Source organism: Biomphalaria glabrata, chromosome 8 (genome assembly GCF_947242115.1).
Source record: "Biomphalaria glabrata chromosome 8, xgBioGlab47.1, whole genome shotgun sequence".
Classification (NCBI taxonomy): Eukaryota; Metazoa; Mollusca; class Gastropoda; family Planorbidae; genus Biomphalaria; species Biomphalaria glabrata.
In genome coordinates, this window is record NC_074718.1 from 4,079,047 (window position 1) to 4,151,135 (window position 72,089).

At 36.5% G+C, this 72,089-nt stretch overlaps 3 protein-coding genes and 1 long non-coding RNA gene across 4 annotated transcripts in view; all 4 read right to left on the reverse strand.

Moving 5' to 3' along the window:
* Window positions 1–20,331: 20,331 nt before the first annotated feature.
* LOC129927888 (prestalk protein-like) lies at window positions 20,332–25,911 on the reverse strand. The gene is made up of 3 exons (XM_056039574.1): window positions 25,753–25,911; window positions 23,265–23,381; window positions 20,332–20,602 (listed from the first exon to the last, which is right to left on the reverse strand). The coding sequence occupies exons 1-3, from the start codon at window positions 25,793–25,795 to the stop codon at window positions 20,484–20,486; spliced, it is 279 nt and encodes a 92-aa protein (XP_055895549.1). The 5' UTR covers window positions 25,796–25,911; the 3' UTR covers window positions 20,332–20,483.
* Window positions 25,912–32,378: 6,467 nt separating this feature from the next.
* On the reverse strand, window positions 32,379–35,916 carry LOC129927811 (uncharacterized). Its single transcript, XR_008779498.1, has 3 exons — window positions 35,766–35,916; window positions 34,663–34,782; window positions 32,379–32,648 (listed from the first exon to the last, which is right to left on the reverse strand). It is a non-coding gene; the product is annotated as an uncharacterized LOC129927811 (long non-coding RNA).
* Window positions 35,917–46,768: 10,852 nt separating this feature from the next.
* Window positions 46,769–70,752, reverse strand: LOC106054711 (translation initiation factor eIF-2B subunit epsilon-like). The gene is made up of 17 exons (XM_056038862.1): window positions 70,596–70,752; window positions 69,243–69,367; window positions 60,770–60,955; window positions 60,481–60,658; window positions 59,288–59,443; window positions 56,504–56,589; window positions 56,250–56,372; window positions 55,568–55,668; window positions 53,510–53,655; window positions 52,109–52,262; window positions 50,784–50,864; window positions 50,068–50,262; window positions 49,863–49,953; window positions 49,199–49,325; window positions 48,512–48,592; window positions 47,894–48,055; window positions 46,769–46,950 (listed from the first exon to the last, which is right to left on the reverse strand). The coding sequence occupies exons 1-17, from the start codon at window positions 70,713–70,715 to the stop codon at window positions 46,873–46,875; spliced, it is 2,190 nt and encodes a 729-aa protein (XP_055894837.1). The 5' UTR covers window positions 70,716–70,752; the 3' UTR covers window positions 46,769–46,872.
* Window positions 70,753–71,839: 1,087 nt separating this feature from the next.
* Window positions 71,840–72,089, reverse strand: part of LOC129927707 (nascent polypeptide-associated complex subunit alpha, muscle-specific form-like) — a 4,381-nt gene continuing 4,131 nt past the window's right edge. Inside the window, exon 3 of the mRNA XM_056038034.1 lies at window positions 71,840–71,856. Coding sequence (XP_055894009.1) covers window positions 71,840–71,856 — 17 coding nt within the window. The remainder of the gene's footprint in view (window positions 71,857–72,089) is intronic.

Genomic DNA, 72,089 nt, shown 5'->3' on the forward strand with positions numbered 1-72,089 from the left:
AGTTCTGAAGTAGTTTTCATCAAAGCCTCTTTCTTGTTGAAAGCTTCTTACATTCTTTTACAATCTCTATTCCAGTCAGAACGAGGCTCTATATCAACACTTTGTAACCTACGTTGTTTAATTTTACCAGGATAAACGACAGAACACGTAACAGTGGAATTAACTCTTTAAACGCGGACCACAGAAACCTGTGACCCTTGACATCATCTGACCTGTAGATCGCAAGGTCTCAAAAGATAAACTTTTTTTTTTTACTTTATAGAGGAATTAACTAGTTTGCATTACAATGTTTGATAAAATGGACATACATATGTAAGAAAAAAAAAGGGGGAATAACTCATTATGTTGTCATGTTGAGGTTGTCATGAAAATCAAAGAAGCAAAGTACACTTTCAAGGCATTGTAATCTATAAAAGGTCATCTAATTGTAAGGTCCGATCCGAGACCTCTCGATTCGGAAACCAAGAGTTTTATCACACTGCCACAACGCCCCTTGTTAGCTGCAGAACTGAATATCACACAAAAAAGAAAGGAGGCTATACCAGAGGATGGCTACACCAGAGGATGGCTACACCAGAGATAGGCTACACCAGAGGATGGCTACACCGGAGGATGGCTACACCAGAGATAGGCTACACCAGAGGATGGCTACACCAAAGGAAGGCCACACCAGAGGAAGGCTACACCAGAGGAAGGCTAAACCAGAGGAAGGCTAAACCAGAGGAAGACTACACCAGATGAAGGCTACACCAGAGGAAGACTACACCAGATGAAGGCTACACCAAAGGAAGGCTACACCAAAGGAAGGCTACACCAGAGGAAGGCTACACCATAGGAAGACTACACCAGAGGAAGGCTACACCAGAGGAAGGCCAACCAGAGGAAGGCTACACCAGAGGAAGGCTACACCAGAGGATGGCTACACCAGAGGAAGGCTACACCAGAGGAAGGCTAAACCAGAGGAAGGCTACACCAGAGGAAGGCTACACCAGATGAAGGCTACACCAAAGAAAGGCTACACCAAAGGAAGGCTACACTAGAGGAAGGCTACACCAGAGGAAGGCTACACCATAGGGAGACTACACCAGAGGAAGGCTACACCAGAGGAAGGCTACACCAGAGGAAGGCTACACCAGAGGAAGACTACACCAAAGGAAGGCTACACCAAAGGAAGGCTACACCAGAGGAAGGCTACACCATAGGAAGACTACACCAGAGGAAGGCTACACCAGAGGAAGGCCAACCAGAGGAAGGCTACACCAGAGGAAGGCTACACCAGAGGATGGCTACACCAGAGGAAGGCTACACCAGAGGAAGGCTAAACCAGAGGAAGGCTACACCAGAGGAAGACTACACCAAAGGAAGGCTACACCAAAGGAAGGCTACACCAGAGGAAGGCTACACATAGGAAGACTACACCAGAGGAAGGCTACACCAGAGGAAGGCCAACCAGAGGAAGGCTACACCAGAGGAAGGCTACACCAGAGGATGGCTACACCAGAGGAAGGCTAAACCAGAGGAAGGCTACACCAGAGGAAGACTACACCAGATGAAGGCTACACCAGAGGAAGACTACACCAGATGAAGGCTACACCAAAGGAAGGCTACACTAGAGGAAGGCTACACCAGAGGAAGGCTACACCATAGGGAGACTACACCAGAGGAAGGCTACACCAGAGGAAGGCTACACCAGAGGAAGGCTACACCATAGGGAGACTACACCAGAGGAAGGCTACACCAGAGGAAGGCTACACCAGAGGAAGGCTACACCAGAGGAAGACTACACCAGATGAAGGCTACACCAAAGGAAGGCTACACCAAAGGAAGGCTACACCAAAGGAAGGCTACACCATAGGAAGGCCACACAAGAGGAAGGCCACACTAGAGGAAGGCTTCACTAGAGGAAGGCCTCACTAGAGGAAGGCCACACCAGAGGAAGGCTACATCAGAGGAATGCTACACCAGAGGAAGGCTACACCAGAGGAATGCTACACCAGAGGAAGGCCACACCAGGAGGAAGGCCACACCAGAGGAAGACCACACCAGAGGAAGGCTACACCAGAGGAAGGCTACACCAGAGGAAGGCTACACCAGAAATTACAATTACAAAAACACAATCACACTCGTGAAGACTGAGCTGGAACCAAAGAAAATTAATAAAAGAAAAGAGAATGATTTTTTTTCGGTATAGTTTTACTTCAATAGTCCCAGCAGGCATTCAGAAACCCCGATGCATCATTTGTAATAAAGTTCTACCTGCTGTATGTATTTGAGGCCGAGCAAACGTCCGAGCTTTGCCGATTACGACATTTAGTAGTTTAGTTTAGAATCAGGTGGCAAGTACCATAATTAAAACATATCAGCCTGTGAATCTTCTTCCTTAGTGGCTCTCGGAACTGCCAGAGTTCTGAGACCTCACACTTAATAAATTGAATGCAATTTGCATACCTAATGACACCATTCACAGGAAATAGGTTAACATGTCCTCTGATATTAAAGAAATGATGTCTGCTACTTTTAATTTTTGTAGCATCCAGCTTGATGAATCCACAGGCGTTGTAAATTGTTCACAATTACTAGTTCCGGTATACTTAAGATATATACATAGTGGCGATTTTAAAGATTAGTTTAATAATAATAATAATAATAATAATAATAATAATAATCTTTATTATCCGTAAGGAAATTTGTCTTACAATTTGTGCATTACACCAAACAAAAAACATTATAACTATAAGAAACCAAAGTGTACATTCACACCAGACTCACTCATAATTTACATGTGACAAAGTTTATACCAGATTGTTCTTATTTAATGATTTGATTGCCAGGGGAACAAAAGAGTGTTTGTGTCTGTTTGTCTTTGCTATATCTGTGTCTTGTATCTTTTTTGTGGTGGTAAAATCACAAAATCCTGACACAAAGGGTGATTCTTTATTTCGAGGATCTTGTTAGCTTTTTTATAGATGTTTCTATTCAAACCTCTATAAACGACCTCTAACACGCGTGATGTAATTGACAAAGTTTGTTAAATTTAAAAAAGTAAAAGATTTCTTGGAAAAATAATTGTGTTGTTTGCACAGATTGTGCTTTAAGTACGTTTGAATGTCGGTCTGGATGTCTTATATTTGGTACAGAATAATGAGTCGCCATAAGTATCCATCGTAACTTACTGTATGATTCATCCACATATATTAGCAATAGCAATGGATCTAAATATTTCTCTTCAATATCAGTTACACAATTCTGCATCAATTGTTTGCAGTCATTCTGTTCTACGTGATATTTTTTCGAGACTTTCTTTTCCATTTCCAATATTCTATCTTTGTGAAACATATTTTTTTTCCTGCATGTCAGTTATCAAGTCTAAATACAGAAATAAACTTGATGCAGAACATGTGAATACCCAATCTAGTGAAATAAAAAAAAAGTTTAAAACCTTCACACTAACTTTGGCATGTTTGAAAATACTGACTCCATGTTGTCCATGATTAGTAATACTTTTAAAACTGTAAATTTTATATGAAAAGTGAATATTATAAACATGCAATAGAAAATGAAAGTCATATATATGCTTTAAAAAAATTTAAGTACTAATTTATTTTACACTAAATAAATATGAATGGTTTCTAACAATTAAATTAACATCATGGATATTAGTTGTATACATTTTGATAACCATTTTGATAACCATTTTATAACATTAACTAAATCACAATTACCTAGACCTATGACAATTTTTTTTTCTTATGGTTGGGGGTCAAGCGAAAAGTTGTATTAGGCCTTAGGGGGTCGCGGAGCTAAAAAGGTTGAGAACCGCTGGTTTAGAGTCTAGATTTTATGAAGAATCTTATAGAACTAGAAGTAGCCAAAGTTCTGAAAATAAAAGGAAAAAAATTGATATTATAAAATTAGATTGTTTTTTTTTTTTTTAGAATTTATGAATTTTGGAATTCATAAGAAACTTAAGCGTTAAAGGAATAAATTGGGTGAGTTTTGATCCCAAATATTTTTTTTCTAGTCGGCGCTTTACCGACCTTTTGTGAATCAATTTCTCAAATCTTATATTAACTCACTTTTAAAATATATATGTTCTGTCTGAAACCGCAAAGATTTTCTTAATTTTACCTATTAATTAAACAATTAGGTAATCAGTACTTTTACATAGAAAGAGGGGGGAAATCCTGCAGTATTCAATCAAAGGTTATAAAACAGTGATGCCCAACCTAATTCGACCAGCGGGCCATTTTTATTTCCGACACTCGTGTCGCGGGCCACATGAACAAAAAGTAGGCGATATTGACCTGAAACCTGTAGATCCTGTGCGTCATTAATTAATGGGAAATTTGAAATTTATCTTTTTTCCCCCGAGTCAGAAGATGGCTTCATTTCTCTACTTAAAATATCAGCTACATTGTAGCTAGCTTTACAACGGAGTCACTTTTGTTTGGTAAATATACTCATCAATCCTCCAATTTCTAGGCTTATTTTAACAATCTTTTATTGGCGGCTCAAACCAAGAATGCCGTCATATTTGTTTCATACTGTCGTTTATATGTTGTTAGCCACACTTTCTTTATAAAACAAAGATGTTGAGGGCCCTAAGCCCGTAACGTGAGTAAAGATACATTTTTACTTTTTTTTTTTGGAAAAAGGGGGGATTTTCAACACTTTGTGCCGACATTTCGGCGGGCCGGATGGACTCACGTCGCGGGCCGGATTTGGCCCGCGGGCCGTACTTTGGGCATCACTGTTATAAAACATGTGAAATAGAAATGAGCTATTGTTTTTGACATACGGTCGTTTGCAATGCGGGATAAGTGTCCAACCCAGTGCTGCTGTCGAATGGTAATTAGTGCTTTATCCACACAGTTCTTCCTAGACATTTTGGGTGTATTAATACAAAACTTTTATCAACTCTGTCTATCTGGTAAAAAGTTTGTTCACACTATTTTTCCGACACCCATTCTCGGATCACATTGAAACTTTGCACAATTATTCATTGACGTAGACAGTATATGAATCGATAAAAAAAAATCAATTAATCAATTAATTACTTGTAAAGAATTATTTTGTTTAGTACCAACAAGGAAATTAAACCTTCTGTTTTAAGAGATAATTGCTTAAAGGCACTTTCCTGTTACATACGCTAGGACAAATTCGTACAAGTGCTCCTTCTTCCCTAGTGCAATTAGAGAACGGAATGGGTTGCCTGAATCAGCCGGGAAACCCAACGACTTAGCAGAGCTTAAATCATTGATTAACATGCATGTTTAGATTGGCTTATGAAATGCGTAGGGCGTAATAATCTTCCTTGTTGAAGGAAGGTCTGTAATTTATAAGATAAGATAAAATAAGATATATGCAGTACAAACTGTCAACATTTACTATGCTACCGCACCCCAACTTGTAGTGTGCAGGATCAATGAATTGCCTTTAATGTATTGTTTGACTATCGTTTGAAATCGTCGAGGCTCTTGAAACGTCTAAGCCGACAACAACAAAGAGTTCTAGTAAGTGTCTATGCATCACGCCACTATTTCGCGTGCCTCGGAAACTTTTAGAGGTGTGGCCGGAGGCCGAGTGCACCGGGACTGTTCTTTCACTTTACAACGCTAAAAAAAATAATTAATAAAGATACCTATTCAAACGCTCTCTGTCTGATATTTTTAATTCTGAAAATTTCGTTTCTACATTTACACCACTAACAGGACAAGATTTACATTTCATAAGGCCCTAAGCTATTTGAGATATGGGGCCCTTTATAAAGATATTATCTAAATGGTTTGCTTTTGTTTAATATCACGGCATGTGGTTACTCGTTAAGATGCATAAATTAATATTGTGAGTTGACAGTAATTTTCTACCCTTAATGGGACTAATAGCCCAGAAAGTCATTAAATATTTTTTCATAAGATTTTGTTTTATATAATTTCCTTTGTAATATTATTAATATCAAATAATGTTAACTGTTTTTTAAATAAAATTTATTTTTAAAAAATACATAAATAAATATTTCTGCAATCCACTTTTACATGAAATCCAGGGGCGGACTGACTATATGGGCATTCGGGCAAATGCCCGGTGGGCCGGTACTCAAATTGGCCGGTAGTGCCACCTAAAGGGCCTCATGAATGCCACTAGGGCATGCATTAAATTGTTAAAGGTTTTATAATATTCTCATATATAAGGGGCTATATGAGTTTCATGTTAATAACATCTTTCACAGACTACAGTGTAATACTAAATGAATCTAACACATTTTCAAAAAAAAATGTAATAGTCTACATCCGTAGACAGTGCTATTAGTTGGCTTCATCCTTTTTAGGGCCTACAAACATAGCGATTAAAAAGCAACATAAGCGCTATATTTCTTTTAAAGATATAGAGCATGCCTACCGTTATCGATGCATTATAAAAAACTTAACATAATGATTTTGAGAACAGATAGGCCTATAATTGGAGCCCCATCATACGATATACAATTTATGGGCCGTACTGTATAGAAATGTCTGGGCCGATTTGGACATCCAGTCCGCCCCTGATGAAATCTAATGACAATGACTAATTTTGACTCATCAATAAACTACTGTGCTCATTATTTGACAGCACCGTTAATGAGAAAAAAAATGGGGTCACGATTTGACCCTCACATAGACCGTACCAGTTGCCGATTGTGGTGATTTTTGTTTCTTTAATGCCAAATAGTTATCGCTGATGTATTATTAATGTTCTTACTATACAATCTGTATCATTTTCTTCTTAACAAAGGCACAAACAGAATCATCTTTGCCGGAGATATATATTGTTATAAATCTGGTGGTGGCACAGATGGGGGTAGTGGTGTGAGTGTAGTCAGCCGACGCAAATCGCCCCAGGCCAGCGTTAGACGAGCGGTCAACCGTGACGAGTTACGACGGTCAGCCGAGTCGAGGACGGTTCGGGAAGGATCGCCGTCGTGAACAGAGCTCAGGGGCGTCACGAGGAATGTAGTCATGTGACGAAGCTAGAAACGTCGAGCCATGTTCCGTCCGGTTCGAGAAGGCCAGCAGGGACCCTTTACAAAGAGCGGAGGTGTCGCAGTCAAGACGGTTCACGACAGAGGGTTCACGACAGGGGTTCAGAACACGGTCGACTACAGCACAGCTCAACGGTGTGGTTCTGTACGGAGCATTACGACGGTTCAGTGCGGAGTACTGTCAAGTACAGTTGAGACGACTGGCGTCTTGATCTTGGTCTGCGATCGATTCCGACACAACGAGCCTAGTGTGTGAAGTCAGTCACTATCGATTTTCGACACCGATCACTAAAACAAACAGGCATACGAACTTTTTTTTATTTGGATAATAGAATCCAATCCAACTTTCTGTTGTTAACTTCTCATGTAATGTTTACGTAAAAACTAATTAATACAACTACGCTTAATATAAGCTTTTTTTTTTTAAGTATTTAAAAAAAATATTTTCTTGTTTCAAGAATTCCAGTTTCAATCAAGAATTCTAAATTGCATACAGGAAGGACGTCATTCATCGCACGAAATCAACAAGCAACAGACATTTCTAGAAATTTGACAGTTGATCTGTTTCGCTGGGGAAAGAATTACTAGCTCGTTGGCCACACTGGGAAAACTCTAGTTTGACGGTAATAATTTTTCAAAGTAAAAAAAAAAATTTGGCTAGAGAACTAGGTCTAGATCTAGATCCAGCATCGTTTTTTGTGTTTGTGTTTACAGTACATTAGGAGGCTGCGCGAGATTGGAGGATGAAAGAAACAAAAAGTGGTCGTGTGAATTTGAAGACCACAATTTTGCGGCCGTTGTATTTAAGGATGAAAAAGTGTTCCTGGCAAAATAAACTTATTTGACCAGCGGTTCTCAATCTTTTAAGCTCGGCGACCCCTCTTTACAATCCCACACTCTGCCGCGACCCCCCCCCTCCCCCACACTCAGACACACAGCAATAGAAGAATAAACAAAACTATTCATTGTTTCGATGATCTCTGGCGACCCCTGGCAAATCGTCAATCGACCCCCAAGGTGGTCGCGATCCACAGGTTGAGAACCCCTGTATTAGACTAAGACTGAGACTGCTTTATTGACCCTTATGGAAATTTGTTGTGATCAATAATCAATTGTTTCAACGGCGGTGTAGCCTGGGTGTCAGCTAGTATACATAAACATATATACATACATTTTCTTTACAATTAAACAAGTAGAGAGTTATTCAACTAAAACGTAAATTGTTTAGTTAGAATGTTCGGAGTGTCCCATCGCAGAGATTATTAGGAAACCCATGAGCCTATGGATTAAACTTATCTAGTCGAAAGCCCTAATACTATATTTAGTATTAGTAATTGAATGCAAAATAACTAAGAATTTACGTTAAAAATGATGGTTATTCTCATACCTTATATAATACATTGTAATAAAAATGACATTTGTTCCATTTATTTCAATAATTTCTCTTCATTCTTTTCTTTAATAAAATGTGAAATGAATTCAAGGACCGGTAATTCATTTCCTACAATTCAACATGTTGTTTGTTGTTGATTTTTATATTTAAAAAAATGTAAATTAAGAAATAAGATTTTACTTTCTAAAAGTCAATAGTGGCGTACTTTTTGTGAGAGTTACTTCTCTTGGCATTTTAGAACGTCTCTCTACAGTGCTACGTCGATACTTATCGGAAACCACACACTTACGGTGGTGCAGGAATTCACATACTTGGGAACAACAATAGCCAGCAAACTAGATTTAGAGCCACTGAGCTGACAAAAAGAACAGGAAAGGCTTCTGCAGCAATGGCAAAACTCTCCAAGCGCGTGTGGGAAAATACCAAATTGACTACGGCAATCAAAATTCTAGTCTACAATGCCTGTGTTTTGAGCACACTACTTTATGGCAGTGAGAGCTGGGCAACTTACATGCATCAACCTTCAGCGATGTCTGCAAGCGTGACACGAGAACCACAGGCATCAATGAAAATGAGTGGGAGGAGATAACCCAAGACAGGACAGCATGGAGACAGGCTGTACGTGCTGGTACGAGCTTCGCCAAGAGCAACAGAAACGAAGCTGCATTTGTCAAGAGAAAAAAAAAAGAAAGCTGCCCTGTCAGCTAGCCCTAGGAAAGATGCGTATACATGCACGAACTGTGGCAAACTCTGCCGCTCCAGAATTGGCTTGATCAGTCATTCCAGATTCTGCCCCGTCTCAAGACGAAACCAAAATCAGTGACTCATCTGGTCACATCCTGTGTCTTCCTAGACAGAAGAAGCCACATTCTGTGTTATACACCCATTTTTTTCTAATGGGTGTATCAATAATAAGAGCAGAGGTTCGATACAGCACAGTTCAGAGATGTATACTAACGTATTTGCCAGTATTAACCAGGATGGCTGCCTGGTCGTGCGGTTTGCACGCTGGACTGTCGTTCAGATTTATCGATGGTCCCGGGTTCAAACCCTGCCCGCTCCCATCCCCCGTCGTCCTGCGGGAGGTTTGGACTAGGAAGTAATTATCTTCAATAATGAAGGAACATCCGAAACATGTAAAACATTTAATGTACTGATTGCTCGGACAATATTGTTCAGTGGGACTGTATATTACCCATACAAATTTCATCCTTGTACATAGCTCATGGCTTATAGTATAAAGTAACTAATTGAATAGCTAATCGCACCTCCACTCATCGTATTCTCATAGATGGACTCGGGCTCCGACCTCGCTACACATGGCCGCCTTTAGGCCACTGCAACCTATGCGGCCGCAATGAGACACACTTTCATAGGCCCCGCGCTGACTCTAGGTGTAAATTATTAAATGAAACTATTGTAACTTATATTACTATAATTGTTTCCCGCGGCCGCCTGATTTTCCAGGAACTAATGGAAATCTCCTAAAATTATTAAATTCTCCTTTAAAAAAAAACGCATACAAATCTCCTGAAAAATAAAGGAAAAAATCATATTGGAATGTCATTCAATTACTTGAAATCAAACAGCCTACAGAAGTATTGTTAAAAGCAGTGTCGGATAACTCCATCTCTAATTTTGCCGTGTGTAGCTTTTGTCCTATATCTGTAAAAAAAAAAAAATATTAACAACTAACCGTTAAATCTTGTTTTAAACTAGGTGTATTATTCTGTGCATAAAATATGCATTCTTACTTTCTGTACACAAAAACGAAAACCTTTTCAACAAAACAGTTCGTTTCCAAAAAAACAAAAAGTAGCCAGTTTGCAAGTTGCAAAATATTTAGAAATATGATTTTTAAAACCTTTTTCAAATTTTTGAGACGGACGGACGGACAGACCTGAGACAAACCAGACATAATTAATAGTGGTTTTTTCCCTTTACTAGAACCGCTAAAATTGGATGAATATATTCTAACTGATAAAAAATATTCAATTAAACAGTATTAAGCACAACAACCCAGTTTTTCTCCACACTTGGATCTGACATTCTGGCAATGTCAAGGCCTTTCTGTATTACCTTTGGAAGGAAAGGAATTGTTATTCACGTTATAATTGAGCTCAATTTTTTTTTTCCATCTTTTGAAGTGGAAAATTTCTCCCACAAAATTTTGTCCAAAATTGTCAAGTCATAGTTCAAGATAAGTCAACAATCTAACCTATATAAACAGAAACTTTTAGAGCAATGTTTCTCAATCTTTTCCTTGTAACGGCCCGTTTGTTTTCCCCCTACTCTTAAATAAAAGAACCTCTCGTCTCCCCCCCCCCAAATGCTCTAACAGGGGGGAGGGGTTAATGTGGTGGAGGAGGGGGAAAAGAGAGAGGGGTGGAGATGATTGTAATCAGGCTCGAATAGTGGATGAACACTGGTGTCTGGTGTTATAACAGTTTCTCTCTCTCTCTCTCTTTATTTAGTTCGTTAGTTGGTTATTTAGTGTGGGTGTTGGGGGGAGAGAGTGATTTCCAAATATGTATTATAGGAACAAAGTACTTAGTTTATTTAATGAGCATTTACATAAATCAATGTTGTTGTTTTGGTTGTTGTTTGTTTGTTTTTGTTATTGTTTTGTTTTTGTTTTTTTTGCTTATGTTGTGATAGTAAAATCACCCTCTCAAATGATTTCTTTTAAAGGAAGAAAGAAAAATAGTCATGTGTCCAGCATGTCTTCACTAGTAACGGGTGTTTTTCATTCACTTTTATGACAATTATGAAATATGAGAGAGATAATTGTATTTATTAATCTATACTTCATGGAAATATATTTCTTGTACGTATGGCATAGTCTCTTATAAGCGCTTGTATGTGTACAGTTGTACAGAACTGCTTGTAACACTTAGCTTGTGAGGTGTACACTAAACTGAATTTGGAGTCATCTTGTCTGTAATATCCTTACTAACTCACTGCCGCAATGGGAATGTGTCGCTAGTTCAAAGCATACAAAAAAAGTGATGGGAGGACAACATAAAAGAATGTACGGGCCTGCCATTGAAAGAGGTTCTATCCAAGGCGACAGACAGAGAGGAATGGAGAAAAATGGTCTACAGATCATGTGTGTGTAGCTGACGGTCGTTGACTTGTAGCACCAAACTGCTGGTAGACAACTAAACCACTGTAGGCGTATTGTATCTTAACTGATAGGCTTGAAATAACTTGAGTAACTTCCTTGAGAGCAATACTAATTATAACTTTTAATTAATTGATATGAGATAAAAATAAATGTACTAGAATTTAGTAATAATAATGTCCTCCTTTAATGTTAGCGGAAAGGCCTTATCGATGCCTTATCACGCTCACATCTGCAATATTTTAAGTTTTAATATCACTGCCTGCTATGGCAATCTGAACATTAAAAATAAAAATAAACTTCATAGAATCCTAAATGTTGATGATAAAATCATTGGCAAAAAAACAAACCCCATTTGGGCGAATGTTTGAGACAAACATCCACAAGAAAGCTAAATAGATCCTAGAAATAAAAAATCACCCTTTGAGTCAGGATTTTGTGGTTTTACCATCACAAAAGAGATACAGGACACCAATAGCAAAGACAAGCAGACACAGAAACTGTTATCTTCCCCTGGCAATCATATCATTAAAAGCAATTCAATTATGTGAATTATGAGTGAGTCTGGTGTGAATGTATATTTTGGTTCTCTATAGTTATAATGTATTGTTTGATGTAATGCACAAATTGTAAGACAAATTTCCTTACGGATACTAAAGATTATAATTATTACATTCAACAACACAATTTAAAAAGACTCTCACATCAATGAAATAGAAAATCACACACACAGTACATGATGCAAATGTTTAAATATCAAACACGAGAAGCGCATTATATTGAAACCCCCTTGTTGAGACTAGTGATACCAAATTTTGAACGTATTGGGAACAAAAATCTTCGACCGAGTTATATTGTCAAATCCAATGGCACCAATCCCCCACTGCACTGTGGTCCGAGTCTTTCAGGGACTGGATAACGCTTATCGAGTATATATTCTTTCTAATCTCTTTAGCGTGACAAAAAACAGGCCCACTACAATATGTCTTGACTGAACACTAAATCATCTTGCGATGATACATCCCGTCCCAGACTTAACATAAGCTATAGAAACATCAAATATCCGTTACTTTTTAGTATCACCTGTGACTTTCTCTTATTTGACTTATTTCGCCAGGGCTAGCGCCGATGACCAATAGAAAAATTGCTGCGAAATGTGCTACACCATGGCAGAACCTTGTTGATGTCAAAAGGGCTGAGCCGAAGGCTCTTCGAGCCCTAAGTTTGAAAAAAAACCTGCTTGGACGCCAAACAGTAAAAAAAAAAAAACCTGTGTGAACACACAGTTCTGTTTGGGAGAGACCCTAGACAATGCCTATGTAAAGCATTGCTGTTGACCGATGCATTTGGCCCCCAACGCGTGGGCTAGACACGGCCGAAGGCCGAGAATACACCGGGATCTTCTGCCATTTTCCTTCAATGTACCAAGCTAACTGTGCGGGACCCGCCATTTATGTAACGGTCCATTTGAGGAACAGCGCATGAATTGGTGACATGTTTGTGGGGACTTTATTACAACCCCGCCCGTGCAATGGGTGGACTCTCGTCTACCCGTGGGCATCCCCACGGGAGTCTTGTGTTGTTACCCATTTAGCCTAGCCACTTCCTCTAATGGCCGTTTCCACGCGAGCGCCACGATGAGGCAGGGCAACGTGCTCGCGCCATGGCAGAACCTGCCAAGCCGCTGATCCGAAACTGAATGCGTTTTTCTCTGCCGTCTCGATGGTTCCGGACTTTCCCCTCGGCCATTTCCGCCATTCTTCGGGAAGACCGGGCTGTGATATAATAATTCTTTTATTCTGAAGGAACATCCGAAGTATGTAAAAACAAAATCTATATGTTCAGCTGATAATCTAAGAAAGCCACAATGTCATAAAGAAACCCCTTCCAGATGTAGCGAATTAAGTAAAACTCATTTGTTGTTATGGCCAACGGTTAACTAGGGTGTCATGTGACCAACCCTGTGTTTGTCAGGCACCCATTACATTTGGGTGGACTCAGAAGCGTTACAGTGCGTGAGGCCCCCCTTAAATGGGAATATCCGCTCTTAAAGAAAACATACCACTATCCGACTATGGACCTTGCTATATTATACCTTTTAGAAATAGTCCATAAGATCACATTGACATTGCAGGATATGAACAAACATATAATATATCTACGATTCAACATCTCCTGTAAAAATAAAAATTTAAAAAACTTGTCTATGTCTCACGGATGTTGTCAAGGTAGAAATTATGTCGGCCAGAAAAGTTGAATGTGAAGGTCAATGGATTTGGTCCTGGTTCATTGTAGCGCAAATAAAAAATCTGTTGTCTATTCAGCTTTAATAAATAGTAGCTTCAGGTTTATTGTGTACTTCGCCTAACACCTGACGTCTGATATCTAACTCCTGACGTCTGATATCAAACACCTGAAGTGTGATATCTAACACCTGACGTCTGATATCTAACACCTGACGTCTGATATCAAACACCTGACGTCTGATATCAAACACCTGACGTGTGATCTCTAACACCTGACGTCTGATATCTAACACCTGACGTCTGATATCAAACACCTGACGTCTGATATCAAACACCTGACGTGTGATATCTAACACCTGACGTCTGATATCTAACACCTGACGTCTGATATCAAACACCTGACGTGTGATCTCTAACACCTGACGTCTGATATCTAACACCTGACGTCTGGTATCTAACACCTGACGTCTGATCTCTAACACCTGACGTCTGATATCTAACACCTGACGTCTGATATCTAACACCTGACGTCTGATATCTATTACCTGACGTCTGATATCTAACAACTGACATCTGATATCTAACACCTGACGTCTGATATCCAACAGCTGACGTCTGATCTCTAACACCTGACGTCTGATCTCTAACACCTGACGTCTGATAGCTGTCGTTGATGATTTACTTGTTTTTAGGGTGGATTTAAGACGTCTGCGATTTTATTCGACAATTGCCTCCCTTGGTATCTCTATGGTAGGCCCTATCTTCCTCCACTTCCTCAGTGTTCTGGAGAGTTTTCAAATATCTTTTTTTTACAAAGCTTATATCAACTCTGTCTGCCTTCTAAAAAGTTTGTACACGTTATTTCTCCCGCACCCAATCTCGGATCAAGCTGAAATTGTGCACAACTATTTCATTTTACGTGGGGAGGGGGGGTCGATGGCTGAGTGGTTATGCGCTTGACGTACGAACCTGGGATCCTGGGTTCGAATCTCGATGAGGACTAGAATTTTGAATTTAGGGATTCTTAAGGCTCCCCTGAGTCCACCTAACTCCAATGGGTACCTGACTTTAGTTGACCGTTGGCTAAAGAAACAGATGACCATAACGTCATCTACGCTTTAGATCGCAAGGTGTGAAAGGGGAAACTTTACTTTTATTTTTACTTTACCTGACAAAACAAGAAAAAACAAACAATTAACCAATTAGTTAATCAACCATTGTTATAAAATTATTTTGTTTGGTATCTCGAACTAGGGAAAGAAATAGTTCTTGGCTAAAGTGGTGGTATGAACTGAATGGACCTCATTCACCAATCGTAGACAAACAACATTAAGCCACGTGATAATATTGATAAAACAATGAAAAAAAAAAAGACGTATCACGTGACAGCCTTTATGGCTTGCGTAGTTTGTATAGAAGAGATAGAGAATCACGTGGCTAAATGTTGTTTGTTTACGATTGGTGAATGAGGTCCATAGGTCCCTTATGTAGGTCGTCGTCTAGGTCTTAGTGAACACAAACATGAAAAATAGGACGAGACTATAGAAACAATAGATAACTATACACTCTTCCATGTTCATAAGCTCTCCACTAGCAGAGTGGTTACCGTGTTGGCTTGAGCTTGAATTCAGGTCATTCCCCCCTCCCCTTTTTTTTTTTTAATTTTGTAAAGATTTTTTTTTTTAGTCTAGATCTATTACAAATTTAATTACATGATTGTTCCAAACTAATTGATAGAAGTACACTTAGTATTGTTTGATTACGATTGGTGAATGAGGTCCATTGGTCCCTTATATAGGTCGTCGTCTGATAAAACAATGAAAAAAACGTATCACGTGACAGCCTTTATGGATTGCGTAGTTTCTATAGAAGAGATAGAGAATCACGTGGCTAATAACAACAAGATAGTATAAGCTTTGTTTGTTTTTCTATTTTTTATAAATATTTTCATGTTCAGACGCCTTTTTTTGTTTAGTGTTATTTTTTAAGTAACAAAAGCAAACCAAGTAAATGCCCACTGTGATAGGCCTTGAACTTGTAGTTATTGATGGCTGTCTGACTTCGACAGATTACAATGGAGATGTCTGGGTTTCTGGTACGGGTGTATTCGAATCACTAACTACAACAAAACAGAGCCTACACATGTAACAAGTTGAAAGACTAAGTCCAAACTGTCATAGACTTGAATAAAGTTTAATACTGAAAAGGCCAGAGTCTCTGTCCGTAATACGGAGTTTGCTCCACTAAAAGTCCTAACACCAACTGACTAATAGCATAAATAAACTAGACCCCACTAAGCCGTGTCGTCACTAAATGTCGCGTTCAAAGTCCGTCTACTATGGTGTATCTTTATACTAACTAAATGTCTTAACACATAGACGTAAATAAATATAGACTGGCCGATAAAAGAGTTTTATGAAACGAAAATTTGTGACTTGCAATTTTGTGTACTTTATTATACAGCATTTATGAGCAGTATAAAAGTTAAGTATTCATATCTATTTCAGCCATAACCTATAAAAGTATTACAATATTTTCACTAGTGTTTTTTTTTTAATCTCTAAGACTGAAGATCATGCAACTTCTCAGAATTCGGAAATCCGAATACAATAGATATACATGTTTTCAAGTTACATGAAGTTACTTCCTTTTTCCAGTCTATATTTATTTATGTCTATGGTCTAACGCTACTAACTAAAGTGACTAACACTACGCTAGACCTTTCAAAAGTGCTCATTCAGCAGGTGGAAGGGAGAGAACTCAATGTTAAGTAATCCAGTCACAGACAAACATCTACATTTTTGTATCGACATGGTGTCGAATTTATTCAGCACGATACTCAGAACTTGGTTTCGGATACACTTAAAACATCCCCTAATTAGCGTAGGCCTACTAGATACGGGGTCGGCAACCTGCGACTCGCGAGCCACATGCGGCTCTTTGGGTGTGAAGCTGCGGCTCTTAAGTTCTATACGCAAATATTATTTATTTTATCGAAACATTTTTAAAAATAGTTCTCAATCATTCAACGAAAATTAGGCGCCGATTCTATCTCTGAGCCACTTGTACTCGCTTTTCACCACACCCCTCCCCCATGAATTTGTTTGTTCAATTGTTTGTTAGTGAAGTACAAGTTAGTGTTGTAAGTAAATGTTTAACTTCTTTAGGTACTACCGAAATAAAAAAAAAATAATTATCTAATAATGCCCTATGTATATTATATAATTTGTTGTGAAAACACTAATTATATATGAATAAATATATTCGGGTTTTTTTTCCATTAAATATTGTGAGAGTACTATTTATTGTTGGTAAGAAAAAAATGTAAATGTTGTGGCTCTTTAAAAACTTTAAAATTTTGTAAATTCTAATTTTTGGCTCTTCCAACTCAAAAGGTTGCCGACCCCTGTACTAGATCCATGGGTTTCTAATTAAAGAATGTATTGTTTGTTTCATTTCTTTTTTATTGTACTTGTACTTGTTTCGTTCACGAGTTCCGGAAATTTAAATGGTCCGCAGACCGAATGAAGTTGGCCATCACAGCTCTAATCATACATGAATATTCGTTCGTTATGAATCTCACTGCTCTGTTCTGAAATGTTTGTAAAATGTTTGACATGTTTCGGATGTTCTATCAGAGTTGAAGATAATTACTTCCTAGTCCAAACCTCCCGCAGGACGACGGGGGGGTGGGAGAGGGCAGGGTTTGAACCCACGACCATTGGGATAACCGAACGAAAGGCCAGCGCACATACCGCACGACCAGGCGGCCATATATTTCTGTCTGTTTTAGTTTTTTAATGCCTCTATAATGCTCTATATCAGCGGTTCTCAACCTTTTAAGCTAAGCGACCCCTTTTTACAATCCCCCACTCTGCCGCGACCCCCCCCCCCCACAGACACACACACACACATACAGCAATAGAAGAATTGGCAATAACAATCCATATTTTCGATGGTCATAGGCGACCCCTGGCAAATCTTCAATCGACCCCCACAGGCTGAGAACCCCTGCTCTATATCGTCTACTAAAATAGCAACACGATCTCAACACACACATTTAGAAACAATGATAATAGTTAATAAATTCAATTTAACCATTACGTTGCCTTCAAAATGACTTTAACGCATTAGTCTTAGTCTTGCCACTGATAATTAGTAAAAAAGTTGTCTGGCGGGGGCTGTCATGGATGGGTGGTCAAAGATGGTTGTCATAGAGAAAAAAAAACTGTTACAGAAATGACGGAATGGGTTATCATTTAGAGGAATGCCATTTCGGGCTCCGGATTCGTTCCAAGCCAAGCGCTTAACCCCTCAGCCTCAGCGCCCCAGATACGCCGAAAAGCAAGTTATTCATAGTTTTCCCACCATATATAAAACCAGCAATAGATGTGTATATTGCGATGGGCTCATGCAAGTTTTATATAGAGGCACACGCACGAAACACGTTTTCACATTTTCTCTCTTACTTTCAGAACTTGAAAACGAAAAGAAAATTATATGTTGTGAGCAGTGAAGCGTGACGGCTGTCAACTTTGCTGTAGGTTCACTGTGTACATTCAAACGACCAGATGAATATAATAGGAGCGCATAGCACCGCCCCCTATTTTTTTTCTTTTTTTTGCGTTAAAAATAATTGGCAACGTCCATTGGTTTCTACTGGGAGATTTATGCCCACTATCATTTGTTTTCTTGATAATATCTGATAGTTTCTCTAGTAATGTATCCACCTTCACCGATTCACCTTCATTTGTTGGACCGTTGGGGGCACCACACAAGATCTGTTGGCCGTGTTTCTCCATTCCTCTCTGTCTTTTGGATTGGACAGAATCTCCAGGCTCGTCCGTTGCTTTGTGTTGTCTTCCCATCGCTTTCTCTGACTGCCTCTTCTTGTTTTTCCTGGTGCTGTTCCATGAAGGAATGCCTTTGCGATCTCTGAGGATCTTGTAATGTGGCCATAGAATTTTAGTTTGCGTTTTTGTACAGTAATTTTAGGTCATCGTGGGGTCCAATAGTTGTACTAGACCTGTCTCTAATCTCTTCATTTAGTGATGCGGTCTTTAAATGTGATGTAGTTTTTATTTATCAAGGTGACGAATGGGTAAAAGGTCAGTAATTCAACTATTAAATCTCTGTACATTGCTAGAGTTGTCTGACCATTTTACAGCAATCGTGTCTAAATCTCTCATGGGCAGACAATTAATGAGTTTCCTTTTTTTTTTCTTTTTAATGATCAAGAACTTTCCAACCCCCAAAAAATGTGTAATCCCTTTTAAGTTGGTTTTTTTTTTTTATTTCATTGCAATTTTGTACAATTTTGTGATCTCATTCATTTTATTGCTACCATTTTAAAGTATCTAAAAATACAGAAATGCAATTGTGAGTGAAAGAATATAACACTTGACATACATTTCAGATTCGGATGTTGTAATTGGAATTATAGCGTATGTGTGTGCGTGCAAATCTCCAAGGTGTTAGGTAATTATCTACACCTGGACTGCACACTAAAATTATATTTCTACTAGTCGACCGGCGGCGTAGCATACGCCGCTATTTTGCATAGCCGGTCTTACGCCACTGCAACGTATGCGACCGCAGTGGGACCCCACTTTCATAGGACCTGCGCTAATTCAATATGTATAAATTATTAAATTAAACAATTTTTTAACTTAAAACAGATCTCCCGCGCCCTCATGTCGATTTACCAGGAGGTCAACAATTCTTAAAGATAGATTGAAACATTGGTAATTCTTGCTATTGAGTGGGATTTATGTAGGAAACATAATTATTATAATATACAGTATGACTTTGCTATACTCAAGGCTCGTAAAGTAATTATGTACATAGTAAAGAATGAATAAAATGCAAAGACGAATTTATTTTCTAATCCAAACTCTTAAATTTCACTTATTGTCCGCTTCCCTACCCAAACTTGTCCCTGCGAAATCCGTTTCGAATAGGGCCTTACAATGCCTTGCTATTTAGTGTTTGTAAAATGTTTTACATGTTTCGGATGTTCCTTCAGAGTTGAAGATAGTTTACTTTTTAGTCCAAACCTCCCGCAAGACGAAGGGGGATGGGAGCGGGCAGGGTTTGACAGTCCAGCGCGCCGCCATCCGTAGCGAGCTGTGAAAACGTGTTCTCCCCCCTTCCCCCTCTTGTTTTTTTTTTTTGCAGGGTGACTATCCGCAGAAATAAGAGAGTGATCTCTCCTTTACTTCTTGTTTGACCTGTTTAGGGAAGAAGACAATTTATATATAAAGATTGCCTTATAATTGTAAAGAAAAACATAAGATGGCCCATATTTAAAACCTTAAATATTTATTTAAAACCTTAAATATTAATTTAAAAATCGATTTAAACGGCACTCAAATTTTTATAGACATATATGTGTTTGAATGGGGTGTGTAAGGAAATCTAAGAAAAAAAACATTGTTTATTTAATACATTTTAATATTTAAAAAAAAAAATAATAACAAGATATATAATGCATAATAAACATTTTCCAATGTATTATAAATCTAGTTAAATCTACATCTAAAAAAAAGACTAAGCAATTTGACTGAAATTTTGACAATAACACAAAAAAACATTTGATATTGTTTCGACTCATTTGATACATTGAATACAAAGCTTTTGACATTTTCACTCTCTATTAGTGAATGGCTCGTTTCACTGTCTGTTAGTGAAGGATCCATTTCACTATCCACTTGTGCACGGTTCATTGCAGTGACAGTGGTGGTCATTGTTACAGCAGGCTGCCTGGTTGTTACACTTTACCTTGCAGATCTCGTTGTCAGTGCAACTGATGTGGCCGTACTCTAGAATATAGAACACGTATGTACATCAATCGCTTTAGTTTTAAAAGTATTGCAGAGAATCTATTATAACCAATCGCTAAGTTTTAAAAGTAGTATTGTAACCCTGTCTTGCACCCGCGCTTGAGATTGCGCACTAGCGCACTGTTGAACGTAAACAGGAAGACGCTAGAATGGAGAGAAGAACAGTACATCAGTGATTTGTGAAGAGTCTGAATGTTTGGGAAACTAAGAAGCCAGCTTTTGCGCTGCCTGAAGGTTGTAGTAGGGACCTGGAGCGAAGCGGGGAAGGCTGTCGTTGGTCCACACATTCGGGTTAAGTAGCAAAGGACTGGTATACTTAGTAGTAAGACTCTGAGGAAGCTGAAGGAAGTTATGTGTTTGCCCTAGTGAATAAACACAACTATTTATTTCCTGTTAAACTGTGTTGAGTTGCCTGCCTTTTCGTTGAGTGCCTACCCTAGAGTTGCAACAGTATTGCAGACATTCTATTATAACCAATCCTAAGTTTTAAAGTATTGCAGACATTCTATTATAACCAATCCTAAGTTTTAAAAGTATTGCAGACATTCTATTATAACCAATTGCTAAGTTTTAAAAGTATTGCAGACATTCTATTATAACCAATCGCTAAGTTTTAAAAGTATTGCAGACATTCTATTATAACCTATCGCTAAGTTTTAAAAGTATTGCAGACAATCTACTATAACGCTTTAACTGATACCAATGATCTCTCATCATTATATGCCCTTTGACTTAAGTCTGTGGGTGCTGTGTAAATTCAGAGAAACCAAATCTTTCCATTTTTATTTTCTGCTCAGCAGCTCTTCTTACAATGATAACTCAGAAACGTATGTAAATTTGACGCTGTGGCTGAGTAGTTAAGCACTCGGCTTCCGAGCCAGGGGTCCTGGGCTCGAATCTCGGTGGAGAAAGGGATTTTGAATTTCGGGATTTTTGGCACGCCCCTGACTCCACATGGCACACTTCTCGTTAACCTTTGTCAGAAACAGAAGACCTTAATATCTTCTGCCCCATAGCTCGCAAGGTCTGAATAGGAAACTTTACTTTTTTAAATATAAATAATATTATTATTATTATTATTATTATTATTATTATTATTATTATTACATGAAGATATGTTCGAGGTCTCTTCTCCTAGAATATTGAATTAGAATGTTAATGGGATCTAGTTCTTTAGAGCAATTCATAGTTAATCTATTTTCAAGGATAACAATTGTATGAATCTGTTCTCTTAAGACAGGAAAACCAGTGACTTGGCAGAATTTAAGTCATTGATTAATATGCATGACTGAATGCATGACGCGTAGGACGTAATCATCTTCTTTTTTTGAGGTAACGTCTGTATTATATAAGATAAGATAAGATAGACATTGACATTATTTTGAGAATGAGATAATAGTAGTTATAGTACATATGGAAGATTGAATTTAACAATTTAAATCTTATCTTTCCATTTATATACTCCCTGGAAGAGATCAACTCATGTGCGATCGATTCCTCAAGAATTTATCCAACCCCCTGTGGAACAATCATATCAAAAATATATTGGGTTAGGGCTTCTATTCCCTGATTCAAGAATTCATAAACACGTGAATTCAATTCCTTAAGACTAAGTATTCCACGCCAGTGATGCCCAAACTACGACCTGTGGGCCATATCCGACCCGTGTTACTATCGGCCCATCTACCAGGAGTAGATAATGAAGCAGTAGAGCAGCGGTTCTCAACCTTTTATGCTCGGCGACCCCTTTTTACAATCCCCCACTCTGCCGCGTTCCCCCCCCCCACACACACATACAGCAATAGAAGAGAAGACAATTTAAGATGGTCCTAGGCGACCCCTGGCAAATCGTCATTCGAACCCCAAGGGGGTCGCGACCCACAGGTTGAGAACCCCTGCAGTAGAGTCACAGTTCCGTCGGACTCGACGATTTTTGGCGGTGATGCCCAAACTACGACCTGTGGGCCATATCCAACCCGTGTCACTATCACCAGCAGTAGATAATGAAGCAGTAGAGTCACAGTTCCGTCGGACTCGACGATGTTTAGCGGTGACGCTGGTTGTGACGCGAATGTTTAACATTTATTCGCCCCCCCCCCCCGAGACCAAGAAGGCTGGGTATCACTGTAATCTAGTGGCGCCCGGCCATTCTCCGTACAGGGACAGACATCCCCACCATTACTTATCACTGAGCGACACGACTGCACACAAAAACAATGAAGACTAATGGGACTAAAGCATTTATGGTTTTAAATTTATGGTTTCACGATGGCTGCCTGGTCGTGCGGTTTGGGCGCTGGACTGTCGTTCGGATTTATCGACGGTCGAGGGTTCAAACCCTGCCCGCTCCCATCCCCCGTCGTCCTGCGGGAGGTTTGGACTAGGAAGTAAACTATCTTCAACTCTGAAGGAACATCCGAAACATGTAAAACATTTTACAACAAACAAACAAACAATGTTAACAAAAGTTTCGGGAGCCGGGAAGCAACACGTTACGGACCGAATGTGGCCCTCGGCCCGTAGTTTGTGCATCGCTATTTCTGTCTTAATGATACGCAATCTTACGACAACACTATTCACGAGGAGAATTTCACTTGACCATCAGGGGGGAATAACCAAAAAAGTTTTGTGACAGACTCACCATGGCAGTGACATTCGCCTGAGGGTACGTCACACACAGAGTGGTCTGGGTCATGTATGCACACGCTGTGACAGTCCTCATTGTTTCGACACTTCTGGGCCTGGGTTGTCATGACAACTGTAAAACAAAGAGTCACGTTAGCCAGTGGTTGTTTTTTGTTTGTTTTTTTTTTATTGTTTTTTTGTTGTTGTTGTTTTTTTTTTGGTTGTTTTTTTTTTTTTTTTTTTTGATTGTTTTTTTGTTGTTGTTGTTGTTTTTTTTGGTTGTTTGTTGTTTTTTTTTTTTGATTGTTTTTTTGTTGTTGTTGTTGGTTTTTTTTGGTTGTTTGTTTTTTTTTTTTTGATTGTTTTTTTTTTTGTTGTTGTTGTTGTTTTTTTTGGTTGTTTGTTTGTTGTTTTTTTTTATTGTTTTTTTTGTTGTTGTTGTTTTTTTTTGGTTGTTTGTTTTGTTTTTTTTTTATATTGTTTTTTTTTTTGTTGTTGTTGTTGTTTTTGGTTGTTTTGTTTTTTTGTTTTTTTTTATTGTTTTTTTTTGTTGTTGTTGTTTTTTTTTGGTTGTTGTTTTTTTTTTTTTTTTTTTGTCTAAGGTAGGGCGTACTTCAGCAGACGATCTATGGATACATAATGCCATTGTAATATACTAAATCAACTCATAACCTTAGACACAAGGCTTTGATTTAGTATATTACGATTTATTTCACTAAAACACGACTGATACACACAATAACACAGTACAGACTGGCCACGATTCACAGACTACGATAATGCGAACACGATTACAAGCACGGGTAATACACAAGTTCATTTAACGATCACTCCAGCCATTAGTTAAAACAAAATATGCAAAGATTGGGAAGCTTTCCTGTTCTTCACTTCTGCAGAAGCTTGTGACGGTCAAGGACACCTACTCATTATGCGGAAGGTCAAAAAGATTAAAAGTAAAGTACCCTTTTTGCTATGTATGGGGCCGATGAATTATATATACTTATAGCTTTTATTTAGCGCTACTTTCATGCTTATACCATGCTCAGAGCGCTTTGGTCCAATCTCATTTGTGGACCAGTGGGGGGGGGGAAGGGGGTATCTAGGAGTTGGTTTTCGGTTCTGCTTTTAGGCGCTCAGTAAACACAGCTCTGCCCAAGTCGGGTGTCGAACCTCGAGCCCCCTTTGGAGGTAGCCAAGGCAAGCCAGGTTGAAGCGCACTTAGCCTCTCGACCACACTTCCCACTAAAGGTCATCTGTTTCTGTTGCACACGGTTAACGAGGGTGTCATGTGGCCAGCACAACGACCAACCGCTTTTATTTTTTTCCCCAACTAATGTCAGGTAGCCATTTGATTTGTGTGGACTATGATGCGTCCTAAAATATCACAAAATACAAAACCTCAGTAAAAAAAAAAATAAGGTTCGAACCCGAATCCCTCGATTCGAAACCTCAGCGCATTAACACACAGGCATCACGTGACCTTCTTTGAAGGGACGTCTGTAATTTATAAGAGAAATGACGTAAAGTTTATTGACCTGGAGAAGCACGCACTATTTTTTTTTAAAGCAGCATCTGAAAATTAGAGCAAGATCAACTTTGTGGGTAATTTATTGGTTTGCGGTCTCAACTTTTCATTACAACAATTAAACAGACGCAATCATTACAATGCCAAAAAATAATTAAAATCTGGCTACAACACATTTTAATTTTGGCCTGAAAATGCATATAACTAATCTACAATTGCCGAATAATCTGACAACGATACTGGATATTTGTTTTTCAGTCTATCTTCACTTTATCATATCTGACCATTAACTGGAATTCATGTTCTCTTAGATTGTTAAATTGACAAAATAATGCAGCTACTCCAAGCATATCATACATATATTAAACAAACCTGATATAATTGGAAACATAGAGTTGAAGCTAGGTGCTGAAACAAATGATACATACATATATTAAACATAAATGAATAACAGCACCAGGGACCAAGTTTTTAGGAGAGAAAGTAGTGAATTAAAATGCTACGAAAAAAAGGGCATGCGCCGACCGAGGCTCGAACCTGTGACTCCGGATTCGAAATTCGGGCGAAATGACTCTGGATCAGAAGAATGTTTTTTTGGACATTCCAATGGTCTAGAGTCTATAGGTTAGTTTCGCTTGGTGCGTTATCGCTAGGCGGTGGTGTCGAAAAACTTGGTCCCTGGTGCTGTTATTCATTTATGTTTAATATATGTATGTATCATTTGTTTCAACACCTAGCTTCAACTCTATGTTTCCAATTATATCAGGACCGGATTTAGACTAGATATGGCCCTAAGCTATTTGAGATATGGGGGCACCTTGTAATCATTTTAAGACATTTTTCTTTTGCTTTTTCTTCTAAACAATATTTAGGGGCCCCCTGGCAAGTGGTGGCCCTAAGCTGTAGATTATTTTGCCTATATGTAAATCCAGCATGGACGCCTATGCACTTAAACAATGGTTATTAAATTCATACTTACATGCTAATGCCACAATGAGGACAACGCTAATTGATTGCTTCATGTTTGATTCTAGATTGTTCGTTTGCTGCTAGAATGTATTCGATTCTCTACTTGATGTTTGCAGTGGGTCAGTAGCTAGGTGCAGTAATGAGGCATCAAGCTCTGATTACCTGTATTTATAGACGAAATTGAATCCGGCTTGATATGATACGCACAAATCCGGATGTTAATTGTGTAGAAGCTTCAGACATCGAGATTCGAAAATATCGTATATTTTTCTTTGGCGAGTACCCGTGTGTGTGTGTTGTGTTGTGCGCGTGTGTGTGTGTTTTTTTCCGCAATGTTTTCTTCGTTTAATGCGCCTTTTATTTCCAGAAGTGTCAACTTGTCTGGGGGCAGAGGTTCCCAAACCAACTCCCCGATAGCTATATGCAGCTCAGTAAACACAACTCTGCCCGAGTCGGGTGTCGAGACTAGAGCCCCCTTCATAGGTAGCCAGGCCAAGTCAATTTCAAGCGTACTTAGCCTCTCGACCACGCTTCCCACGCTTAGAATGCTAAGCGGCCTCTCGAAACATGCATGGGGAAGCTTCAGAGGCTTGAGATGCTTTGCCCCGTTTACTCGGGGACTTTTTTTTTTTGTGCAATGCGTTCCGGAAACTGACGTGGCCCATCGGGACAAAAGAAAATGGACACCAATGGTAAGGAGTGTCACGTGACACAATCGTGACATCAGATCTGAGTAATGTTTTTAAATGTATGTAAGATAAAACTTCAACAACAAGTGCATCGTCCGAGCTAAAAGTACATGGCTTATAGTACGCTGCCGACATCTAGATGTTTTATATCAAGTCACTCTGTCTGTCTGTCTGTCTGTCTGGTAAAAAAAAAGTCTGCTCACGTTATTTCTCCCACATCCATTCCTGGATGAAGTTGAAACTTTGCAAAAATTATTCATTGGCGTAGACAAGACACGAAACAATAAGAAAAATTTACCAATTAATCAATTAATTACTGGTCATTAATTCTTTTGTTTTATATTGAAAAATGGAAATAACTTCCACATTATTGAGAGATATAGATGTAAGTGCGGAGTTTTTTTTTTCCTTTATAGTAGAGTAGTAGAGCGATGAGTAGGCATCTAGCTGACGCAAAGAAAAATAATTTCCTCCTATAGTAATAAAAGTTTATATTGTTGATACATTAGCAGCTCTATAGATCTAGATCTAGAATCCATATCTAGTTTATATCTAGTTTAACCTTGTTGTCGGCCACGTACTTAAGAAGCCAGACTTCTTTTTTTTTCGTTAGGCAAGTTATCTGCCTCATCTGACTACCTACTTATTTATTTATTTATGCATATAGCAATATTGTTTTTATGTTATATTGTACGCTAAATGCATACTGGGCAATTAGTCTAGAGTAGTATTTGTAAAATTGCGGAGCCGGGGGGGGGGGCTGCCTGGGTCATGCATTATGGACGCTGGACTGTCGTGCAGTTGTCCCGACGGTCCCGGGTTCATACCCTGCCAGCTGCCATCCCCCGTCGTCCTGCGGGAGGTTTGGACTAGGAACTAGATTATCTTCAACTCTGAAGGAACATCCGAAACATGTAATACATTATACGACGTACTCATTATTTCATGGAACCAAGCAAACAGCAACGACCTGTATATTTTGACGCATGTTATCGATAGTGCGGATTATTAAATGTTTAACAATGGGGGTCATGTGGTCAGCACAACGACAAACTTTTCCAAATTATTGTCTGGTACCTATAAGAGCTGAGTGGACTTAGAGGCGTCATAAAAAAAACAAAAATTCAAAATCCCAAGACCCTTCGGTTGGTCGTCCTTTAAATCTCGCAAAAAAAAAAAAAATTGTTTTTAATATTCGGTCATCCCCATACTGTGACGTAGCAAAGTACCCGTGGGCCTGGGTTCCGGAATGCGACGTTGGGTGCCCTCCGGTAAGTTGAGTGTGACTGAGCGCTAAATGGGCTCTACTGTATCTGATGAGATGGCTGCCTGGTTGTGCGGTCTGCGCTCTGGACTGTCGTTCGGAATTCTCGATGGTACTGTGTTCATACTATCCCCCGTCGTCCTGAGGGAGGTTGGGACTAGGAAGTAGATTATCTTCAACTCTGAAGGAACATTCAAAATGTGTAAAACATTTTTTTTTTACAAGAGAGTACATGGCCATGAAAACATGGTATAAGTAAGATATGTTCCTCAGGGGGTAAACGAGAACGAGGCCCTCAAGCTTCGGATCATTTGATTGGCCAACCATGTCACATGCCAGGACTCCAAGTTTCGTGCTGAGTCTTCACATATTCTAAATGTGCATTGGTCGCCACAAGGGAACCTGAAGACTTCCCACCGTGCAACTTTCCTCACTGAATGTTTTACAGCAGATTCTTTATCTAAGACAGTGGCTTTTAAGGCACCTTTGTACAGAAATTAATGTTTATCTTACTCAGTAGAAAGTATATTGGGATCTCGAGAAGCTACTTTAATTAATGGTAAAACATAATGTCAATTAGTGAATGATGCCTGTAATTTACAAACTTATGATAAGTCAATGATGCCTGTATTTTACAAACTTATGATAAGTCAATGATGCCTGTATTTTACAAACTTATGATAAGTCAATGATGTCTTGTATTTTACACATTTATGATTAGTGAATTGATTAGCAGATAAAACATTCAGCATTCATGCCTTTCTTTTTATTTTTTTTATTTTTATTCATAAGTTCAAAAAGTTTTATATTGTCAAAAATAAAGAACATAAATTTTATGGTCTCACAACTAAAAATGTACTGCAATGTCGCAGATTATACATAGTTCATGCGTTTATTTCGTTGTCCTATTCTCCGGCTGTAGACACGGTGTAAGTCCTCATACATCTTACATATGCTTACATCCCTCACGTGCTTACATCTCACACATGGGAGGCGTGGTCGAGAGGCTAAATGCGCTTGAACTTTGCTTGGCTTGGCTACCTAGAAGGGGGCTCGAGTTTCGGCTGCACGGAAAACCAACTCCTAGATACCCCCTCCCCCCCCCATGGGTCCACAAATGAGATTGGACCACAGCGCTCTGAGCATGCTATAATCATGAAAGTAGCGCTATATAAAGGCTATAAATATATAAATATATATGCTTACATCCCACACGAGACGAAATGCTTAAAGCTTTGGATATTCGAAGTTCACTGTCTTTAGTTCCTATTCAAGCCCCACGTTTCTGCGACACATAAAGGCTTGACGGAGATAATGTTTTAACTAGATGATGTTATCTTTTTTTTTTATAAGTACAAGATTACATTGTCAAAAACACACACGACAAAACCGTAAGTCCCATGTTTTCAAAGCCATTCAGGTTATAACATTGTTCAGACATTGTTCAGACTTGACGGCCATAACGTTACCTATTGTAGATAGATGCGATACGAACAAAGTTCTTGAAATTAATATATTTTAATAACCAGTAAGTTTATTTTTAATTCAGTACTGAAGAGATTACATTGCCAACAACACATAAGACACTAACCTAAGTTTATGGTTTACACAACAGTTCACGTTAAAATTGTTCATAAACTGTCCAGACTTGACGATCACTGGGTTGTCCATTGTCCTCTGTTGTAAACGAACGAAGTTTTTGTGATTCTTTCGGGAGGATCTGTCATTATTTCCTATGGAAAACCAAAGGTTTCAAGCAGTATAAATGTTTTTGTTGGTGCGATTGAATTCCTGAAACTGTTATGTACCACAAAGGGAGCTAATCAACACAAAACATTGTTCGTGTACATCACTCAGTCATAAGTCTCACGTCATTGCATACAGGGTGAACTCTATTACTATGACCGCTTTCCCTAATCACTAGTAGATAAACCTCCACAAGTTGACAGACCGGTACCGGTTTCCAGATGTTAACTTGTCGTCAACCCAAGATTGAGGACACACAGCATTGTAGTGAGCTCATGAGGCACTTAGAGGACTATACTATGATTTTTCAACAGAATCTGCAAAATAACAGGATGAAGAATCCTGTTTAGTTGTACTATTAATTTGAAGTATTTCAACTAGTAAATATGTACCGTAATATTAAATAAATAAATATTGGATTAATCAAAACAAAAGCAAATAAAATTTATCTTATCACTTTCACAAAGAGTACAAATGATGGCTGTCATTATTTTTATTATTATTATTATTATTATTATTTTAATTGTTGTTATTGTTGTTGTTAGATAAAAATTCTAACACGTTAGAATTACACGAAACGCTGTACTGACAATTTAAGAGTTATCCTCCTTCAATACATTTCACACTAGAGTAATCACATTTACATCCATTTGTCATTAAGGTTTAAGAATAATAAACATGATTTAATTAAAACAATATAATAATGTGATACATTTCAATTCTTATAATCAACTACTTTTATCCCTTACATAAACCCGTTTGGGCCCCTAGTTGTCGTGGGCCCTGGCGAAACGAAGCCCTTCGCGCCATGGTAGCTATGCCACTGTCGCCACAAGGAACAGGTGTCCGACCAAGATTCTCTACTGTCCACACAAGCCAGACTAGTCTTGCCAGGGTATGCCCATTAACTCTTTCTCTCCGTAATTATTTACCACATTCTGGTGGAATCAACGTTGGTATCGTCAGTCAGGAGAGAAAGAGTTAAGAAGCGAACGCACCTTTGATGACATCGTTCGAGGAGTTCTCCTAAAGAGCACCTAGTTGAGTTCTCCTAAAGAGCACCCAGTTGAGTTCTCCTAAAGAGCACCCAGTTGAGTTCTCCTAAAGAGCACCCAGTTCTCAGAGTCATACAGACGAGTGATCTCCTAACGATCAATGTCTTTTGAATAGGAACCAAATAAGCATGACATTGGAGGCGCGGTGGCCGAGTGGTAAAGCGCTTGGCTGAATCTGGGGTCCTAGGTTCGAATCCTGGCAAAGACTGGGATTAATTAATTTTTAATTTCGGGATCTTTAGGGCGCCTCTAAGTACATACAGCATACAGCTCAAATGGTTACCTGACATTAGTTTTTTTTTTAAAAAAAGTAAAGTTCCCTTTCAGACCAAGTGGTCAATAGGGCAGATGATTTCAAAGTCAAGAGAAACAGTAAAACTAAGGAAATGAGATTAAAATTAAATGTATGTGTCTGGTATTTCTTTCTTCCCATAAATGACGTAAAGTTGACCCTTTTAGACCATGCGATATATAGGGCAGGTGTTGTTAAGGCCAACGGTTAACGAGCAGGGTGGTATGTGGCCAGCACAACGACCAACAGCCTTTACTTTACCCAATTAAAGTCAGGTGCCCATTAGAGTTGGGTGGACTCAAGGGCACCCTAAAAAATCCCGAAATTTAAAATCCCAGTCTTCATCGAGATTCACCGTGATTCAAACCCAGGACCTCAGGATCGGAAGCCAAGCTCTTAACTATTAGACCACCGAGCCCCCAGACGTGCTTTCATATCTATTAGTACTATATGGAAGCTAAAGAGATTCTGAGCCTGCACGAAAATCTGCCCAGGGCCTTCACTTACTGGGCATTCTGGGATCTGACAGACATAAAACTGAAAAAATGTTTTTAAAAAAATATTCAGAAAGCTATTTTAGTTTAATGAATTATTTTTTTTAATTTTGAAAACAAAAACTGGAATATTCTAATATATTAGCCAGTAGAAAGAAAGATATAACAAAGACCAAAAGGGATATCTTTTATTTGTTTTGACTACTTTTGTTTTTAATAAAACTAATTGATGATGATAACTAAGTTCTACTGCAGGCTACAATTTATGACCATCATAATCACTGCCAGTAAGTAAATACAATCTTATTTAGCGCGAGTGGTGCCCCTTGTTACCTTTCTAGGGTTTTAAATATGGACATTTTCCACATTTTTTTTTGTTTACACTTTTTTTAGGATCACGTGATAGAAGACTAAAATAAGAATCTTATGGGTGGGAAGCGTGGTCGAGAGGCTAAGTGCGCTTGAACTTGGCTTGTCTTGGCTACCTATGAAGGGGGCTCGAGGTTCGACACCGGACTCGGGATGAGTTGCGTTTACTGAGCGCCTAAAGGCAGCACGGAAAACCAAAGAGACCCCCTCCCCCCTCCCCCCCCCCCACCGGTCGACAAATGAGATTGGACCAAAGCGCTCTGAGCATGCTATAATAAGCATGAAAGTAGCGCTATATAAAAGCTATACTAATAATAATAATTAAGGCCGTCCAATTGTATAGTAGACGTGAAACATGGAGAACAACTGAATCATCCACACAAAAAGTACAAGTAGTAGGCAATGACTTTGTCCTAAACTACATGCAGGTCATGACTTTGTGCTAAACTACGAGTATACAATAGTAGTGTAATAAACTGTGCGTAGGCAATGACTTTGTCCTAAACTACGTGTAGGCCATGACTTTGTGCTAAACTACGAGTATACAATAGTAGCGTAATAAAATGTGCGTAGGCAATGACTTTGTACTAAACTACTTGTAGGCAATGGCTTTGCGACTAGGTATATGCTTTTAAAAATCAGCTTGTTCTCTGTAGTTGTATTCATATTCACTGGAGCAGGTATATGTGATACATCAACAAAAATAAATAAATAAAAAAACATGATATCTTTTGTCATTATAACAAATATTCATTAATTTTTTTATTAATGTGTACATAACAAATATCACAGGATGAACTCTATTTAGACATGTTATGACAGTTGAATCAGTGACATTGTTTTCACTCCATCACTAGAGTCCTTTAGACAACTTATAAAGGCCTGTAATCGCATGCCTCGTGGCAATGGCAATGGTGGTCGTTGTTGCAGCAGGCCCTGGGGTTTCCGCACTCACGTCGGCATGTACTGTGGTTGGAACAGCTGATTTCACCGTGAGCTGGAACATACAATTAGTATTTAACTATTAAGTAGCAGTTTCCAAAATGATTGAAGTGTACATTAAAATTGATAACATTAAAATTGATAACAGCGCTTGTGTTGAGTTTCAACAAGAGCGTTAAACAGTTATGTAAGGGGACTAAACTCAACAAATTTAGCCCTATCTCTAAATACTGGCGGAATAGTTTCCCTTGTTGGTATCAAACAAAATAATTAATTACCAGTAATTAATTGACTAATTTGTTAAAAAAAAATTCTTATTGATTCATGCTTTGTCTATGCCAATCTACAGTTTTCCAACTAAGAACAGGACAAACACTTGCGTTCAATTACCATCTGAACAAAATTAATTCCTCACAACTCCCTCTTTGTAGACACTGCGCCAATTATTACGAAACCGTAAACCATATCCTCTTGGAATGCCCCTTCCTAATCCACCTTAGGCAGACCCTACTACCACTACAGCCCAACATAACCAACACCCTGTACGGCAGTGCTGAACAACTGAAGAAAACAGCACACTATTTTTCCTTGGCACAGTCTGCAAAAGAGCTGACAGCTCAGCAGCAATAAAGCTGGCTAGAAGAAGAAGAAAGAAGAACTCTATGCCAATGAAGAATTGTGCGAATTTTCAACTTGATACAATGAATGGGTGTGGGAGAAATAACGCGTACACACTTTTTACCAGACGGACAAAGTGAGTTGATGTAAGCTTTGTAACAATCATGGCGATGTCTTCGATTTCAAAGATGAAACGATGATGTGAGATAATTAAGCCTATTTCTTTGTTATCGAAAATCTTTTTGTCTAGGTTGCTAAAACAATCTTGGTAAGTGGTGAGTGTGTATGTGCGCGCGCATCAATGTCCGTCTTTTGATTATTTCACACATTCTAATTTAATAGACGCTCCTTCAAAAGAGAAGATTATTACGTTTTACTCGAATCTTATCTTCTTATCTTATATAATACAGACGTTACTTCAAAAAAGAAGATGCATCCTTATGTTAACCTATGTAGGCAAGTTAATTACTGAAACTAACGTATTGTTTTTTTTTTCCTGGATAATTAAGGCAACCCGGAAAGAATGGGCACTTGTAGGAATTTGTCCCAGCATTTGGAAAAAGAAATGTGTTTTCATGTTGTCTTTTCTGAATAGTTTATTTGATTGTCTTTTTTGTATTTGTAAATTATGTTTTTATTACGTTGGACAACACACTTCTGTATTTGACCTTTTTTTTTTAAATCTTATTCTAGGGACTTCAAAAATCCTTAATGTACTTTTGATTGATAAGTAGAGCCAGTTCTGAGCGACCTAATTTAGAAAATCTAAATTGGCCACGTGCGGACAATGGTTATGCATGACTGGAATGTGGCAAAATATGTAGGTCACAGCTGGGGCTGCGCAGCCTCTAGAAATACTGCATTCCTCACTAATCTTCGGACTCGAAGACTAGCCTTATTATTATTATTATTATTAGAACCAGTTCCAGTCATGTAATTGTACTATGTTTCTCACGAATCATATACTGTCTTTCAACATCTACCATCTTCCTACACATATCATCTTCCATCACATACCATCCCCAAGATTCGTCGGTTTTGTTTTTTATAATCCTTAAAACTGTAAATTTACGATGTTTATTTCTATAAGTATTTTCTATTTTATTATTCATAACGACTTTAGGCGATTCTAATTCTATCATTTTATCCACAAATTATTCTCAAAATCATAAACTCGATTGCTCGGGGCACACTATAACATTAATTAACTTATGGACACAATCTTCTATTGAATAATAATAATAATATAATAAAATGGTTCTATTACATCTTACAGCGGATAGATTCACACTCATTATTCAGCCGTGATGCAAATCCACCAATTCTATAACAATAGTTTAATTTACATAACGCTATTTATAAATATAATAAGAACATCACAGACTATGTATGATTAGTTTGTATCAGACGAAAACAAATCATGCAGACGACAAGCCATACAGTTAACTTACAGTGACAATGACAGGCTCCTGATGGGACATCACACACAGCATCGTTGGTACTTCCGCCACAGAAAGTAACACAGTCTGAGTTATATCTGCATTTCTGTGCTTCAATCTTTGAGACAAGACCTACAAGAAAGTGTACATTATAAGACATTACAAGATGGAAAAGTAAATTTACAAACATCATGTGTATTCTAGACTCCTTACTAAAAAGAACCATTGTTATAGGACGTCGTTGACTTATAGCACCGTCTAGCTGTCAGACAACCAAACCGCTGTAGGCGTGTTATATCTTAATTTATAAAACTTGAAATAACTTTTGAATAATTTCCTTGTGAACAATATTAAACATAACTTTTATTATAATATAGACAGAATCAACCTGATATGAGATGAAGTAACTGTAGTAGACTTTAGTAATATTTCTTAACGAAATTCAACTTTATAGTCGCACGTTCTGGAGTCGTCTCCCTTAACTAAGACCAAGTGACGACAACGACACCTATCTTGCATCATTCACAACCAATAACTAAACTCTTCCCACCGTCACCATAGAAACACACACGCGCACACACACACACACTCCATAACAAACGTTCGTCCTCAATTGGAGAAAGATAAGAGAGAAAGAGAGACGAGAGAGAGAAAGAGAGAGTATAATCCATTAGACATTTAGGAATTTGTGTTCTTCCCTTTACATGTTTTGTACGTGCCTACATATTGTCCAACCCTCAGGACGACGGAGTATGGTAGCTAGTCTGGTTTGAACCCGGGACCATCTAAACGATAGTTCAGAGCGCATCCCACATGAGTCAGTTTACTGTTTTACATTATTGCAGAACATAATGCAGCCATATTGTGCATTAAACATGACTTAATTGGATATTTAGCTCTTTAGATCTGATTAAATAAAGCTAGTCTGAGGACATTTAGCCTAAAATAAAAAAACGAATTTAAGAAATAATATAAATAAAATAATCATTGAATTTATGGTTAAAATCTACTAAGGAATAAATAGTAAATACAGTCTATAATTCAAAATGAAAAGATAAATCTGTATCGAAAATATTTTCAAAACAAGCAACGATTTATTTATAGATTCTACTCACAGGCGAAAGCGACTGTAAAGACCAAGGCGACGAATGTTTTCATTTTCTTTCAAGTTGATTCGCTTCTGGTCACCGCAAGTTCAAGTCTGCTGTTGGAGCCGATGTGGTTAGAGTTGTCTTCCATTGTCACTTATATACACAAACCTCAGATCCGTTACGTTAACGCTGGTTGTTTTGTTTACTAATAGATTAAATTTACCTGGAAACCAGACACAATGACAAATGAGTGTGAAGTAGCTTGCAGGTGTAGCTAGTTGAATAAGTCAGCGGCGTGGCCATTGTCTGTTGTCATTAAGAAACTAGAGCAGACACAAAATAGAGCAGTGAGATACATAACCAACGAATATTCACATTTGACTAGAGTAACACCTTTAGTAAAATCATTAAATTTAGAAAGCCTTCAGGAGAGAAGACTTAAAAGTAAAGTAGCAATTATACATAAAACACTGAACCATAATCTTCAAATACAAAAACAAAATTTAATAAAATACTCTGAAAGACACAAAGATAAAGGCACATTCCTCGTCCCATATGCTAGGACAAATTTGTACAAATACTCCTTCTTCCCTAGTGCTACTAGAGCATGGAATGGGTTGCCTGAGCCACCCAGGAAAACCAGTGACTTGGCAGAATTTAAGTCATTGGTTAACATGCATGATTAGATGCATGACACGTAGGACGTAATCATCATTATATAAGATAAAGAGTGCAAACATATTAAGTAAATCTCATCCTACTTATAGCTTTAAAAAATCTTATTTCCAAACATTTCCACCTAGAAAATAAATTTTTTTTGTGTCTTCAAATAGCTTACTAATTCAATATTTTTATTGCTAACATAATAATCTTCATACCATACACGCTTCACCATAACAAAAGAGGCGAGATGGCCCATAAAAGAGGCAAAGAAAAGAGGCCCAAGGGTTCCTATGATGATGAAGCTAAAATTGAATAGCGCAAATTCTGAGGTTTCCTTTAAAAAAAAAAAAAGATAAGTATTAGATTAATCCGGTTTGACTAATATACAAATATTTTATACTTGATGTGGACATAGGGAGGTTCATAAATTGACTCTTTTCATTATTCTAGTATTCATTATACATTTTAGACAAAAATCTTTACGATATTTGCAGTTCACGCTGATTGGTCAGTTAGTAGATACAACCTCCATGAAACTTTTTTGCATTTTTTTATCGCAGAAATGTTGGGCTTCAAGAGTCACTAAAGACAGTAACCTTCAAAATCACAAGGTCCAGCATTTTGTTTGATATGGGGTATAAGTAGATAAGTAGCAGCAGACGCCCTAGCTGGCTTGGCCACGTTCGTAGAATGCCAGTAGGTCGACTTCCACAAGACATCCTGTATGGCGATCTTATAGAAGGCAGGAGAGCCACTGTTCGCCCACTTTTACGTTATACGGATGCATGCAAACGCGACATGAAGCTCTTCAAAATCGACACTAGCAGCTGGGAAGAGGTGGCACTGGATAGATCCACATGGAGAGAGAGCATAAAGGAAGGGTCATGGATTGCAGATGTCATACACAACAGAAGCAGAAAGAAGGGTGAAAATGCAACGGCGCCTGGTGATTACATATGCCCAACCATTCTAATGTTCTTTCTGAAAATATTGAAACCTGCCTTTTTACCTACCTGGGTGGACCACTTCGGGGGCCTATTTTGGGTTTGTGTTTCCACAAAAACTGTCTTAATAACCTTGTTAATTTCGGGATCTTTGGGTGCCTCAGAGTCCACCCTGCTCTAATGGGTACCGGACATTAGTGGGAGAAGGCGGCTGGCCGTTGTGCTGGCCACATGACACCCTCGTTAATCGTAGGCCACAGAAACAGCTGACCTTTACATCATCTGCCCTATAGACTGGAGGGGTAAGGGGAACTTTAGTCACTTTATTTATATTCTAAACAGAAGTATCCTAAAAGAACACATTGTTAGCCTCTAGTTCTTACAAAATCTTGCTTCTTTTGATTGCAAAATTTAAAAATACGATATGCTGGTACTCCATGAGTAGGACACATTAATCTATGACACTCCCCCTTATGAAACCGTAAACCATATCCTCTTTGAATGCCCCTCCCTAATCCACCTTAGGCAGACCCTACTTCCACTACAGCCCAACATAACCAACACCCTGTACGGCAGTGCTGAACAGCTGAAGAGAACAGCACACCATTTTTCTTTGGCACAGTCTGCAAAAGAGCTGACAGCTCAGCAGCAATAAAGCTGGCTAGAAGAAGAAGAAGAAGAATGGCACTTCATTAAACAGACTGAACATCATCTTCTACAAGAAAAAGGTTTAAAGTGTTTGGGCTTGATTACTCAAATGTATTGCTTCTCTTTACAATGCCCACATTGAGGGTCAATTTAGACTTAGTATCGGGGTGAGGAGACGCTGTAGCTAACTATTAAAGCGCTTGGATTCCGATCCGCAGGGTGCCGGGTTCGAATCCTAATGAAGACTCCACCCTCCGAATCCACCCAGCTCTATTGGGTACCTGACATTCCTTAAGGGAAAAAAAAAAGTGTTTTGTCGTTGTGCTGGCCACATGACACCCTCAAAACAAATGATCTCAACATCCTCTGCTCTATTGATGGCAAGGTCTAAAAGGGGAAGCAGAGCGTTGGAGTACACATTTAAAGAAGAAAAATATTTTAATTTAAGCTAATGTAACCCTTTCTATTCTTTTCTGACTTTCAAATGTTATATTATTTATAAGGAAAATAAAAGCAGCATGAGATCGGTCTACTTCAACTAAATAATACACAACTTTACCACTGCGTATATTTTGTTGTAGTTACGCCATCTGCTACAGAAAAACAAATAAAAAATGGTATGTTCATTTCTGTTTTTTTTTTTTTTCAAAATCCGGTTTTTGGTGAATTTTTAAAGATCCGGAACAGGCCAATGAATGTTTCTACATAGATATTAGGAAAAAAAGGGAGGGCACTTTTGTATCTGTTGTCACCTGGATTGGAATAACTCAGTTATAGGTCTAATTTATAACCAAGCAGAAGAAGAAAAAAAAAAGTATACTGTCACTGATATATATAATTTGATGAATATCACGGAATTAATGTTGTAGGATCTCGTAGGCATCTCTCTAGAAGGCTTGCCATTCTAAAGCAGTATTACAGTACTGACACCAATTACAGGAACTACTTGCGAAATGTAAATAAGAAAGACTACATTTATAATGTAATGAGACGCAGGGCCCATTATTGTATTTGATGAGCAATAGTAACTTCTTGCTTCACTTAAAATACTTTCATATCGCACTAAGCTCATTACTTGAGTTCATATAAAACAAACAACTTCAACTTACTAACTTCAGCTAATAATTTCAATTGTTTGTTCTACTGACCATTTCAACTAATACAACTGGAATAATTTCCAGTGCTGTAGCTAAGGTGGTGGTCCTAATTTGAAAATCACCCTGGATTGCACAATTTCAACTTGATCCGAGAGTGGGAAGTGGGAGAGGAAACGCGACGAAACGTAACAAGGAGAATAAATCCATATATATATATACACATCTCTCATTAAGTAGCATTTATATCCTTAATTTTGTTATCAAACAAAATAATTAATTACCAATAATTAATAAACTAAAATCGATAATAATAAAATAATTAGTTTTTGATTGATTTATGTTTCGTCAGGTACAATGAATAAATGTTTCAACTTGATCCGAGAATGGGAAATGGCAGAAAAAATCGCGCAAACTTTTATCAGACCAACTGAGTGAGGTGATTTAAAATTTAAATACGTTTTTCTTTATTATGGAGGTGCGGTGGATTAGCGATAATATGCTTGGCTTCTTAACCGGGGTTCCGAGTTCGAAGACTAGGATTTTTAATTTGGGGATCTTTGGGGCGCCTCTGAGTCCGACAATCTCTATTGGGTACCCGACATTAGTTGGAAAAAGTAAAGGTGGTGAGTTGTTGTACTGGCCACATGACATCCTCTTTAACCGTTGGCTTTTATTCATCTGCTTGGCTTATGAATCGGAGGTCCCTGGTTCGAATGCAGGTGAAGACTGAGATTTTTTTATTTTGGTATCTTTTTGGCGCCTCTAAATCCGCCCAGCTCTAATGGGTACATGACATTAGTCGGTGAAAAAGTAAAGGCGGTTTGTCTTTTGAGCTGGTCACATGACACCATCTTTAACAGTGGGCCATCATCTGCCCCATAAACCACAAGTTCTAAAAGGGGGAACTTTACTTTATTGTGGAAGTGTATTGTAGGTCAACATTGAACTCTCTGATCGTACACCGGCTAAATGATGTGTTGGAATATGAAGGCAAAACTTCAAGTGATCCACACAGCCACGAGAAACAGGATAGTTTTAGTAACACAGAACATCAAAATCCTTAAGGGAACCAGCAATCATATTTGCAATGGATTATTTACCTTTAATTGTATCACTTATACATTTCATATTAATTTCTTTTTGTCCCAAAAACTTTTTCATGGACAGAAATCTTCCTGTGAGCACCCACTAGCAGTACTGCCAGATGGACTCTGATGGACACTGACCTTAATGTGGTGCACACTGATAGTAGTACAAGATGGACATTGATTCCATGTGGTGCACACTGACCATACTACAAGATAGACACTGACCTTCATGTGGTCACACTGGCAAACTGCTAGATGGATACTGGCCTTCATGAGGTGCACACTGACAGCACTACAAGATGGACTCTGACCTTCATGTGGTCACACTGGCAGACTGCTAGATGGACACTGACCTACATGTGGTGCACACTGGCAGTACTGCTAGATGGACACTGACCTACATGTGGTGCACACTGGCAGTACTGTTAGATGGACACTGAACTACATGTGGTGCACACTGGCAGCACTACAAGATGGACTCTGACCTACATGGGATGCACACTGGCAGACTGCTAGATGGAACCTGACCTACATGGGATGCACACTGGCAGACTGCTAGATGCAGGGGCGGACTGGCTATATGGGCAAACGGGCAAATGCCCGGTGGGCCGGTACCAAATGGGCCGGTCTGGTCGCGACCAAAGGAATTAAAAATTTCAATGCAGACAACTTAAAAAAAAGTGACAGCAGCAAGACACAATGGCCCGAACACGTTTTCTTGTTGTTGTTTTTTTAAATTCTTAAGATAATTAATTTTGTTTGAAATTCAATAAGAATATAAAAAAAAAACAACACAAAAAACAACAACAACAACAAGACTATACACTGTACGTATTATCGTTTGCAAAACGTTAGACCGTACTTTCTGCTATGCACGAGCGGCACGGACTGCTTTGATGTCTTCGAGGTTGTGTTTGGCCTGATCATTTTGCTGGTCGGCATGGGCCTTTGATGGCACTCCCAATTTTTTTTTTTGCTCCTTCCCTCCCCTGTCTTTTAATGGTTCCAATGAAATTTAACCAAAAAGAGGGGTGAGAGAGGTTAAGTTATAAAAACATTGATATAACGCAGCAAAAAAAAATAGGCGCGACAATTAGCTCTTTAACAAAACTTAATAGAAAATTAACTTTAACACATACACACAGCCGCGAAATTGCAAACCACCCAACTTATTCACAGCTCAATATTAGTCAATATGGGTATAAAGCTCTACTTTCTGCGATTTGAAAACAAAAAGTAAGTTTCTTTTTGTTTATTTTTAATAACATAGATCTAAAAATACTACACTTAAGGCTTACAAAAAAAAAATATTTAATCTAGATCTAAATCAATTTTTATACTATTATAATTAATGGCAAACTTATGCTTAGTATGAAGTCATTAATGATGAAAATTATTACAATAATGTATAGATCTATAGCGCTGTCACATCCGATATTTAATGCAAGGAGATTAATATTTTAAACTAGTCGACCGGCGGCGTAGCATAGGCCGCTATTTTGCAGGGCCGGTCTTAGGCCACTGCAACCTATGCGACCGAAGGATCCGCACTTTCATGGGACCCGCGCTGATTCAAGGTGTATAAATTATAAAATTAAACCATTTTATAACTTAAAACAGATTTCCCGCGCCCTCCTGTAGATTAACCAGAAGCTCCTGGAAATCTCCCGAAATTGCAAAATATACGAAAAAGTCCTTAAAATATTAAAATTATTAAAATATATAGAAAAAAAATTGTCATTTTGGAGTGTCATTCAATATGGAAAACGCCAATCTTACGGGCTATTCATAAAAACGCCATTATGCATTAGGGGTAGCCGTAATTGTGTAATCAGTTAAAAGAAGCTTCTCGTGCCTCAAACTAATGAAGAATTATTTGAGGTCAACAATTCTCAAAGATAGATTGAAATTTTTGGTAATTCTTGCTATTGAGCGGGATCTATGTAGGAAACAGAATTATTATGATATACTGTATGACTTTGCTACACGCAAGGCTCTTAAAGTAATTCTGTACATAGTAAAGAATGAATAAAATGCATAGACGAATTTATTTTCTAATACAAACTCTTAAATTTCACTTATTGTCCGCTTCCCTACCCAAACTTGGCCCCGCGAAATCCGAATTGGGCCTCACAATGCTTAAGTCCGACCCTGCTATTTAATGTTTGTAAATTTTTTTACATGTTTCGGATATTCCTTCAGAGTTGACGATAGTTTACTTCCTAGTCCAAACCTCCCGCAAAACGATAGGGAAGGTGGGGGGGAGGAACTGGCAGGGTTTGACAGTCCAGCCGGCGCCTTCGACACGGAGGTCACGGTCCAGCGCGCAGCCATCCGTAGTGAGCTGTGAAAACGTGTTCTCCCCCCCCCCTTTTTTTTTTTTTTTCTAGGTGTGACTATCCGCAGAAATAAGAGAGTGATCTTTCCTTTACTTCTCGTTTAAACTGTTGAGGGAAGAAGAGAATTATATATATATATATATATAGATAGATAGATAATTGGTCATAATATATTCATATACAAATCGCGTTATTGAGAATGTACTAGATCTAGAAGGAAGCAAGAGCTTTTCACATTAAGTAAGTGCCTCTGTAAACGTTCTGCTTTCTCTTATCTTTTAATGGAATGGCTTGCCTGAGTCAGCCAGGAAAACTAATGATTTAGCATATTTTAAGTCAGAGATCAACATGCATGACTAGATTGACACATGAAATGCGTAAGACGTAACAATCTTATTTTTTGAAGAAAAGTCTGTAACCTATAAGTAATACCAAAAAGCTTCAAACTCATTAGGCTGCTATTGTATTGTTTATAGTTTTCAGACTTTATACATGTATAAATAGAATACATTATGTAATCCTACGAATGCATACATCCAGTTTTCGATGCATTATCAAACTTTATATATTTTGTAGAGAATTAGGCTTACACCTATAATATAACACATGGGCGTAGTCGGGAGGGGAGGGTCTTCAAACCATCACTTGCCTCAGACCTCATTGTCTGAAAGGGAAACTTTACTTACTGCCCCAGTGCAGCCAACGTAAGCAAACTACAGTTTCCTAATTTCATGAGCGTAGCCAAAAGGGGTCTTGTGGTTTCCTGTCCCAATCCAATACAAAAACTAAAGCATTTTCCCATTTTCTACCAGTCGCTGGACTCCATTGAATAGCAGAATTGGTTTTTGAATTTTTTTAGCGGAAGAGTAGCAGGCTAATTGCAATGTAGATACCTCAGAATATGCATTTTTAAAGTTTAAAATAACGGAAATAATGCTTGATTCCGGGGCTTCGCCGCGGACCCCACTGTGGGGAGCTCATAGCGCTCCCCCGGACTCCCTAGCTGTTCTTTGGTGGTGTGTACTGTACTTCCACTAATTATAGGAAGAGAGTATTCTGGGGTAGAGAAAACGTTTGAAAGAATGAGATATCAGAATGCAATGAAGATGAATTACACACACACACACACACACACACATATATATATATATATATATATATAAATTGCGGAGTGTGGTGAAAATCCCCCCACACCGAAAATATATGACATGCCATTTGTGGGCCGGTTTATATGGTAATGCCCGGGCCGATTTTGATACCCAGTCCGCCCCTGGCTAGATGGACACTGACCTACATGTGGTGCACACTGACAGTACTGCTAGATAAAACCTGGCCTACATGGGGAGCACGCTGACAGTACTGCTAAATGGACACTGACCTACACGTGAGAAGCCACGAACAGAACTAACAGATGAACAGTGACCTTAATGTGGGCACACACAGTACTACTAGGGGGGATAATGACCATTAATTCTTGCCCTAAAAAAAAAAAGCCGATACGGTGAAAATAACGAAGACAACTAGTTGGGGCATGACATGGCACATTGTACACACGCTGCATCCTGTTGGTCTCAATTTCACACTGTCTCCTGGTTTCAAATTTGACAGCTCGCAAAGAACTATTTAAAAGTAGCTATTTATTTCGATGTTATATACATAGATAGATCTACCTCTCCCCACGCAGACTCAAGGTTTGTTGAGCGGAAAGAAGGAAATGTTCAGCTTTCTGAAGGCTTTTATTTTCTTCATAAAGTTCTCCCTTTCATGCAGCGTGACAATAAGTGTAGGCCCTATATGAAAAGTAAAATGCTTAATAATAAGTATTTTATCAACTTATCTTCTTTCGTATCTTATAAAAATACAGACGTTACTTCAAAAAAGAAGTTGATTACTTCCTACGAGTAATGCATTTGGTCATGCATATTAACCAATGACCTAAACTCCGCAAAGTCACTGGTTTTTCTGGCTGGCTCAGGCAACCCATTCCATGCTCTAATAGCGCTAGAAGAAGGAGCATTTGTACAAGTTTGTCCTAGCATATGGAACTAGAAATGTGCCTTTATCTTTGTGTCTTACAGAGTATGTTATTAAATTTTGTTTTTGTATTTGAAGATTATGGTTCAGTGTTTTATGTATAATTGCTATTTTACTTTTGAGTCTTCCATCCTGAAGGCTTACTAAATTTAATTATTTTACTAAATGTGTTACTTTAGTGACAGTCTAGCTAAATGTGAATATTTGTTTGAATCCGGTGTTTAATCCAAGGGACATAATAATCTACTCTGGTCCTCAAAACTCATTCATGAGTGATCAAATCTAAACTCGAAGACGAGAAACAGAAACAGAGGGCTTGCGTTTTTATCTAATGAACACAAATCTTTGTCGAATTCTTCCGGATCTTATCTTATAAATTACGGACGTTACTTCAAAAGAGAAGATAATTACGTCCTACGCGTAACTCTGTTTCAATCTATAGTCATGCATGTTAACTGATGACTTTAACCCTTATAAGTCTTTGGTTTTTCTGGCTGTATTCAGGCAACCTGTTCCCTGCTGTAATAGCACAAGGGAAGAAAACGCATTTGTTAGACTTTGTCCTAGCATATGAGATAAGATATATCTTTTGAGTTGTGATTGATTATCATGTTACACGGCCACTTCATAACACAAACTGACTTCCTTAATATTTCTTTTAAATTTAATATTGTACAAATTGGTGACTGTGTGCGTGCATTCTATAAGCATTTAATTGATTAAAAAGAGCTAGCTTCTAAAAACCTAAAGCTGCTTCATATCATGCTGGTGTTTTATAAGTCTATGTTCATCTAAATGCATAATTAAGTTATTACATTGATTATTCGCCTTCATTGATTCCTATTATAAACCAGTGCTCATATTATCTAATTAAACTTTTTCTGAATTAACGTTTGTTGTTAAGTACTGTACCTTAGTCAGATCCATTACTTGTTTGGCTTAATTAATATATATATATATAATTATTAAACTGTCAAAGTGCTCGGGCAGACAAGCCAAGGCAAAAAAAAACAACCCGACATGTGTCCTCATAGATACTACATTTCACCATTTTCATCACTTTGTCTGAATCAGTATTGTACCCTAGTGCTGCTAATGTATGTTAATGTCATGATTGATAATAATGAATAAGTAACCAGCACTAGTAGTCATGGAAAATAAATGAAAAATTCTTATTTACATATCGGACACAAATATCAATTGTAAATTGTATCTCTTTTTTTACTTCTACAAAAATGTTAGTAAAATGTTTGATTGACATGTTTCGGATGTTCCTTCAGAGTTGAAGATAATTTACTTCCTAGTCCAAACCTCCCGCAGGACGACGGGGGATGGGAACGGGCAGGGTTAGAACCAGGGACCATCGATAAGTCCGAATGACAGTCCAGCATGCAAATCACATAACCAGGCAGCAGAAAAGATTTGTTGGAACAATGATACAGTGGGATGTTTTAATGTTCTACTCAACATCATTTGGTTTGAAGTTTTTTATTTTAAGAAATTATTTTTTATGGTTTCAGTTTAAGGAGGGAGAAGTCATTAAAATCAACTAAATATATAGTTGTTTAATATTTGTAAAATGTTTTACATGTTACGGTTGTTTAAACCCTGGAACATGGAGACCACAGAACAACATTCCTGAGCATGATCATAAATCCTTTAGTTATTCAGGAAGCTGAAGGCTTTACACTGAGGGCTTTGCACTGAGGGTTTAACACTGAGGGCTTTACACTGAGATTTTGTGCCTCCTCATGTGTGAGCCCAAAATGTTCAGATAAAAAAAATTTTCAAGAGAGGATATTTTTAAAAAAAAAGATACTTTGAGACCTATTGATTATTGAGACATAATTTTAAGTTGACCAATGGTCACTATAATTATGAAGAGTATCATGTGGTCAGCAAAATGACCAACTACTTTTACTTTACCTGATAATATAAGTGTCCATTTGAACCAGTTGGACTCAGAGAAAACCTAATATCAGGAAAATAAAATCCTAACCTTCACCAAGAGTCAAACTCATGACCTTTGCTTAAGAAGTGTCAATGGTCTCCTGTGTAGGACAGACACATTTTCATTTCTGCAAACTCTTTTATTTTTCTGAAGCATATTTTTAATGAGAGGCCAGATTGTTCAGATTAACTATAAAAAAAAACACTTATTTTTAAGACTAAAGATTTATTATCTACAGAAGAAACTGTACACAAACAAAATGATTGGGTTGGACTCATTTATTCTAAAACATAATGACAGTTTAAATTAACAAGGGTGGTTAATCCATAGATAGGAAGGATACATTGTGGTACTTGATTCCCTCCCTTTACTCATCTCCATCAGCGTCATCACTATCTGTGGACTCTTCCTCAGCTTCTTTCAGCCAGTTAATGAAAGGTTGACTCTGTCGGACAGTCACAACATTAATATCAGGTAGAAAATAAATCTAATATAAGATATTTTTATTAGGAATAGATACATCCTATTGACACTTTTAGAATGAAGGATATTATTTAATACTAATATCCAAAGTCACTATACACATCTTTACCAGCAGATTATCTCCCTTATATAAGAAAAAAATCCTTTAGTAACACAAAAATAAACTTTTCTCAAAATTAAAATTCCTTCTGATTGAGACTCATAATTGTAACTGTACAAAAAAATTCATCTTCAAGAAATTATTACTAAGATTCTTATTAGATCCTTTGTGTAAAAAATCTGTTATGTTTGATTTTCAGGACGCCAACCTAGACTGTGATTTTAACCCATTAGCTCCTTCGGCAGTCGAAAACATTTTCTCATTTTAGTCCTAAACTGTTGCAAAACATTTCTTAAATTCCCTATTCAATAAACTTGCTTTAAACTTTTTAAAAAAGATTTCTTCTAATCTCATGGCAAGCATGATAACAAATTATTGTGGAGATTATCAATTCTATTTTTAATAAAATCAGGAAGACCTTTATTGCTTAAATAATTTTTCAAACGAACAGACTTATAGCCCCAGTGTATAAGCCCCCACTTGGTCAAATAGGTATTTTTAAAGCTTTTTTATATTCTAATGGTATTAAAAGTATATAGTTTTTTAAACTAGACATATCGTTCTATTTTTTTAAGTTGTTTGTTTATTAGCATTAGATCTTAAATTTGATTATTTTTTCAAAATAGTTATTTTTGGGGATTTTTTAAAATTCGGGGCAATCCCTCTTTGCTTAGGACCTGGGAAGGGTTTTTCTTAACCAGAAATAAGAACTATTGGGTTAAATCCAGAGTTACTTTATTTATACTGGTAACACTAAAAAAGAATGTGGAAACAGCACAAAACATATAAATGTTTGAGTCCTTACCAATCGTTTCAAGAATTTATGTTTCTCGGCTTCATTTGAACCGGAGGGAGTTGAATTGAACCACCGGAGGATAGTCACCTCTTTCAAGACGTCAGCATCGTACAAAGAATTCAGAAGATGTGGTAAAGTTGGTTTGAGGTCACTGTGTCGTATGACATAGTCCTAGACATAAATAATGCCAAGAACATTTATTTCAACGTTTCCCAATCGTAATAAAAATGTAACTAATCTTGTAAAGTCAATCCGAAATTAAAGAAATGAGTAGCACTGGACCAATCTCCATGCCAATTTCAAATGGTTCTAGTTTGTCAAACACATTTCCCAAAATGAGAGCTAACATATTTTAAGCTGATTAAACCCTTGGACTTCAGTCAGTGCAGGCTTCCAGACTAGTGTCAAGTTTGATTTTATCAAGAGTTGGAACTGATGGAAACAAAAACTATCCTTGAAGGTAAAAACTATCTAATGAATTAAATTATCTGTCCCAACTTTGAACTGGTCTTTGAAATCTAAACTAATAATTCAAACTGGTAAGCATGAAAAAAAAAAAAGACTTGACTAAAAATAATTTCTGTACTATACATCATCACCAAACTCAGTAAGTGCAAATTTACTTACACAAACTCCATTTATGGCCACCAACTGTGTCTCCACATTCTTGATATATTTACATAACAAGGCAGAATATCTGTCAGTGTTCTGCAAGGGAGAAATACAAGCCATATTTAAATAAGAGTGAATACAAATTAAAAATAAAAGTATTGCACTGGCCTAAACAAATACGAATGTCCAAGCATAACAATGTTACAATATTTGAATTTCTTCTAAACCTTAAAAAAAATTTGAACCAACTACTGTTCTGATTTTTTTTTTAAACTGAGATGAAGTGTTGAAGCTAACACAGGGTCATGTGATACCAAACAGGAAGTGACTTCTCCCAGCATCCCCCTCACTTCTACCAGAAGTTGGCTCTAAAATCAATACAATTCTGGAATGGGGTAAAACTATTTTATCAATGTGCTATGATTCTCCTTCTCTCCTTTTGCTCCTGGGTATCGAGCTACCAAATGCCAAGCACCAAGAGGAATCCTTTCATATCCTGAAGTACATCATTGTCTTAGTCAAACATTTAAAAATGTAGCTTGTACAAAATTAGAATTGAATGCCACACTGAGCACTTTATGTGAGATGTTCATTGTGTTCTCTTAGAAAAATAAAATTGATTTTGAAGATGGTAGTGGGGCCTCTAGTCCCCTTGTGATAATCAGATTTATGGAGGAGATGGTAGCTGTGTAAGTAGGTCACCTTTCTAAATGAGGATAAAATCTTTGCATTAGCCGTCACAGACATTTGATTTTCCTCTGCTGCGAGGTCAAAGAGCACAGCCGGGAGACTGTAGATCACTTCATCAATAGGAACTGTGTAGGCATGCCTGGAGAGAACAAGGAACAATTAAAACTTTTTTTTAAAAAAGGGCATAATCGATGAACACATTTTATGAACAAGCCAAAGTGCTACAATAAAATAAGAAAACTTATTACATTCATGATCTTCAATGTTGAGGTGATAATCCTTGACATTGGCCTAATTTCAATCTAGATTTACTATTTTGGACAATTTTCAGATGGACTCAATGTCAAGGACTACTTCTTCCTAGAAATCAACCCACAAAAGTTTTTTTCTCTCCCATACACACACAGACAAGTTGTCTCAAAAATATTTTTTTTATGTCCTAACTTATCTTATAAAATACAGACATTACTTCAACAAAAAAAAGATCATTACGTCCCAACATGTTTAAATAGTATGAAATTATTATCATTTTGTATTTCACAAGTTTTCCACATTTTTTTTAGGAAGCATAAGCCTGAGATTTTAAACATAAAACAAAAAGGTAAAGATATAAAGAAAGCACTATGTTTTGAGATCAAGGACTTGAATAAAACTAACAAAGTTTTTTTCTTCTTACTTTAAAGAATTGATTTCTAATATCAAATTGTCGTCACTGATTCTCTCAGTACTTGCTCTGATGAACGTGTCCAGAAGTTCTTTGTAAAATGCTGCAATCGCAATGTTAATAAATACATTTCAAAAATAGTATAAAATAAAATACAAAATCTCAACCAATTTATAATCTAGAACTAGTTAAAGTAAACAGGGACATTTCTACAAACCCATATTTATCTCCATCATGCTTGCGTTAGGATTGAATCCCAAAGAGCTGTCCACCACGTCTTCGGGCTCATCTTCCTCCAGGTTCATAGGGTCACCCTCTTCATCTTTCTCATTGCTCTCCTCTTCATCAGTGCTGCTCTCCTCCTCAGAGGGCCTCTCATCAGACTCTGAGGTGGACACGCCCCAGTAGTCCACTGCAAAGTAATGGACGGTTTAAATGTCACTGAATGGCTAATGTGTCACACTCGTCTTTGGTCACGTCATGTTTGGAACTCACTTATATGTTCAAACTATTTTTTTTTAAAAAATAGGAGGTGCCGTGGCTGAGTGGTAAAGAGCTTGGTTTCTGAACTGGAGGTCCTGGGTTTGAATCCTGGTGTAGAGTGGGATTTTTAATTTCGGGATCCTATGGGCACCTCTGAATCCAGGCAGCTCTAATAGGTACCTAACATCAGTTCAGTTGGGGGAAAAAAAAAGCAGTTGATTGTTGTGCGGCCACATGACACCCTCTTTTTTAACAGTGGGCCGCCGAAACAGGTGACCTTTACTTCATCTGCTCCATAGACATCATGGCCCTAAAGATCCCGAAATTAAAAATCACAGCTATGTGGGAAAGAGATGTGATAAATGGCCTCGACTGGGTCACATGTCATGACCAAAATGGTGGTGAAAGACGACAGGTTTGTGAGATAAATTAGTATTGAACACCGCTGACCTGCTTCTTCCTCTTCATCCTCACTGTCCACGTGCTGCTGGTAAGGGAAAGCTTTACATTTACTGCCAAACTTTACTGTGTCTGAAAGTAATCAAAACACAAGATTCTATTATAACACCCGACACACACAAACATTCTTTGTTAAGTAGATGACAAGCACACATTCTATGATGACTTCCAGAAGTTACACATATCTCACTGTTAACTGTTAAGAATAACATTAATTTGTATTATAAAGTAAAATGTGAAGTGTTCTGTGGTTTGTTGTCTTTGTGAAGTCAGCTTGTCATTATTTATTGCCCTCATTGATGTGATTCTTTATCTGCACATGAATCAGTAAGTTAAATGCAGGTGTGTGTAGCTTACACAGAGTTTATGACTTTGTTGACATCATTGTTAGAAAGATTCCTTTCCTAACCTTTCTTACTGAGGTGTATAAAAAAAAAAGCAACTAGATCTACATTGTCAAAGTAAAAAAGTAAACCTTTCCTTACAGACTTATCCCTAGTAGATTATGTAAATCTGATCTGTTTCGATGACCAATTGTAATGAAGCCAGAATAATTGCCATTTCTTTCAGGTACCCCTTGGGGAATCAGATCACCATCATGTGCCCCTATTTGACCAATGACCCTTAGGAAGGATATCTTCCGACAGACATGGACCGGTAGTTCTTCACCCCAAGACCTGTCAGAGTTTTCACAATGCCAACAACCATTACTACAATTGGACCTGCTATAAGCATCCAAAGGCCATGCAACTTTGGGGAATTTCTTAATGTTATTGCAGAGTTCGACCAACAAAAAGAACCAGGATATTTCTGATTTTTAATTTAACAAAATTTTAAAATATTCCATGTCTGATTACTAATTTAACAAAATTTTAAAACTTTAATTAATTCTTTATTGATATTATTCAAATTCAAATATTGAGACAGCACAAGGCATGAGCTTTTTATGAGAACTTTAGTAGATTTAGATTGCTGAACAAGCTGTAAGTGTGATAAGCTTATTCTAGATGTCTATGAATACAGGCAGTGATGGGGCAAGAGGTTTACGTACATCATGAAATACACTAAAGTGGCGATGCATACAATTACTTTCATTGCATTACTCATGATCTAGTCCACCCTACTGGCATAAGACCTAGCACTACAACTTTAATTTTTTGTTCAGATTTCCAGAGGGGTCACAGGCCCCCTGCTTTTAGATGGGGGGGGCTTCCCAGAGCTCCAACGCTAAATGACAAAACTGGCCATCACTAGGCAAGAACGCATTGGTCAACACTGGACAAGAAGAAAATGGTTATCACCGGATCAATGGTTACCTGGTTTTTCTTTCTCACTGCTACTGTTGAGTCTGTCTTCATTAGGTTCACTGTCTTCTCCAAAAGAATGATCTCCTTCATTCCAGTCGTCCTTCTGATGCTCTGACATTAACTGTGTACCACTTTCAATCACAACTTTTGGACCAATGACGACCTGAAATTGAAAATATTTCAAGTATATTTCAACAAAATTATGGTTCAAATATTTAGCCTAGTATCTGAGATGTAGAGATTTAACTTCAAAACAAAATAAATTTTGTTTTAGGCAAAAGCTTGTATTTTAAGGAGATTTTTATGGCATATTTAGATTTACAAAAAATTGGGTAACTAAGAGCTTAACACCTGGGGTGTACTGTTCCTTATCAAACAAAGCTACAAAACAGATGGACAACAATATAGTTTGATGGTTAGGGCTGGAAGGAATTAAATAGTGTACCCATGGTAGGAAATAAGATTATAGAGTGGTTGAGTATCTGACAGACGATGCAAAGATTATAAATACTTGTAAAGTTCCCATTTCAGACCTTGAGATCTCTAGGGCAGATGATGTAAAGGTCATCTGTTTCTGTGGCCCACAGTTAACAAGCGTTTCATGTGGCAACGACAAACCGACTTTACATATGCCTAATGTCGGCTACCCATTAGAGCTGGGTGGACTCAGAGGAGCCCAAAGATACCGAAATTAAAATTTTAATTTTTTTTACTTAAAATTTGGGAGGCCTGGTCTAAAATGGCAGACTTGACTAGCAAACAGTTGGCTGCATAAACAGGTGAAGTAGACTTCATTTTAAATGTACACTTTTAAATTATAAGTGTCTACATTATCTTCACTTTACTTAAGAACCTCTTGGCTTCATATAAAGGTCAGCAGGTTTGGTGTATCCAATATATTGAAGCCAGTTTTTTTATATTAAATTAGATCTTCCATGAACCTCTTGGGCAAGAAAGTTCAAATAAGAAAAACTTCATATTTATCCAGTCTCATGACTTTATAGAATTTAAAGATTGAAAAGAAAAGCAGAATTGCTCTGCGCATGATATCACATGAACAATGATCAACACTTTGTCAGCAAACAGTTAATTAATTAATATTATTATCTTGAATTTTGTGATCAAACCTGTTTTATCATTACATCAATTTCAATATATAGCAATGGTCTAAGATTTCACAGAAGATATTGCTATGGTAACACTAGCAATAGTTAAAATGTCAAAATAACAGTTGAGGATAGCACATGTAGTAAATGTAAGGCAGACTGCAATTCAAGGCTTTCAAGTCAGACATTTATCACTGATATTTGTCTGATAAGCTGTGACTTCTACAATTAGTAGAATTCATAAAAGGCTCATTAAGTTTTCTGATGACATTTTTCGATGGCAATAATTTCAAAGCAGGTTTACCTCCCAGGACAAGACAACTCCTTTCTTGATGGTCACATTACTGAGCACTTTAACATCAGAACACAACAACGCTGTGTCTATATCACAATTGTTCTCAATGACAACATTGTCCCACAGAAAACTGTTCTTTAATTTCACGTTTTCACCTGGAGACCAAGAGAGAAATGAGAAGAAAAAAAAGTTATACTGTCAGTGAACAGTCAAATGAGTACATGATGGTCAGGGGCGGACTGGGTGTCAAAATTGGCCCGGGCATTCCTATACAATCAGGCCCATAATTTGCATATTGTATGATAAGTATCCAATTATAGGCTTACCAACACTCAAAATCCTTTCGGTAGCCCTAATGGCACATTTGGGTACCGGCACACCGGGCATTTGCCCGAATGCCCGTATAGCCAGTCTGCCCCTGCTGATGGTACAAGTACATATGATCATTTCATTTGCCGTCAATCCCTGGTCATTTTAACTTTGGTCACTTCTTTCTTGGTCATTTCATCCCCAATTAAATCTTTTTTTCTTAGTCACTGTGTAATTGTGTTGTTAAGGCTTTGCCTTTAAGCCCTCATTTCATCTAATATATAAATATGCTTATTTAGAATACTTTTAAATATTTTTGATATGTTATTATAGTGTTTATATAAAGTTTTATTTCTTCTAATAAACGCTGACTTCAATAAATATGCAACACTGGCCAAGAAATTACAAATGATTTACAAAAATAGGAATCAATAAATCATCCTCTGTACCAACTATCAATAGCCTATCTCATTGATTTCAATTAATACGCAAAAACAATGTTTACATTAGCTCTATATCTATAGATGTTAAAGTTTTATATTTTTTAATGACAATAAATTCTATTTTTATTTAATGTCATTCTTTTTGTCATGTACATGAAAATAAATATATGAAATAATTTCATACTTTTTACAATTATTACTTGATGGATTAGAGGATGAAATGACCAGGGGATGAAATGACTGGGGAAGTAGTGACCAAAGATGATATGACCGAAGATGAAATGACAAGGAACCTGAATACATGATAGTATAAGTACATGATGAGTCTATGATGATAAAAATATATCTGGCAATGTCTTCAAATCCGAAGATTAAGGATGAGTTGAGTGTTTCCACATGGCTATGCAAACCCAGTAGCTACCTGCATATTTTCTATTTCTAATACAGACAAAGCCGTTGTCTGCCGGTGGACTATTTAAGTTTTGTTTTACATATTCTGTGTATGTCTTCAGTAAGGGCTTTTCTGTGGGTCTAAAATGTGTGTCCCCCTGGCCTTTGTGAGAGCTTCATTGTTCTTAAACAAACAAGCTTTTTATGGTTGTTTTAAATATATCATGCACCCCAAAATAAAACTCTATCAATTATATAGAAATTAATTGTCTAAATTAAAGTTGTCTTCAGACAGGTAAAAACAACATAAGGAAATGAAAGAAGAAACCCAGAACCAGTGACACATGGTCCTGTACTGCTGCAGCACCAAAGATTGTTGGCCATGGTCCTGTACTGCTGCAGCACCAAAGATTATTGGCCATGGTCCTGTACTGCAGCAGCACCAAAGTTTGTTGGCCATGGTCCTGTACCAAAGATTGTTGGCCATGGTCCTGTACTGCAGCAGCACCAAAGATTGTTGGCCATGGTCCTGTACTGCAGCAGCACCAAAGATTGTTGGCCATGGTCCTGTACTGCAGCAGCACCAAAGATTGTTGGCCATCGTCTTCAAGCTTGCATCAATAGATCTCTAAAAGTCAAATACTATGGAGAACTGCCTGAATCTGGAAACCATTGCACAGTGAATCTCATCTATTATTTGACCACTACAATGCTACTGATGAAAACAAAGGGGAAAAAAAAATTCACTGTTAAAAAAAAAAAAAGACACTGTTAAAAAAAAAAGACACTGTTAAAAAAAAAAAAAAAAAAAAAAAAAAAAAAAAAAAAAAAAGACACTGTTAAAAAAAAAGACACTGTTAAAAAAAAAAAAAAAGACACTGTTAAAAAAAAAAAAAAGACACTGTTAAAAAAAAAAGACACCAACCTATTTGACAATTCTTTCCTATAACACATCCAGATATCACAGTTCCTTGTCCAATAGATGTCCCTCTGCCAACTACAACTTCTTGCTGCAAATCACACCCCCTAGGGAAAATAAAATCTAGGATCAGGACTTTTATTACAATTTATGTGATGTGAATCATGTCAATGTTAAATCTCTTGGTCTACAAAACTTGAACATACAACCTAAACTTTTATATGCTTTTTGTTATGCGATTAATTTGAAATGGCAACAGAGAGTTTCATGTTCAAGCAAATAAACTAAACTTAGAGGCTCGTCTTCTATTGGAAATAACAAAGTTTGATCGTAACCATCTTTTGAACATACTACAGACTTAACTAATACTTAGACTTAGGTCATCCCGCGCCCTTTCAGCGCATTGGGCAGCAAGCTGTCTCCATAAAGATCTGTCTTAACTGTTAAGTAATTATTATTAATTTTTTTTTTTGTTATTCAAGAAACTTTAATCAAAGTAAAATTGCAGGAACGATTTGTTCATAACAGAAATATTTAATCAATAAATGTATTATTCAATATAATTAGTATGTATTTTATAACATGTAATGTATAATTTGCCTTTAATTTGGTTTATTTTCAATAAGTAATTGGTGATAAACATGATGAATAAACATGTTTTAGTTTACTATTATTTATAAGCACTTACCTGGCCAAGGTCACGTCTGCACTGCAATAGACATTGTGCCTTTCATACTGCATTCTCTCCCCATTGCTAGAACCACACATGTCAGGCACAAAGGGATAAGTCCACCTGGCTATAATGTCCTTGCTGGAGAAATAAGACTTGTTATAGAAATGTCTTGCAATGACATATACAATAACGCAAGGTGTTATGTTTACAAAATAACTTTTAATATAACAATGGCCTTGACCTTTAAGAAAAAGCTAGACCTCTCTTACCTTATTGCGTCATAGGTTTGGAGGTTGGATACACGGGCAGCATATTTGTCTTGTATGATACTGATGTGTATTTTGTAGCCTGTTATCTGTGAAAATGATATGTTCAATGTATGCTACTGCATCAGACTAAACTCATCGCTGACTATTAACTGAAGTCATCCCAACTTCACCAAACTAGGTTTTAAATTCTGTCCACTTCTACAAACTTTCCAAAGTCAAATGTTACAGCGTTTAGGGGAAAAAAATCATCCCTATCTATTCTGTGTCCAAGACAGCAAGCACTAGAGATGTTGCCTGTAACATGTTTACAAAGGAAATTCTAAACGAATGCTGCTCTAAGGTGCCGCTATACAGGAATAAGTTCTTACAGGAAAAGCTCAGGTCAGGTCTACTAGAATAACTAAAAAATTTATGAAACAAATATAAAGAAGTCTATCAATATTTCCAGGCTAGTGATGATATCCAGAAGCATAGAGCTTACTAAAAGTATAAATGGGAAAACTAGAAGAGTCTTGAGGTTCTAATTCATTATTTTGATCTTTGTGAGATAATTTTTTTATTACTTTTATACCTTTAGTTCTGTAATAAAAATTGTGGCAAACGTTATAAAGGCCATCTGTTTCTGTATTCACCGGTTTATGAGGGTATTATGTGGTCTGAAAATTTACGTGTCAGGTACCTATTAGAACTGGTTGGACTCAAGGGCACCCTAAAGATCTTGAAGTTAAAAATTCCAGTCTTCACAAGGATTCATACCAGGGACCCATTGGTTCAGAAGCCAATTTTTTTTTTCTCATACTTCTAAAAGACTCCAATGCACATTGCAAAGTTTGATCAGAATTGTTCACTATGAGCTAAACAAAGTTGAACTAGAACGTTTTACTAGACTTCTATTCAAAAAGCAAAGTTTGATTTAAATGTTTCACTAGACTCCCATACATTTTACAAAGTTTGATCAGAATTTAACTCTAGACTCCAATGGACATTACAAAGTTTGATTAGAATTTTTTACTAGACATAACAGAGCTTAACAAAGTTTAATCAGATTGTTTTACTAAACTTCTATTCAAAAAGCAAAGTTTGATTTCAATGTTTCACTAGATTCCTATGCACTATACAAAGTTTGATCAGAATTTTAAATAGAAACATATACACTAAACAATTTTTTAGCGGAATGTTTCACTAAAATTCTATGTGAAAAGCTTAACTTGATTAGAATGTTTCCCTTGACTTTTATGAGCAATTTAAAGTTTGGTCATAATGTGTCATTAGACTGTTTAGATATTTTGATAGGTACCTGACTTTAGTTAGGAAAAATAAAGGCTTTTGGTCAATGTGCTGGCCATAAGACACCTTGGTTGTTAACTCTAGTCCACAGAAACAGATGACCTTAGCATCATTTGCCCTATAGATCGCAACCTCTAAGAGGGAAACTTTTCTCAAAATTTAAGTGTAGTTTGATTACAAAGTTTCACTATATCTGTGTGCTCTAAACAAAGTTTCATCACAAAGTTTCACTTGATTTTTATATGAAAGTTTTATCAAAATGTTTCACTGGACTTAACAAAATAAGATCAGAATTTTTCACTGACTCCAATGCTCATTACATCACATCATCATCAAACTCCATTGGGGTAAGGGGGAGGAGAGATAATTTAGATGAACCTAATTAGAATGGGGGACAACTATTCAAGCTTGTGCCTGGGTGTGAAAACTGACCCTTACCTGAGTAAGTAAAAAAAGGAACGTAAAGGTACGCCAATCAGACTTGCAATCTACGAGGGGCAAATGATAATCTCAACTATTTCTATAGCCAAGGGTTAACCGCTTTTCCTTCACCATGTACCCAGTGGCGTAGCTGGGGTGGGGGAGGGGGGTCCATATGTGAAACCCACCCCCAGAGCCCCCACTTGAGGGGGGCCCACAAATGAGTGTCCGAAATTGGTTTTTAAATTTAATATTATGCCACTATCTCATGTCATGATGTCAAATGTTAAAATGCAGGGGCCCCTAAAGAGGTCAAGCTCTATGGACCTACAATCCCTAAACTGTAAGCCACATAAAAAAAACCTAAAGGAAAATTACATTGGCAGTGCTTTCCATCAAATGTCATCACAATGAACGCATAAACATTATGGCAGAGCTGAACGCATAAACATTATGTCAAAGCTTTCCATCAAATATCATCACAATGAAAACATAACATTATGGCAGAGCTTTCCATCAAATGTCATCACAATGAACACACAAACATTATGGCAGAGCTTTCCATCAAATATCATCACAATGAAAACATAACATTATGGCAGAGCTTTCCATCAAATGTCATCACAATGAACACACAAACATTATGGCAGAGCTTTCCATCAAATGTCATCACAATGAACACATAAACATTATGGCAGGGCTTTCCATCAAATGTCATCACAATGAACACATAAACATTATGGCAGGGCTTTCCATCAAATGTCATCACAATGAATACACAAACATTATGGCAGGGCTTTCCATCAAACATCATCACAATGAACACACAAACATTATGGCAGGGCTTTCCATCAAATGTCATCACAATGAATACACAAACATTATGGCAGGGCTTTCCATCAAACATCATCACAATGAACACACAAACATTATGGCAGAGCTTTCCATCAAACATCATCACAATGAACACATAAACATTATGGCAGAGCTTTCCATCAAACGTCATCACAATGAACACATAAACAGTATGGCAGAGCTTTCCATCAAGCGTCATCACAATGAACACACAAACATTACCTCTTCATTCTCTAGAATTCCTTTCACAAAGTTCTCTCTCGTCAGGAAGTCAAAGTTATCAGTGAAGAGTGATGGTACGATGGGCGAACATATGGAGATCTGACAATCCATTAGGTCATTCCGGTAGATGATGTCATCATGCTCTAGCAAGATCTCCTGAAAGACAATAGGATGGTGTCAGTATGACGAAATAGTCATAAATAAAAAGGATAAATCAACACGGTTCAAAAGTGAAAAAAAAAAAAAGAAATACATTTAAGGGTTATTGTAAAGTCCATAGATTATGCTGCACAGTGAAACCAGTGGTTAGAACCGGTGAGCCAGGTAGATCTCCTGAAAGACAATAGGATGGTATCAGTATGACGAAATAGTCATAAATAAAAAGGATAAATCAACACGGTTCAAAAGTGAAAAAAAAAAAAAGAAATACATTTAAGGATTATTGTAAAGTCCATAGATTATGCTGCACAGTGCAACCAGTGGTTAGAACCGGTGAGCCAGGTAGAGATACAAACTTAAGCTCCCCAGCTACAAGTAACCCCTCTTCCAAAAAATGTTTTTGGGAACTGAAATGCTTAAGACCAGTGGAGTGTTCATTACTGATATAAATCTATCCTTGAACTGTTCATTTCTGATATACCTCTATCCCTGAACTGTTCATTACTGATACAGATCTATCCCTGAACTGTTCATTACTGATATAGATCTATCACTGAACTGTTCATTACTGATAATGATCTAAATCACTATTTTATTTCCTCTGTTACAAAAAAAATAATCAAATTCTTGACTTGCAATTGTTTTATATGGGAGACAGACAATGTATTCCTACATAATCAGTAATGAAATGAAACATTCTGTAAACCATAATCCCAGTTAGTTGTTTCAAACTTATGGGCCACAATCTTAAATTTTTTCAAGCATTTTATCAGCAATGCTTTTACAAAGCGATGGATTCACAGCTTTCCATAAGAAAGAATGAATTAAACAAGCTCGAGAACAACAAATTTACATAGTCAGATGGTGAATCTTAATAGCTCTTTCAACTTTTCATAGCAATTAAACTTATTTCAGTTTTTGGTGTGTTAATGTTATGTTTTATAAAAATGTATGAAATTATTATTTGTAATTCCTATCTTAGACATGTTAAAACAAATAATTTAAACTGAAATATGGGGAAAAAAAAAAATTACCGAAGGAACTTTGACCTTTCTTTGATCCAAACATTTCTCAAAATGAAGCAAACGTTTTGTCTCCCCTTCTTCTATCAAGTGCACAGAGTCTTCTTTACAGCGTGACCTGTGACCCGGAAGTGCAACTTTAAATAGCATTGTCATCACTGAGGACTTGTCCTTGCCCCTGGTTCTTTCCCTAGTGAAAACAGCATCAAATATGAGAAATGATTTGCACGTTTTATTGATTGTTTTACAAACAGTAAATACACAAATATGCAAGATCTCTCTCACAGTTTTTGTTACAGACCTGTGTTCCTTGACTATCTGGCTCAGGTCCATGTTGGAGACAATGTCTCCAGTAATGAGAATGAAGTCATTCCTTATCAAGGATTTGGCATCCATTTCTCTTAGGACGTCTCCCATAGACCTGCAGGAGTCTAACATCATTGGTGTGACCGTCATTGGCGATCCTCCCTCTTGCCATTTGGACTTTCTGCAAGAACAAGGCAATGTATTTCGTCGAATTAAAAATCTTTAAAAAATTAAGCAAATTGTTTTTACTTCATTTAAAAAAAAAAAAGTAAATCAAATAAACATGGTTTTCGAAATATATTATCTGAACAAAAAAAATTATTAGAAATAGAATCTCGCCACAAAAATAAGTCATAGCATTCATTTTGAACTAAAGATGAAAATATGCGTAGTGGTGAGTAGGATATCAATTTAAATTTTTCTTATGCAACATTTAACTAAGCACACACACACTGTACAGGTAGTTGTTATTTTTTAATACAATTTTAATTGATCTGAAATCCTAAAAGTTTAAAAAAATAAAATTTGTAAACTAAGTCATCTTGGCACTAGATAAAAACTCATCAATCACCAACTCCTAATGGCATTATTAAATCTAAAAGCTCAGACCATATGGGATGTGTGGCTTAGGGGTTTAACTTACTTAACTACCAAACTGATGGGAGGGTGTTTAAGTTTGAATCTTGATGTACTTTAGCTGGAGCTAAATTGCATGTGCTAAGCACCACATTCAGCACTCAAAACCTCTCCCAATACCTTATTCTCCCAAAATATCCACAAAAGTGACTGGATTAGAAAACACAGTGATCATGCTTTTTAACCTTTTACTTGGTGCTCTGAGCATACTCTTAACTTCTGTAACCTAGGTTTCTGATATCAATTATATATGTCAGTTACTTATACACAAAGGAGGGGCGCTTGGCTTCCAAACTGAGGTCCAAGGTTCAAATCCTGGTGAAGACTGGGATTTTAATTTTGGGACCTTTGGGCGCCTCTGAGTCCACCCAGACATTAGTTGGAAAAAGTAAAAGCGGTTGGTTGACACCCTCATTAACCATGGGCTACAGAAACAGATGACCTTTGCATCATCTGCCCTATAGATTGCAAGGTCTGAAAGGTAAACTTTACTTTTAATTATACACAAAAGTATAAAGATTTGTCATTATAAGAGAAATTCCTCTCTGCCCAGAAGAAATGATGAAAATGATATAGAGTGTAAAAAGAATTGAACCAGCTCATATTACAATTACAAGACAAAGAATGCCTATTATAACTGTCACCACCTCAAAGTTGGTGCCATAGAGTAGAAACCCTAATTCTGTATTGTGTATGTTAATTCCATATTGTGAATCTTATTCACAACCCATGTTGCACTAAGGTGAACACTTTTGACCTTAGGTGAACCAGAGAGTTAAAGGAGGTCAGTCCACATAGAGATCTTGTAGCAAGCACTTGTATTGAGTCACTTAAGATATAAGCAGTAGAGTTAGATGTTTAAAGTAGTTGGTTATAGAATAAGTACTAAGTTGTGATATTCGTATATTACTGTTGGATTAATACTGACCATTCCTGGGTCGAATTGTATGGTGTATTCACTATGTGGTGTTATATTAAACTTATTGTATCTGCTACACCCAGCGTCATTTCATTATTCAGTGATTTGTAACAAGAACCCAATGTCACCACCACGCCTACATTGATAACCACCGCCACATTCAATACTATATAAAACAACACGGTGACATTTATAAAATAAACGGTGACATTTATGGTGTCAGAAGTGGTGTCAGAAAACGACATTTATGGTGTCAGAAGTGTCCAAAGTGCAAGCCATTCAGTGACATTTATAGTGTCAGAAGTGTCAGAAAATGACATCTTTGGTGTCAGAATAGTGTCAGCAAACGATATTTTATGATATCAGAAGTGTCAGATCTACTAACTTAAAGGATTTATGAGCACCAGAGGAACAAGTCAAGAAATTTTTCCTATTGCTGTCAGAAGTATTTTAATACTACAGTTACTTACAGTAACATTTATATACGGATATTTTTGAAGTTGGCAAGTGAACTATTTAGTTAACACATGAAAAAGTAACTCTAAAAAATATTTGTTTACACATGACGCCACTCAACGAGCAAGAAAGCTAAAACCTGATTATTATAGACTCTACTATTTTTCTCATTTGGTCGTTCAGCGACACATTCAACATTATAGAGATGACCTAGATCTACATTTATTGAGACCAGCACACAATTTTTCAAGTTAGATTCACGTGATCCAAGAGTGACATTATTATTATCTTCAGCTAGTCTAACACTACTAACAAAAACAGAGCTGAAATTGAAAGTTAACTGTGCCTACTATTTTAACTTGTACTTCAAGATTGAACTTTACATGAATTGCAACTAATCCAGAATTTATTAAATTTTTTTTGACTACACACTTGGTATCTAGAGCTACTACTACATGTCACATTGACCTGCCATGACACAGTTACCATTAGCGCGCTATTTTTTTTCATCTGTGATGAACTGAACAATTTGAACTGTTCCTGTGTGAGCTGTATTTTCAACTTTTCCAGTTGACTACTGTCCTAAGTGTCATTTATCTGGAAGCCTGATTTATGTGGTTGTATTTTTACACCAGTTGAGATAGCTTTAGGAGCACAGCATTGTTCAAAGTTACTTTTTAACATCCTAAGCGAAAGAGATCAAACATGATATGCTGAGACAACCTGATCTTACAACCTGTGTGGGTGAAACTAGATAACCGTGATACTACAACCGGTGTGGGTGAAAATCTAGTACTACAAGTCATTCAAGTCATCGTTTGAAGACAGCTGATATATGGTCAGTCGAAGTAGCTGACATATTCAAGATCATCTACATCGAGTGCTCGTCATAATTCTAATGACACACTCCTATTGTCGCTGTCTAACAGCACAGTTAATAAGAGAGCGCTCTTACTTTTAGACCTCTCTTGTCGTCACTACTTATGGTCATTTTTAGTTATGTATATTTGTTTCAGCAACTGTACGAAACAGTGGATTACCTATCAAGCACATGAATTATTTATTGGATTACTTGTCAACTATATGAATTGTTTAATGGATTATCTGTCAAACATATGAAGTATCTATTGGATTACTATTGTTCAAGAACTTGAGTACCGTATCATTTAACATTGTACTGTGAATTTAACAAGTGGATTACTTATGAACTGTAACATTGTACTGTGGATTTAACAAGTGGATTACTTATGAACTGTGGATTTAGCAAGTGAATTACTTATGAACTGTATCGTTGTGCTGTGGATTTAGCAAGTGGATTACGTATGAACTGTACCGTGGACATATTTTATGTGGAGCATCACCGGAACTTTATATACAAGTCAAGCATCAAGTGAATATTTAAGGGAAGTAACTTTAATTACCCTTAGTATTATCAGTATTGATTAGTTCTCTTGAACTACACCACAATTTTTTTTCATTGTTTACATTTGTATTTATATATACATTTGACTTTAGGGACTAAATTTAATTATCTATTGAGTCTGAGCATTTATATTTTTTTTCAAGTAAGCATCCAGGTATTGGTAGGGACTCTTTAGATAAAGTAAATACTTGATCGTATAGCTGTATTAGTCAAGTTTGTATTTCGTCAAGTATCTATCATATTGTTAAACTCTTGTGTTGATATTGTCTTGTTTACATTTGTTGAATTTCTTTTTGCGTCATTGTTATTACTCATTGTAATTCTTTTGTCTACTATTTCTACTATCTTGTAATGTCTCTTTAAAGCAGACTGTTTAGTATCTATAGTGTATTTATGTTTGTCTAATTAATTACTTATTAATATATATATTTATTTTACTTCTTATTTCAACCTATTTTTTATTATTATCAACACTACACTACACACTTGATACACTATGGGATATATTTTGATTTGAGATTGTGACAAGATTGATTGTATATAATAATAATAATAATAATAATAATAATCTTTATTATCCGTAAGGAAATTTGTCTTACAATTTGTGCATTACACCAAACAAAAAACATTGAACTATTTTGATGCTATTGATACATTGATCACTATTTATCAGACTAATAAGGCTCACATAATTGTGAATTACTTGTTGCAATAAATTTTTACATTGCAAGTGGAGATACTAAAAATACATAATCACATAATTGATCAGTAAAGTATTACATTACGAACTAGACAAAGTACCAAGAATAACTTAAGATACCTCATAACCTCAATTGTTTCGCACAAAATATATATCTACTATTACCTGCAATTACTATTTGAGCAATAATAATTATTTATCGTACAATATTCATTTACAACTACCTAGTGTACACATATCTATTAATTAACTATATTACTAATTTGAATCTTTGAAAATGGCTGAGTATGAAAAACTAATAGAGATAGTGGATAAACTAAAGTTAAAAGAAGATGATAGAGCTGCATTCATTAAAATTGAAATAGATAGAATTAGAGTAGAAAAAGACAAGCAACGTGAAGAAAGGCTACATGAAAGAAGACTGAGAGAGAAAGAACAAGAAAACTTAGAGAAAGAAAAAGAACGCCAACATGAAATAAAATTAAAAGAACATGAAGAAAAAATGGCCAAGCTAGCGAAGGAAAATAAAGACAATTCAGCAAGTCAAATTTCATCTCATCATCAGTATCATAGCAAATTTAGGAACTTTGATCCAAAAGAAGACACATTAGAGAATTTCATTATTCAATTTGAATACATCTGTCAAACAGCAAATATGAATAGTGCACAAATGGCTCAACAACTTCTAGCTAACCTAAGAGGTGAACCACTAAACATCATCGACACACTAACTATGGAGCAAAGAAAATACTACAACACAGTAAAACAAAGACTTATTGAACATTTTGGCAAAACGGAGGAGCACTATCGAAAACTTTTTAGGGAAATAAAACTAGCAAAGAATACAGATTTAAAAAGAACAATACATGACATGCGCCAGAACATGACAAAGTGGCTACAACTCGCAAACTGTAACTTAGATGACCCCAAACAGATATTAGATTTCTTTCTCATTGAGAATGTGCTAATAAATGTTACAGATGCAGCATTCTCATTCCTGAAGGAGAGAAAAATAAAAAATGAAGCTGAATTGATATCAAACTTAACAACATATAAAGACTCACACCCAAACATCACCATTGACAAAAGGGAATTATACAATGTAGCTGCAACAGTAACAGAAAACCATCCAAGAACTACAAATAAATTTAAATATGCCAAGAGCATACAATGTTTTTTCTGTGGAATATTGGGTCACACCAAAGCAGAGTGCAGAAAGAGAATGGCATCAGAAAAACAGCAACATGTAAATAGAAACCATAGATATGGAAGAGATAACAGAACTTTCCAGAGCTTCAGTCCTAACTATAATAGATCTTATCAACAACAATATAACAGAAGAACATGGCAAAGCTACAGTCCTAACTACAATAGATCCTATCAACAACAATATAACAGAAGAACATGGCAAAGCTACAGTCCAACTAACAGTAGATCACATCAAACAAACAGAAGATGGCAAAACAACAGAATGTCTAGAAGAGACCAATTTCAAGATAGACAACATACTTACCACAATAACAATCATACCAGACAAAACATAGCAGCTGTAGCAACTGAAAGACCAATAGAATATGAAACAGTACCATAGAAAAAGAATGTTTAGCCATAGTGTGGTGTACACTGCGACTAAAAAGACATCTGTTAGGCAGATTTTTCCTAATATTTACAGATCATAAACCATTAACCACTCTAAATGTTAAAGCAAATACTAATAGTAGAATTACAAGATGGACCATGATCCTAGCTGATTTCCATTTTGAAATAAAACAAATAAAAGGGAAAGATAATGTTATTGCTGATTTTATGTCCAGATATATTCAAGATAATCAGAATGACTTAGATAATGATCTATGTCATGTTAGTCAAAACTTGTATTGCTAAATGTCAAAGATTTAAGATTCACACCTTAAAGTAAAAAATTATTTTTACAACCAGCTATGATGTCATGTTGTAAACACTGAGCATTATTTTGTAAACATTGAGTACTATTTGTAAACATTGAACTAGAACTAAGACTTCATTTTTTAAAAAAAACTCTATTTGTAAACAAACTTTGGAATTTGATTACTACATTGTAAACAAGATTGGAATTTTTTTACTATGTCATTTATCACAATTATATAACTTAGTCACATTTTTCAATACTATTGAAAAAGGAGATTGATTCATAATGTAACTTATTTATTCAATGTCAATTAGTGTAATGAAATATTGACATACACTTGTATTTTTTTGAAAACATTTTTGTCAAACTATTCTTATGGACTATATTTTTTTGTAACAATCATTGATGTAAACAAGAAGATTGTTGTACAAACTTTTTGATATTTCAAGTGCTGAAAGAGACACTTGATATTATTTTTTAAATTGGACTTGCATTTTTTTTTCACAACAGATTAAAATAAATACAACTAAACCATTATGATGTTATGCTTGTATGTATATGCTTGAACAAATTAATGTAACCTCAAAGATTGTATCACAACTGACACACTTTCTCAGTTGAAGCTTTGTTTGACAAAGATTTTTTGAACTTTGTACAAAATAATTATTTGATAAACAATGTAACATTAAACTTTTGCCATTACTAGTTACAAATTATTTGAACTGTCATATAGAGAAATACTTAATTGAAACATAAGGTGCATGTAACAAGAACTATGAAGGATACTTATTACTTTGATTTCATGTTGATACTTTTGAGCAAACAATATTTTGATACTTGAATTATACATATTTACTTGTGTAATATTAATGCACAACAATTTTTTATGGAGATGTCAAACCTCATATTGAAGTAAACAGGTACATTGAATTTGTAACAATGATCATTAAACAATTTGATGTTGAATTTTGACACATATTTTGAATTTTTCTATACTTATCACTTACATATTGAGACTTACTTGTAACATTTTCTACATGATTTGTACATATTGTACTATTGGTGTTAAAAATCAGACTTCTAACATTTCTATAGTGTCAAAAATTTTTTTATAAATAGATATTGTGAATAAAAACTTGTATTAATTTTTCACATTGTGACATAGGAGATTGTCATTGAAATTTTCGTCACACTTTGCACATATTATTATGAAAAAGACTTGTAAATATTGAACACATTAGAACATTGATGTATATATTAGAACTACATATAAAGAATTATTTGGGATGTTAAGTATTTGACTCAGAGAATTATTTAAATTGCCTTACAAGAATATGATGGATTAGAGAATTTTGCCCTTGTATGAATTTTTTTGATTCAGCAAATATTTTGTGTAACACTGTCATATTATATATTTTATTGCAAGTTTGTAGTTCTATTTGAACTCTGCAATTGTACATTTCATAGACCCCAAGAATTCCAATTGATCCTACTTATGATAATTATGTCGTCAAGCTGAAAAAAATTTCTTCAAAATTTTTTTCAAAAGGGGGGTGATAGGTAATGTCACCACCTCAAAGTTGGTGCCATAGAGTAGAAACCCTAATTCTGTATTGTGTATGTTAATTCCATATTGTGAATCTTATTCACAACCCATGTTGCACTAAGGTGAACACTTTTGACCTTAGGTGAACCAGAGAGTTAAAGGAGGTCAGTCCACATAGAGATCTTGTAGCAAGCACTTGTATTGAGTCACTTAAGATATAAGCAGTAGAGTTAGATGTTTAAAGTAGTTGGTTATAGAATAAGTACTAAGTTGTGATATTCGTATATTACTGTTGGATTAATACTGACCATTCCTGGGTCGAATTGTATGGTGTATTCACTATGTGGTGTTATATTAAACTTATTGTATCTGCTACACCCAGCGTCATTTCATTATTCAGTGATTTGTAACAAGAACCCAATGTCACCACCACGCCTACATTGATAACCACCGCCACATTCAATACTATATAAAACAACACGGTGACATTTATAAAATAAACGGTGACAATAACCTATTACAGACTATATCAACATGACCAACGCATAATTTTTCAACCCAGAACCAGACACAACAGAATGAGACAACATGTTCTGAAAGCTAAAAGTTTGGAAACTTTCCCTTGTGGAGCATCACCAGAGAATGCTGACCATGTCCTATAAAGCTGCATACTTTATCAAGAGGCCCCAAAACCCTCCTATAGAAGAAAAGCTATAAGGGAGAACTGCCAGATCTGGAAACCACTGTGCAGTTCATTTCAGATATATAGGATTTCTTATCTGAACCCACCGACATGAAAATGAGAATGATGAAAAAGAAGAGGAGAAATTTTAAGTTCAAAGTATTTGTCTCTCAATAGTTTTCAATATATAGCTGATTTTAGACATCTAATAACCATACCTGATGTGTTCACGAATCTGATCTCCCAAGTGACAGCAAAAGACAAAGACATCCTTCACTCCTGATATAGCAAGCGCTTCTAAAGTATAATCCAACAGAGGAATATTCACCAATGGTAACAAAGCCTGGAATGTTATTGAAGGTATTAATATTATATCATATTAACAATAAAAGTAAAAGCTTATAATAAAAAAAAAATCCATTTACTAAAAATCTTTTGATTTATAACAAGCTCTCATTGTAATTTGTAATGAATATTTCAAAGTGCTTTCACAGCAAACTATTTCTTTTGAAATTAAAATTTACCATCTAGAAACTGTTAAGAAAAAAATCATAAAAGATATATATATATATATTTGGTTTAATTTTTATATATATATATACAGTTGTTGGCATTTTTCTCAATTATTTTATACTAAAACAAGTCTTAGAGAAACTTTTTAAGTTATAGCACACTATTACTTTTAAAGGTGTTGTTTATTTTAATTCCTTATCTTTAAAATTATTTTTAATTAGTTTTTAGGACTATTCTTTTTTTTAAATTTGACATGCATCTTTTTATAATTTTTCTCAAAAGCATCAACCCCTTCTAATTCAACTAATTAACATTAAGTATTAACATAAATCATTGGATAAGCCATTTGATTTGATTTGATTTTAAATTTAAATCTTTCCTATCCTAGTAGAGTTTATCTTATAATTTATAAATTATATCTAGAAACTAGACATAGACTCCTAGATTTAGCTAGCTAGAGCCTAGATCATTTAATTAATTTAAATGAGTAGATCTATAATTCTATTAGTATATATATATATATATATATATATATATATAAATCAATATTATTTATAGATCTAGTAGTAGATAGATTTCTAGATATACTACGTAAGTATAGATATATAGGCCTATTCTAGATAAGGAATCTCGATGGTATTCGATAATTCATTAATTCTGATGCTATACTCTAGTCTCTACTCTAACTCTAGTCACTCTACTATCTCTAGACTCTAGACAGAGTCACTGAGAGTCTATTACTCTAGTCTAATCTAGATTTAGAATTAGATTTAATCATCTTCTATAGTTATATAGTATATATATTCTATATAAGGAATCCGGATGATGTTGAATAATTGTGATGCTAAAATAGTACAATGTTTCAAAGGCAATAGATATTAAATCATATATTTATGTTGTTCATTCTTGTTTATTAAGTCTATTAGTATTGCATCACACTTGTTACTGCCTGGTTCACTGGTAATTTTTGGTCGAAATTTTTATTAAAAAACAATTACAATGAATATTAATGCGCATTTCGTCAAAGAAAGAGACTATAAACAATTAAGAAGTATTACCCTTGGCTTTTTATAAGTAATCGGTCCAAATCTCACATTGAAACTGTCTGCAATAACAACAGCTTGAAGACAAAACTCCTCTTCCAAATCTTCATTACGATTTTTTGCTTTTGGTGCCATATTGTTTATAGCTCTTCTCGATAGAGAAACATCGAAAGGTCTAGTCTAGGAAAACTAATGGTTTAGTCATAGATATATATTACATACTAAGTTACGTTAGTCTCTATTGCTTATTATTTTTTAAATGAAATAACCACTTAGTCCGACTTTAGATCTAGTTCTATAAATTAAAGAGTTGTAGCATATTATGTAATTTAACTCAATTGAGTACCTATTTGATCTCTCTGTGGCATTTTACGTCTCGAGAGATATTCTTTTCCCATTGGCATTGCAACCTCTTGTCTGACTAAAGAGGCCACTGCTTGAAACACAGCTGCGGTCACAGGTTGGGCATATGTAATCATCGGGCGCCGTTGCATTTTCACCCTTCTTTATGTTACTATTGTGTATTACTATTGCATCTGCAATCCGGGACCCTTCCTTTATGCTTGCTCTCCATGTGGAAACAGTGACACTTTTTCCCAGGTGTTAGATCTATGACGTTTGTTATTAGTCTATACCCTGAGACCAGCACAAAAATTTAAGGATTTAAGTTTATGAAATAATAAAATATTAACCCAAAAAAAAAAAAATTTAGATTGTATAAAGTTTGGATTGGCGATCTATCTGTTTAATTAATATATCATATTTCATCCTATCCCCTTTTTAAATTACGTATATTATCTTATCTTATATAATACAGACGTTACTTCAAAAAAAGAAGATGATTACGTCCTACGCATCATGCATTCAGTCATGCATATTACCTATGACCTAAATTCTGCCAATTCACTGTTTTTCCTGGCTAGCTCAGGCAACCCATTCCATGCTCCTATAACACCAATTAATTTCGTTTCTATTATTCGCAATTTTATTGTAGAGTGATGATTTCGGGCCTAATATTTTAATTTCATTTATAAAAGAAACAGATAACAATACAGATAATTATGTGAGTTCTAACTTCTTCGTAACTGTAGGCCTACATGGAAAATATTTTTTTCCCTTTAAAAAAAATAATAGTGTCGATCCAAGGGACATCAATCACACCACACTTCATACATTACCTTTATAATTATTTATTGAATTGGATCCCTTTGCAACAACCACAACCCCACACAAATGCATTTTTAATTAATTTAATGTGTTTATTTTAAGCTGGATGCTGCAATTACAATATTTTACGCAGAAATCAGTGCATAAAACAAAATACTGGTTTGTGGTGGAGATAGTTAGGCCTACTAGATGTTGCACACAGTTAAATGGCGAAACATTAGAAGTTGACTCATTTAAATACCGCCAATAAAGGCGATTACCGAAATCCAGGTTTTCCAAATGGAAGCCTAATATCTCACGGTCAGAGAATTTGTGCAATGTTTGCATATTCAAATATTTGTG

Excerpts from the sequence above, each read along its gene's own strand:
- LOC129927888 (XM_056039574.1), bottom strand. The coding sequence starts at position 25,795 with ATGAAGCAATCAATTAGCGTTGTCCTCATTGTGGCATTAGCAT. Across the intron at positions 23,382-25,752 it reads CCTCATTGTGGCATTAGCAT|TTGTCATGACAACCCAGGCC; the intron begins GTAAGTATGAAT and ends TTTGTTTTACAG. Across the intron at positions 20,603-23,264 it reads AGGCGAATGTCACTGCCATG|AGTACGGCCACATCAGTTGC; the intron begins GTGAGTCTGTCA and ends TCTATATTCTAG.
- LOC106054711 (XM_056038862.1), bottom strand. The coding sequence starts at position 70,715 with ATGGCACCAAAAGCAAAAAATCGTAATGAAGATTTGGAAGAGGAGTTT. Across the intron at positions 59,444-60,480 it reads GAAAGGTCAAAGTTCCTTCG|GAGATCTTGCTAGAGCATGA; the intron begins GTAATTTTTTTT and ends ATTGTCTTTCAG. Across the intron at positions 49,326-49,862 it reads TTAGAAATCAATTCTTTAAA|GCATGCCTACACAGTTCCTA; the intron begins GTAAGAAGAAAA and ends TGTTCTCTCCAG.